Source organism: Polyodon spathula, chromosome 1, assembly GCF_017654505.1.
Source record: "Polyodon spathula isolate WHYD16114869_AA chromosome 1, ASM1765450v1, whole genome shotgun sequence".
NCBI lineage: Eukaryota > Metazoa > Chordata > Actinopteri > Acipenseriformes > Polyodontidae > Polyodon > Polyodon spathula.
In genome coordinates this window covers 92285965-92358053 of record NC_054534.1, presented here as the reverse complement: position 1 = coordinate 92358053, position 72089 = coordinate 92285965, and the positions used below count along the sequence as shown (strand labels likewise).

General features: G+C 35.9%; 1 protein-coding gene and 1 pseudogene across 1 annotated transcript; one reads left to right on the top strand and one right to left on the bottom strand.

Annotated features, from left to right (window-relative positions):
• Positions 1 to 24080: 24080 nt before the first annotated feature.
• Positions 24081 to 65331, bottom strand: LOC121324281 (pre-mRNA-splicing factor ATP-dependent RNA helicase DHX15-like). The gene is made up of 14 exons (XM_041265996.1): positions 65159 to 65331; positions 63278 to 63596; positions 58696 to 58889; positions 55406 to 55565; positions 53862 to 54080; positions 46891 to 47058; positions 36442 to 36528; positions 35944 to 36093; positions 34715 to 34823; positions 33901 to 34092; positions 31285 to 31407; positions 30119 to 30309; positions 25028 to 25197; positions 24081 to 24622 (listed from the first exon to the last, which is right to left on the bottom strand). Exons 1-14 carry the CDS (start codon positions 65227 to 65229, stop codon positions 24505 to 24507), a joined length of 2271 nt encoding a protein of 756 aa, XP_041121930.1. The 5' UTR covers positions 65230 to 65331; the 3' UTR covers positions 24081 to 24504.
• A 2328-nt stretch (positions 65332 to 67659) lies between these two features.
• LOC121327418 overlaps positions 67660 to 72089 on the top strand; it is a 6700-nt pseudogene continuing 2270 nt past the window's right edge.

Genomic DNA, 72089 nt, shown 5'->3' with positions numbered 1-72089 from the left:
TTTAGAAATGAGGATTATGTTGCCAGAGTGCCAGACAAGACACTGCTGCAAGCGATAATAAAAATGCTTGCATCAAATGTTAAAAAGCACTGAAAGTCATTAGCTTTCATACCAATCCTTCCAAACAATTTAAAGGATTTTAAAACTCTAGCAGTCTGTAGCAGTGCGCCAGAGCTCAGTTAAGCAAGAGCCATACATGCACAAACAAGATAGGCAAAACTGGTCTCTACATACATTGCCTGGATCATTATTAGAACCTGTATCTAATATCAGGTTTGGACACTGTTTGCTGGGTCAAAGCCAGGAATGTTAATCCATTCAGTCATTAATATGTCATTGTCACCTGGATGGCTTGTGGGTGACGTCAGACCAGGACTGCGAGGTAGGAAGCGCTGCTGCATGTACTTATTTCAAAATAAATGGTTTAAACCCAAAACAAACACTTTGCAAAACAAAACAGACACATAAAACAGAGACCCGAAACAAGTATCGCACAAAGATATTTCAGCACAGCAACTGTTTTTAACCTTTTAAATTTCCACTCCTTTTCTCTCTCTCACATACCTCCTCTATGTACACCTAACCTTGAACGCAGAAAACCACCAGCTTACATACATGTGCACCTACCCTAATTACAAACCCCTTAAACAATAATCAAATTTAACTCTCCCGTAACATACACACGTTTCCGTCAGCCCTAGAGGCTTCTGGGATGTGTAGTTTTTAGTCCTTCGGCCATGACACTCATCCCGTGGACTACACAGTCCCAACACACAGTGCTCTTCTACCATGCCACAGTCATCGACAGAGGTAGGTAGAGGATTGTGATGACAAATATGTCATTCAGGTTCATTCCATTGGACAGAGATCTGGGGATTGTGGTGGCCTTGAGAAATACCTGAAATCTCTGTCCTGCTCCTCAAGCCGTTTGTGTAAAATTCTACCGTGGTGGGTGGATGCATTATCATAATGACAGCAGCCATCACCATCAGGGTGCAAGTGCAGCCTTATTGATGGACTTGATACACGACAATGCTTATGTAAACCACAGCAGCTTTATTCTGCTGTGGAGATCACAGACTCAATTTGCACCTCTAATTCAGGGCGATGCCAAAAGCAATTGGGAGGACAGGTCCTAAAAAAGTGGCCAGACAATGCGTGTGTGTACTCTATATATTGAGGGAGAGAGATAAAAAGCATTGAACAGTTAGGATGGCATGACACACAATAAAATGAAAAACAATTACCTAAGCATAAACAAGAGAGAAACATACAGAACACACACAAAAGGATACTGAACAGGTATAGAATAAAAAACATAATGAACATGTAGATGATACAGATGATATAGGTGTGCAGATACTTAGATAATTTGAGTACCGTAAAACTTTAAAGAAATGCCCTGGTGGTTATTTACAATATTTGCCAGTAGCCCCGGCGCTTATTTGAGACTCAGCGTTTATTATGTAAGATCATTAGCATCTGTAAATACTTCAGATGCAATCATGAAAAATCTGCCTGCACAGAACCTTATAGAAATGACATAAGTAAATTACAACATTCCGGCAACGCCACTAAAGGTTGTGTCAGTGGGTAATAACAGTTTGTATTGTAATAATAATAAAACCAGTAAAATCCACTAAAGACGGCCCCTTAAATATCGGAACACAAGCGTGTGTTAAGGTAGGCTTGCAGCACAATAAAGAAACAAACATGGTTTTAAAATTAATAAAAGCAATAAGTATCATGCTTTACTAAACACATTTATTTATTGTTCCCCCTCAAAATGTTTACATTGGTAAGCTTGGACAATTGATGAAAAATTAACCAGCAACGAACCTTCATTGCAAAACAACTGCATAAAATATTGTATTAATATGAAAAATAAGTTCACACTGTTGGCTCACAACACACTCAAAAATGCTTCAAACTGTTTAAAGATTAACAATAAAATCAATACAAGTACCAGTTTTATCACAAAATCAAAGCAAATGTGATTACTTTGTTTTTATAATGTGTACATTGATAAATAAGAACGCTGGAAAAGGAGCAAAATATGACTATTCACTGCAAGACTCAAATGCACGAAATACTGTTAATACAAAAAAATCAACAACTAAAAAATTAAAACACATACAAATACACTAAAAGGCAACCCTGTTAATATCAGAGAACACTTTGTATTTTATTTACTTTCAGCCCGCTCAAAAAAACTGGTTTTAAAATGAATAACCTCACAAAAAAAAACTGATACGTGTAGCTTTTAAAATAAATTAAATTAAGTTTTCTTATCATTCACCCTGAGCCTTGGGGTCTCTTCATCGCTGTTGAAAAACAATGTGTGTGATTGGCTGGAACATTCAGTATGACGCGCATTATATTATTATTCATAACCCGGCGTTTAAGAGAGACCTGGCGTCTCTACCATATTCCCAGCAACCCTGGCGCTTGTTAGAGACCCGGCAAGTATTGGAGACCGGCGATTATTTGAAGCTTTACAGTAATTCTAGAACATGAAACCTTTTAAGAATATTACACAGCACAAAACAAAGCTTCCTTCATTTTGCCTGGTCTACACAGTTATTGAGTCCGAATCGATAACAGTGGGACATGCGATTTAATCTAACCATTCATATTTTATTTGTGATTATGTCTTACTTTTCTTTAATCCATTTAATATAAATGGATCTCCCAGTATAGGCTAAATAGATCTCCTAGTGTTCACTTTCAGTTGCCTTTTAAATCCCACAGTGCTGTTCATTACCATTGATTTTTACTCAATTGTATAGATTAACACCTGCAGACAAAAAAAAAAAAACACGTTAAAGGTCTACAAATTGGTGCTTCCATCTGCCAAGTTTCGTTGCTCTGTGATTAATGCTTTTCATAGAATCAAATCCCAGTGCCCAACTGACTTAAAATCTCTTGGAAATTATTCGTAAGATTGGCACAACAATAAACAATAACAATATCCTAACACTCATATGCAAATACATACTTCAAGAGTAGCCACCTGCCACTTAAAGAAAAACACAGTCAAATCTCCATTGCTGTGATACAACCAATTTCATCATGATATATTTGCAAATACAATCTGTCTTCCTTCCAAAATGCAGAGAAGAAATTATGAAAACTGTGTGATTACCACATCTATCCTAAAGACTGATGGCTGCTATTCAGATAAAAATAAATGCAGCACACCTCGCTAACAGTATTTTATAGAGTACGGTAATTAGTTCCCCACAGACCAAATAAACAGTATATAAATGTATAGCAAAATAAAAATGCAAGATGGTATTGCCATGAATCATAGTAGCAACTGATTCAGCTCCTGAGCTACAGCTGTGTGTAATCTAGATGACATCTAGCTTGTTCAGCTATTATGTGCCTGGAAAGAGGAACATTAGTGACATGAAGCACACCAGCAAAACCAGCAATTGATAAACACATTCACCTGGCATTAAAATACCTGGTTGTGGAAACGTTGCAATCGCAGTACAAGTTCTTAAGAGTTTCTCTAATTGCATGGAATGCAAACTACTTACAGGAGCAATGAGGGTGCTAATGAGACACTCATTTTTTACTAATTTCATCTTCCTTCAGTTCCATTCTGTTTGCCTGTTAAAGCCTTCTGCATCATTACAGTAACATCTGCACTAAACCACGGTGCATAAGCCATAAAAACATTCAATCAAAGGCATTATTCAAACAATGCACACAAAAAGAAGAAAAATTGGGTGCTTGTTGCTTTATTTTTCACTGGAAAAAGAATAAAGCCTTTCGTGTTAATGGTTTTCTTTTCATGGATTACTGTGATTATTGATTAGATCGGCACTAGGCCTTACTCCTAACTAGTGGTCCCAATGCGTCCAAAAAAAAAAAAATAATTATCTGGAAATGGGAGTGAACCAATGCAAAGCATAATCTAAGGGGACTGTCATATCAGATCAAAGGGTTTGTAAAGGTTAAGTAAAATGGAAATGGAAATGTGAAAACCAAAAATGTGAATCATTGACAAAACATTGTGGCTGTGAAAGGGTTAATTTCTACTGGACACTACCGGTAATGGGCTTTTTTTGAAAGGCATGGAATGCAGTTGTGTTAGCACTACAAAATGAGAATCACCATCTTGTTTAATATGACGTTTCTTCAGGGCAAATTATCATCATTAAACATCATTTGTAGTTCAAAGTTCAAGGTATATATATATATATATATATATATATATATATATATATATATATATATATATATATATATTAAGGAGTAGGTAGTAAATAGCTTCAAATGTAAAACAGTACGTCCGAATTTGTTTGCTATCAGCAACAGCACCATCTAGTGCACAGAGATATAAAAAAGAAACTCAATCAAAATGAGGTTCTGACTTGACGGTGTTGGCTCTTCTAAAAAGACATTTTGCTCATCTAGCCTAGTGTATATTACATACGAATGGAAACACTGAAATCACCTTAACACAGACACTGACTGATAAAAGCGCAGTATTTGAGTAACAAAATAATGGAAAAGGCATTTCTTTACACAAGAAACAAAACCGATTTCTAAATTCGGTTTTCTTTATGGACAGGGTCAGGGGACTTTTGGACAAGTTGTCCTATTTTTTTAATTTTATTTTTATAAATCTTCACATACAAGTTCGCAGTTATTCTTGATGGCACATAGGTTTAAATTCTTACATAGGTTGCCCACTAGATTGCATTATAAAGTGAAACACTATGACATCCAGCACTGAAATTAAACTGGTTTAGAAAGCGTACTTGTTCTGGGCTGTTCCTCATTCTGTCATTCACTTCCATTAATGCTTTGAGAAGCGTGACTGCATGGAAAAGTGCTTTAGAAATGTAAGATTATGATAATTGCACAGCATTATTACAAAACACTGGTACTGCAGCTCTGTTCATGACAGTCAAAAGTGTCTGATATATGGTTTTAAATAACTGCTTTCACTCATACACACATAATGGACACATGGATTTAAATCTTCATTCAGAGGAAGCAGTTCAATTAATAATAAAGCTGAATGCCTCCATTAAACTACAATTTAAATGACAATTCAACTGATAAGTGTATTTACTCTAGGCCAGAATGTATTTCACACTGCCATAATGCGAAGCTGTAAATCTGCACAGTTGCCAACAACAAATACATAAATAATATAATAGGCAACATAGCAACTTCACTCTTCCATATGCAAAAAGTATTCAGGGGCAAAAAGGGGCTCTTTAGGGTGCTATGCGTGAAGTAAATGCCAAAAAGACTGAAGATGATCAAAAATGAAAGAGAAATATACCAGAACAGGCTTTAAATGATGCATTTGAGTAGCACTTCAGATAAAGTGTTTGTACCCTAAATCTGATGCTTTAAGACCCACTGAGGCAATTTCCATGAAAAAAAAAAAAAACAATTCTCACCTTTTTTTTTATTCCAATTTGGTAGTAAAAAAAAAAAAAAAAAACACTGTAGTCTGTACAGTTACACAAATAATAAAATAACAACATCCCATAAGAAAGCGCCACGCACTATCCTTGCATTATTTGCTAAACATTTTGACTGCATATATATTTATTACAAACCTATTATACCCGTACATATAATATGTACAAAGTTTTCCTACAGAACCATAGCTTCAGCAATTTTGATCCAACAGAGCTAAAATACCAGCATTATATCGTTAATGATATAAAAATGAATTATAAGGAGCTTAATTGGATGTGTTAACCAAAATAATTCTAAAGTGTGCAATTCCCTCAGTGGTGTAGTCGAACTACTGATTTTGATCCTGTGACATTTTCTTTAAAAAAGTATACTAGGGACACAGACACAAAGCAGGAGGGTCAAGCCAAGTACGACAGCAAAGTTTATATAAAAAACAACAAATTACTACAATCAGCAGAAGCTTCAAGAAATACAGCAGAGTGATAGTGTGCTGTACTGCAGTGGTTCCCAACCTTTTTGGACTGGAGCCCCCCCTTATGCACGCTGCATACAATCTGCCCCGCCCCCTGAATTTTACATAAGCACACAGTAGCCTACTTACAGTATAGGCTATATACTGTAGAGTACACATTATATACATATATATGTACAGAATATAAACAGTGTAAAAGTGGTAACAAAATGACACATCCCTGTTCCGCTGCCGTTAGTGAAAACCCTGCGCTTGAAGACCATTTACAAGCATTGAGATGTCTGGCGTTATATTTGTAACAGCAAGTTGAAAATCACTGTGCACTGTGAAGAAAATAATCTGTTGCTAGCTTTGGTTTTGATGCTCACCAGTGCAATGAGTGCAGCATCGACAGGTATGTGGATACAAATGGGAGAAGGATTCTAGTGGTTGATTGCAAAATTAATTTGGGTGCAACATTTGCTCCCTTAGCAATCCTGAATGTTTGGTAGCCATACTCCTGAAAGTATCGTTTGTACAGTTAATTTTCTTGGAGATCTGTAAGTTCATCTTCACAATTCAGGACCAACACCCATGTATCTATAGAAAAGTCTTCCACGTCTGAGAACCTTGATTTGAGTTTCTTTTGAAGTGCTTTTATGTGGTTGACAAACATCACATAGAGATTGTTTGTCCTGAAGTTGCATTGCAGTATTTTCGTGTTGGCCCGTTGTAACCTTTGATTTGTTTCATTGGAAAAGACAAAAAATCTCTGCTTGGTACGTAGTTTTAATTAGAAACCAATACACTGAGGCCATGTTTTTTCAGTAAGTCCTTCCATAAACCCTAAGGTTAGACAGCTGTCCAAGCAAGAACGTGTTTTCTGTTTTTCTTCTTTCGGTAGCTGTTCGGTTGCACAACGCTTACACATTGTATTTCAGAAAACAGCTCAAATTCTAAATACATCTTCAGAGGCTATAATCGTATCAGCTGTCGTTACTTTCCTCTCTCTGAATGCATCACGCACGTTAGAGGTTCGTGACTGCTCATGAATTATGCATTACTAGGCAATACATAATTCATAAGAAGAACGGCATGTTCGGTTGTCAGAGGGTGGGGCAGAAAACGTTTAACAAAGCAGCATTTTACCGGACCACTCATTAATTAATGCTGAAGAGAGGCATGGGTTTGGGCCAGAAAAAATGCAATGACTTAAATCGTCTGACCTCACAATGGGCCGAGACCGGTGGAACCGTGTCACAGTTGGCAGTACCCAGGTTGGGAACCATGGCTGTAGTGGATAGTACCGGTACAGAAAACATGGGCAAACTAACAAAAGTGCAAATATTACTTGTACTAATAAATATAAAAAGAGGAGAAAAACAAGTCATAATAATAATAATAATAATAATAATAATAATAATAATAATAATAATAATAATAATCATTATCATCATCTAACACATCAAAATATTATCAAATAAACCAAGAACAATTTCAAACAAGGATACACAAACCAACAAAACCACAAATGTGAAACGTGAAACCGTGCCAATATTAACTATATGCAACTACCTTATTTCAGAACACACAAAGCAGTACAGACATACAAATAGTTTTACCTACGGCAAGACAAGTAGTTTACTGGGTGAATTATCACCTGCCAACGTAAAATGTAAATCAATTCCGGTCCTTCACAGGATATTATTATTAAAAAAGACCTTCCCACTAAACACAACATACAAAACAAGCTAAAATGTTAGGGGTGTTTCTCTACAAGAAAATAAAACCAAAATAAATTCAAATCAACGTACTTAATTGGAGGATGGAAAAGGGAGGAAAACCAAGGAGGCCGCCCTAAAACAAAAATATCAACTACAGTACAAAAAAAAAAAAAACAAGCGTAGTGGCAACCCACCACATAAACATGAAGTAAAATGAAAAACATCAATATTGCTGATATGACCAGAGGTTCAAAACAATGCGGCAGTGAAAAGGTTACTTTACTGGATACTAACTGTAATAGAACTTGTGTTTAAAGAATCACAGACTACATTTGCATACCAAACATAGACAATACCTCAACGTCTACTGTCTCTGTACAGAGAAAAAAAAAAAACTTTAAAAATGTCACGTGATCTTAAAAATCAACCATATTATGTCAGAAATCAATGCCACACTCATCAACACATTAACATGTGGGGCTTATATAACCATGTAAACATGAAGTCACTACCTTAAATGGTTTCCGTGGCGGCAGCAGCTTTGTAAAAATAACTGTTATGAAAGGGGTCATTTTTCTTGTACTACACCTACGATCGAGCTTGACCAAGAGAATCACAGTATGTGTACCAAGTATATAGCCTGTACCTCAAAGCATTTATCATCCAAAAAGCAAAAGAAAAGTCACATAACCCATACATGGCCGCCATCTTCCTTAGCCACAGATAGAAAAGTGAAGGTTGTGTTAGTTTTTTTCCCCACACAAATTAAAAGGGTCTACTTAAGTATTGGTTTATATATATATATATATATATATATATATATATATATATATATATATATATATATATATATATATATATATATATATATTATATATAGAATATATATAATAATATAATGAGAAATACCAAGAAATAAGTCAGTAATAACCCACAGCCTCTTCTTCACTCCCCTGCCCTGCTCCTGCCTAATCAATACAAAAACAATGCTTCTCCTGGCAAAATAGTAGGTGAGGTGAATTCGAAAACATCCAGATAGGACATTCAATCTAATCTATAATGGAAACAGAAAAGCTGTTTTGATGCACTGAATACAAAAATTGTACAGAATTACAGAAAGAAAAAGAAAAAAAAAAACATTTCAGATGGCTCCACAATGGCTAAACTAGCATTACAAACGGAATTGAAAGCACTCAGAATGAAACTCAAATGATGTAAAGTGGCAGTCTTGTTAAACATAAAAGTGTCATAAAGTTGATGGTAAGCATTGTTGCAAAATAGGTGGCACAGCTGGATCACTGCAGCACGGTGTTCACTTGCTATTGCCCTATCAGTTCAACAACCAACCAGTTAACAGCACTTGCCCAATGCCTTTTTGTATTATAATTATTTTTTTCAAACCTAAAGCATACTTATAAACTTCCATCTAAAAATGTTTTTTTCATTGTCTCAAGTGGAAGCACAATGGTTTATCATTTCCTGTGTCTGATTCCTGCCTAGACCCTCATAAATCCATGTTTGACAAAGCTGACTGACCACATTATATGAACAACCATAATTAAATTACATCAATCCCTGCTGCCTCCTCGGATCTACTGTACTAAGTTTAGTATGTTAATGATGATACACTTTTAATGAGACCGGTGCACAAAAAATAAACCATTCCTGATGCAGACTGAATGTATCAGAAGTCTTAAACATCAACGAGATAAGACAGAATTTATTAAATAAATAAAAACATATAGATAGATACATAGATAGATAGAGATATACAGATAATCGGTTTACTAGTACATTAGTCAGTTTTTCATGTTTATTTTCCATTTTTACAGATCTGGGCATTTCCTATTGTTTTCCAGCTTTTTCCAAATCATATTGAAAAATCCATGCAACGTGTGCTCAGATTAATGAACTGTTTGAAGTTGGATCAATAGGTGCTCATTCATAGACCTGCACTCTTGACACCTGCTGGTCACAGCTATAATATTACCATACGCTGCCTGCAACCTATTAGTTTCTTGTGCCAACAGGGCTCTTTTTGATAAATAGGCTATCTGACAGACTACCTGTGTAGCTCACCAGGGCTTCCCAGAAGTAACTGAATCAAGTGACCATTGTGTATTTTACAAATATAAAACCAGTTAGCACTTTCCAATTCACATTTTGTGAATGAAATTAATATATAAAAAATAACAATTGTCTGTATCTCGTTTTCCGAGAACGTCACATCATCACAAAGTCCACAAGAGCGTCTGTACTTACATTAAATGGACCATCATCTAAAAATGTTACTGTTAATTGGTGTTAATGTGACACTGTAACAAAGTGCCCGCCCCTGTGTATATTATCTGTTATGTGTTGCGTGTGGTGTGTTTAAATGTTGGTGTATAGACATTGGTACACGGGATATAAACGGGTCTGTGTAACACGAGTGTTTAAAAATGTATATGTGTATTTAGGCACGAGGATTGCACAGCACTTCACGTGCAAGTAAAATGTAGTAATATGTGAGCACGGGGAATTGCACTTTATTAATTCACGTGCTGGGATTCAAGTGAATAATTAATTGGTAATTGAATCCCAGCACAATAGTATATATAGATGCACGTTGTCACATACTGGCGGTTGGGTGTTCGGTGAGCGGAGAACGGGATTGGAGACGGAGGAAATAAGCAGTAGCAGTAATAGTAGTAGTAGTAATAATAATAATAAGAGGAGAAAGTATCCGCTCACCGTGTTTGTCAGTGTCTGTCCGTGCACCGTTTTGTTAAGGTTAGTCTGTTTTTGTTTGTCTATTTATTTTGGCGTAGAGTGCCGTGTCCTGTGTTTTTCGTGTTTGTGTAAACCTTTTATTTGGTATTAAACCGGCGCCAACAGGCGTCTTCATCACTTCATTTCATCCGTCCTGTGTTTTGTGTATTGCATTACCTTTCCTGGTTCTGACGCCGCCCACTTCGGCCGTCTCTGTGACAGACACACACACACAAAAAACATTATGCTGCATTATCCTTTTCCCTGAAGCAACATTAAAACTGCAATATCATCTTTTTGTTATAAAATGTTGTCAGCGTAATACAAACCTGTTCAGTCAATTGATTTTTTTCATGCATTCTGGTACTTTGCTTTACTCAGGTAAAAATTATAAACATGAAAACAGGTCACTGTGGCCTTTAGAAAATACAATGCATGTTATCCACTTGAATTTATCACCAACTGTCATAATGTAGTATTTATACAGTAGCTTAGGCCAATAAATATCCAGTTTAACAAATATTACCCAGTTTTGAACCAGGTTTAATAGTTTATTCCAGATTTTATATTCATACTATACATCGAGTTAAACAATGATAAATCACATTGTTATTGTGGTTTAGTGGAAGGCTTACTATAACAGACCTGTGTCTTTGCCACTTATGTTTTTCGCAATAGTGTGCGCAATAACAGTAGTTTTAATATAGTTGATTAAAAAGTGTGTAAAAGATCTCAGTTTTCTGGTACCAAGCTGATCCAGCTGGCGGTGCATCATGTCTATTCTATAGTTTAAACACAGGTAGACAACCTGGGCTCTTCCAGTCCCTTCCACTGCAAGAGTTTGTTCCAAACAGGTAATTAAATACTGATCTTCAGCAAGGTTTTATTTGCATGTCAGTTACTTCTGCTTCATATTCTAGTTCTAGCAGTAGAGCACGTGGCTACGTAGATTTTATTTTTTATTTTATTTGTTTAATTATTGTGGTTTATTTACTATAGTTTATTATGGAACAGCACAGAAGAACTCTTGTTTGTGGTTGGTTTAGAATTCTTACATGTGGTTTTACATACTGAAAAATACCATATTTGTTAGACTGTTTACACTAACATGTACACAACAAGATCAATAGAAGAATACACTCATAATTTGTAGTGTAAGCATAAACACATTCTCAAGCAGAAAAGTAGCAACATTGACAAGAAAAGAGTTGTGAAGTCTGTGATAGGTATCCCAGACACATAACTTGTTTCCTTCTTTCTAAATGTTTTGCATCCTGATTTGCAATCATTAGCTAGCAATAAATACAACTGGTATGTGTATATTAACTGGGCAGGTGGTGGCATAGGGCCCGTATTTGGAGATTGTAAGGAAAATTAAAATGTCATCCCCGATGAAGTCAGCACCTGACTCTTGATGATAAATAGTTTTTTGTTCAGGAAACAAGTAATTTGCAAAAAAACATAAGTACATGCATGTGGACAACATAATTTTTAATCCACAATTTAAACAACAGTTAAAGATAAAAGCATCACTCAAGAGGGATGCTTTATGACAAGGAAATATCTTTTGTTCCTCAGGGGGGTAACCCAGCCATTTTTTTTTTTATATATTCCCCATTCCCTGGATAGACCATAGGCTTCTTTAAAAGCAGTATCCCTGATCAAAACCAATCTGGTCACATGAGATAACACCATCCCTACAGTAAGAGTTTTCATTTTTTATACAAATGCTAAAGGCTGAGAAATGCAAATAAGTTGAAGTACTGAATGATGACCAAGCAGTGAGAAATATATTTCTCTTTTCTACAAAAAAGTAAAAGGGCTTTTTCAGAGAGAATTTAAACTTTCAGCACATAAAATGGGGACACTAAATGCTTATGGATATATGAAAATCACCTCAGCAGTGTGTAGCACTACACCTTGGGTAATGTACAGTAAAGGTCTACCTGCTCATAATATTTTTTTTTTTATTAATGAGACAAACAGGACATTAATAATAAAACATTTAAAAAATTAATAATGGTACCACCTTCGAGTGCACTTTTGAAAGGAATACATGTAAACATGTACTATACTAAGTTAAATCAATATATATGTGCAAGCCTTGATTTCAGGTAATTTTGTACTACCTTGATCATTTGACTTGGAGAGTGAAATTGCCCCAAACCCTTCAAAGCCTCCTTTCCTCTCATTAACCAACCAGCTGCTTCCCCTGTTGACAGACAAGCTTTGCAGCCAGTAACATTCTTTGAAAAAAGATACTGCTGAGAAGTGAAACGGTAACAGACTTCTTAGGCGTAAGGCAGGGAGAAATAAATCAAGCACAACCAAAGTGAAATTATTTTGTTAGCTAGTATCATTTAAAATGGTTAATAAATACTAAACAATGAGTATCTGACAAGTCATTATACCTGGCTGAATTTCTGAAACCTTGGATATCAAATACTAATTGGCATTCATGTCAATCAATCACAAATTCCCAGTCATGTTACACTTCAAAGCCCTATGTATTTGTATTTCAGTATTTTTTCTCATTTCAGTGAGAATTTGACTTTTAGAATTGCAGGCCTGGAAAAGCACAATGATGTGGATTCGTCAATGTTTAAAGACTGAAAAGTAAAGAACCTAAAACAGAAAAAAGTAAATTAAAGTTCAATTTAGTTTTTAATGATTGTATTCCCTCTATGATTCTACATTAGCATTTTTGAATAAATAAAATTGTGCATAAAACCATCTAAAATATGACAATACTCAATGTGTGAGTGTCTACTGTGTTTTTGTGACTCAACTGTATAACATATATCATGTGCACGTCTTACATAATGTATACAGTACCACTCAAAACTTTGAGTACACCTGCATGAAACCAGGTTTTTCATGATTATGTATGCTTTTAACTGTATAAACTTGTCTCTAAACACTTAATATTTCATTATATGATACGTGTGCTTATATAAGCTGATAGCTATAAGTTTATTGCATTCAAAAATGTAATTTTTAAATGAAAATGTTATTCTTGTCAATTTCAATGAAACGATCACCCAAAGCAAGGGGATTTCAGTCTGAAGCCCAAGTCAGTTAAAAGTCAAAAATGTGTATACTGGCCTAAGTATAAAAGTGCCTTTGTTAGATGTTCTCAGAGTTAACAGGCATGTTACCTAATTAACCTTTTGTCACCAATTATTGTTAACAGGTGAGGGTCCATGATTACTATAAATATAGGTAGCATAGGCACAAGTATGTAATTCTTGAATGTAAGGGATCAGAAAATGGCAAAATACACTCAGTTAAGCAAAGAAAAAAGACAGTCTGTAATTACTTTAAGAAATTAAGGTCAATCTTTAAGACAAATCGCAAGAACTTTGCAAGCGTCTGTAACTGCTGTGGCCAAGACCATCAAACGATTTGAAGAAACTGGCACTCATGAGGACCGAACAAGGTCAGGCAGCCCACGGGTGACCTCAGAATCAGAGAACAAGTTCATTCGAGTGACAACTCTGCGAAACCGGCGATTAACTGCCCCTGAAATACAAGCTCAGCTAAATTCTACTAGAAGTACAGATATTTCAACATCAACTGTTCAGAGGAGATTGTGTGAAGCTGGCCTACTGGAAGAATTGCTGCAAAGAAACCATTGATAAAAGTGCAGAATAAGAGGAAGAGACTTGCCTGGGACAAAAAACACAGAAACTGGATGTTTGAGGAGTGGAAGTCGGTCTTATGGACGGATGAGTCACAATTTGAAATATTTAGGTCCAACCGCTGAGTATTTGTTTAAAGTGATTTAAATACTTCTTTAAGACTGGAAGAAAAAACACTGCTGAGAAGCCCTTCTGTAGTGCAGCTGATCGCATTAAGTTAGTGATTTTCAACCCTAGTGCTCAAATACCCCCAGCGGTCCAGATTTTTGTTTTAAATAAACTTTTGCATTGAAGATGAACCATTGTCCAGTGAATATATGACATCACGTAAAAAAACGCCCTTAAGACTTTAACAGCCAGTATGTGTCCCACCAAAAAATAAAAAACCCATGATGCTAAATTTCTTATTTCTGCAATAACAGGGTTTATAATTGAATGTCAGGTTGGATCTGGTCATCCAATTTGTCAGTTTCCTTGTGATACTTCAAATAAAACCGTTCAATTTCTTGTGTACCTTAAGTGGTGAAAGTGAGTGCTGTAGAATACAAAACAAAGAGAACTGGTTGAAAAAACCAACCTGGATTGTTTGGGGTGCCTGGATTGCTGTGTTTTTGAAGATACTACGGTATGCATATGCTTAATAAAAGCCCTTTCCAGGAATCACCAGGCATATTATGGCTATAAATACAGAACGCAGCCCAGAGAAGCTGATTTTCCTTTAAAATATTAAGTAATTAAAATAAATCAGTATTACGCACGTTGTGAAAACACAGCACGCTTTAAACTCCCTTAGTCTGTAATGAAGAAGGATATATGTCGTGCTCCTTAATTTATTTATTTTTTATTTTATATTTTAATAACCAAGAAATGTTGGACACAGGGTATAAATCAAGTGAATGGCAGATGAAGAACTGATGCAGAGATGCTGGTGTTAATTTGATACACATATTTAACAATGGGCAACAGACTTAAATTAGTAAAATCAATATAATGAGATATTCAGCTCCTCTTGTTACACTGCAAAGGCACGCATATGAAACACTATAGGAAGGCCTTAATACAATAAATCGTACTACAACAAAGCACTGACAATTTTAAGTGAAGAAATTATATTTTTATTTATACCTCATATTGTATCATATTAAACAGTACTTACTGTCTTGTCATTTTCTGTACATGGTTGTTCATAATTGATCCATGACACATGATTATTTTATTATATTACTTAAATAAAAACTAAAATGGCTGACTCAAACGTTCTAAGAAAGTCATTTCTTTATTGCCATAGAGGCCAGTCTCCTCAAGAGATGGGCACACATACAATTTTGCCAAACTTTATACAATACTGTATATAATACAGTAGATCCTGTACATATGTTATCTGATAACAATTTAATGTTCGAGTAATAGAGCAATAGATTTGAATTACAATATATTAAATGCAATATTAAGGCATGGTGACATTGGGTACGTCATAGTTCAAATCCACCTAGGGATTTAGAGCTGCGTTTCCTCTAACCATTGTTACTGTTCACAGGTGCATGCTCAAGTGTGTTCTTGCTGAGCACTTACATTCATTGAGACAACAATTTATCATCTCCAAGACAGTGTGTACAGACTCGTGGAAGGGAAACAGCATTATGCGCTGCAAAAAGTGTACTTTTCCACCCTCTATGCGCCATTGCCCTGCACTGTGCATGCTTAGCTAACCAATTTTGCTGAGATATGAATAAAACTACTGGAAGGGGTCCGGCTATTCTTGGAGAAGCATGCTCATCGAGAACTAAAACGCAGTTGCACATACAAGATGATGTGTTGAGGGGTTATGGGTCAATTGGCACTTTGAGTCAAATTAACTTCTGAATGCCTGTGTTGGAATCTTGCTTGGTTCAAATGTGAAACAAAGTTTTGGGGGAAGCACAATTTAGCCCTAAGTAGACAGCAGTCCACATCACAAAATCACCACCCAATTCAACCTAATCAGCAATGGATGTCTTGTTCGGAGCCATGGATTGGAGACGCACTGGTAACGTAGAAAGCTGACTACCTCACTGTTTAATGAGAACCTTCAACCACTGCCTCTCTTTTTGAAACTGCCTAGAAGGGCATTAAATCATAGCTCCACATAGAGTTTTCATTGCAAACATATTGCAACCCCTCCTCCCACATTACGTTATTTTGCTGTCACCTGCAATTTATCACAATCCCATATTACATACATTTAACATGGATTTATGCTAGCTAAATAAACACATAGCCCACATCCATACCATCGACAGTCAGAAGTGCACTTGTGAAGAGCTTTTCAGATATGACTGCATGAGATCCCAGGAAGCAAAAATTCCCTAGATAGATTAAATTCAGAAGTGCAAAATCTATATTATATCCCATCATGGGAGTCTGTTGAAATGCTCTTAAGGACAATGACCTTCGACTGAAAAACATCAAATGACAAATGAATCAGTCTGCAGAAAAGGGTTTGTCTCAGTAGTTAAAATCAGAAGCATAATTATAAATGACAACTACGTAATAAGTGTCAAACAGTTTGTGTGTGTGTAATATAAATAATCAGATATATATATATATATATACAATATATATATATATGTTTACTTTCATTATTATTCTTTTATTACTATTAGTTTTACTTTTTTATTTAAAACACAAGCATTTAGTGTTCTTAGTGTTCTTTTTTGCTTGAAGGCATGCTTTGAAATTGATGTATAACATTGATATACGATAGTTATCTAGCTATCTAATAGCTAACTATTTTGACAAAATTGTCAAATTCAAAACTTTTTTTTAAGATACTAAGCCGCAAGAAAAAACAACAACTACTTATTAACTGTGTTGGCATGAGGTTTCATAAACTTGAATCACTCTTCTCAACGTGAAATGAGCCCCTAGATTAGTATGTGGCTAATCTGTTGTGATATTTCAACATGCTAGTCCTATTTTTATTTGTAGGCCTTTAATTGTGGGGGTTTCTTCTGTCTATCGTGTTTATGTATTATTAACATGCAGGGGAGTGTGTGGTTTCTTGATCCCTTGCTATGATGTGTAACTTTACACTGTCAACAGCTAGTTAGAGGACTGCAGTTTCCTAGAAACGAGAGCTCTCTGCCACTGCTTTTCCATTGTATCAGCAACACTTCACCTCCAAAACTTGCACATCCTTAATGCGAGAAAGGTGTTATAAAGCAGAACTCTAGCACAGCACGTCTCCCTTCCAAACTCCATAAAATGCGGTACACGGATACAGTAGTACAGTACGTTACGCAGATTGATCTAGTGAAAGATTATATAATAACCTCTCAAACTGGTGCTGATTCACAAAGGTGACGAGATCATGTAGTTGTACTTCTGTCCTGTGGCGCAGGGTATTAAGTTCACTTGTGTTGTTCTGTTAATGTTGTATACTTTTACTGCTCCACAGATCGTAGGTGCTCACATAAATACTCTAGAAGATGTTAAGCATTTCATTACACAGCTGTTCAGTTTTGAAAAGTGGGTGTTTGTTTTGTTTTCCCCCAAAATTATATAAAATGCCGTGTCTTAAAGTTAGCTTGAACACCAGTCTAATATATTTAGTCTAATATATATATATATATATATATATATATATATATATATATATATATATATATATATATATATATATATATAAACCAGTAATGCATCATTAACATGCCCACAATAAAGTAAACCAAAAACGCTAATTTCTGATAAAAGTTTGGTTCGTTATATATAATCATGAACCTGTTTTGTGTAAACTGTACCTTCAGGCTTTGCGTTTAATTTGAACTTTAGTGGAGCTATTTGTATTGCATTTTATCAAACACGAACCTAGCAACCTGCTCAGTCATTCTATGGAACACATAACTATAGTAACAACACACAGTTGCTAGAACAAGCATGCCAATTACACCAGTCCTTACCTGGTCGTATGTGTTTTCCCAAGTGTAGTTGAAAAAGCAGGAGGAAAATAAATCTTCAGACAACCTATAGTCTGCCATCCTCTGCAATAGCAGGATAAATTGATACAAATTGTTAGCTATTTTTATTTATTTATTGTTTCCCTCAACGAGTCGGTCTTCCTCAAACGACGCTGTGTACTCGACTGCCAAGCTCAGTGTTGCTGCTTAGCTTAGTCACGTGGGTGTCTTCTCTTCAAAGCTAGGAAAGCGCAGTTACTGGAGCAATATTGTATTTTTAATAAATTAGATTTACCAGAATAATTGTATATATTACACTGGATGTTCAATTTTATCCTGTTAAGTTCATTGTGTGTTATACTTAATGCTATTTTAATGTTTATTTTATTTTTATTTTTATTTATTTTCCCTCCAAAGCCTCTTAGCAGTAAACAGTTTACATAAATGTTATCTTTGTTTTTTGTTCTTTAAATCATCCGGTAAAATCCAGTATACAGTTGTATAGGCAAAGGGTACCAATAATTATGAATTAACTCCATTGATATAGAGTTGGAGTCATAAATATTGGTACCCTGTGCCTTAACTCAGTTAATTCAGAAGATTTTCTACTTGGTAAGATGAATGAGTGTTCAACACTCACAAGAGGTAGCATTGCTGTATAAGCACAGTGTATCAAACAATATTTATAACACTTCATACATGGGGAAATAACACTGTTGCTTATAGAGGGTATGTCAACTCTTGACAACTGCATATATTATAATTCTCTTACTGGGCATCCAATAGATATTACAGTTCCATACAAGGTGTTTAAACAAATAATCAAACAGTTGACTTTTTTATTTATTTATTTATTTATTTTTTAATGGACCCTTTCTTTCTTAGGCCAGTTTAACCAGTGCCTCAAAGAGCCACACTATCAAGCCACAATCAAGTATATAGAGTATATGTCAAAATTAATCAAAAATAGTATTTGTTACAATTTCAGATGGAGGGAAAATAGTCCCTGCGGAAAGCATTCCAGCAGTTGAAATTAATCTGCTTGTGCTCAACACAGCATTGGTGAACCACATCACTTTCTTACACCGTAGCAGCCAGTCGCAGTGTGGAAAACAATTTGCTTTAACACCAAAGGGCTTCACACATTAATACTTACAAGTGTTTGTAGTTTGTTTTATATTTAGATTTAAAATGATGGCCATTAAATAGTAAAACCAGAAAAGCCAGCACATTTTCTACAGTGCGTTTTGCATTTTTCCTTGTAACATCAAAGGGCACCTTTCTGGATACCAGGCATGAGTTCTAAATGGAGGATTAAAGGGGAGAGAGCCTTGGTCGTTAGAGAGTAGGGTTAATTCAAGGCCCAGATCTAAACACACAAAATGCAGTTGGAGTTAACATTCTGAACAAAGGGGAATACGCCTTGTATCTCAACGTCACAAAGTACCTCAATCTACCACAATTTTTTTTTTTTTATTACATTATAAATCCCGTATTGAAAACAACCAATAATAGTAAGGTTATTAAAAATGACAGTACAGATTTCATCCTAATGCAGTCACGATGCCTCCATATACCAGTAGATTCAAATTTTCCTCAAACATGTGCTAAATAATGTATTTTGTAAATACTGTTGGGATCCATAGGTATGATACTGTACAATTTTTTAATTTTTTTATTCGCCTTATAACAAGATCTTAAGTGCTAATGTGATGACATTAGGTGCAAATACAAAAACATGAATGTACCACTGGTTCCATGGTATTAAGGGCCATATTACATTAAGGGAGCCCTGTATATGAGTGTGACATACAGACAGACAGGGCACTTCACTATACCCCCAAATTATAACTTGTTCTAAAGAATTTCCTGAGCAAGTTTTATCCACATTTGACAAGGGATTCTCTCGATAAATTAGACATTTATAAATGTGCTGTACAGCCAGTTAGCTAGTCAGTCAACCTCCCCCAAATATTGATACTATCAATAACCTGTTCTAATGATTCTCCTTAGCAATTGTCATCCCTGTTGGAGAACAGATTCTCTGGATAAATGTAAAATGGAAACAGAAACTGCTGGCTGCAGAGCCTCAGCTGTATATACCCCCAGATTATTATCCACTAAATAACATGTGCTAATGATACACAAGTAGCAAGTTTTGTCAATTAGATTTTGTTCTCCAGAAGTAATTTTATGCAAAGCTATAAAGTGTGAAATACATACATACACCTGCCTCTACTGCAGCGTATCCCTTAGGGTGAGAGGGGGTAATAAGATCCATCCTAAATACAACAGCTTAACTTGCATTGTTCATCTTACTTGAATGTTAACTTGAAATGTTCCTAAATTATACATTCCAAAAATTAAATGGAAGAGTCTCTACAAGCAAAAACAATGCAGTGTGCTGTGACAATCCCAGAATACCACAATACCACCAAATGTCAACCCAGCCCTGGACAGAAACAGTTTCAGGAGACTTGGTTTAAAGCCACTGCAAGGCACACCTGGGGAGACTTGGGGTTTGATACAGCAAAGTTGCCTCAAACTAGTTCTCAGTCTCCTGAAAAAAATACGGCAATACATCTCCCTCGTTTTTTTGTTTGCAATGGGAGAAATAGTAACCCCCAGAGCTCAAAGACAGCAATGTTGTGTTTATTCCTCAGTTCTTCATTACAGAGACAATGAATGTGAATCACTTTTTTAATCTCTAGAGAATCAACATTCTTGACAGCAGTGAGTGCAAACAAAGATTGATTTGGGTAATCCTTTCAGTAGCATTCAAAGCAACCACTAGGGTGCAAAACCACAGTCCCTACAAATACACATTTCAGGGGGGAAAAAAAATGAATGTCCGAAAGAACCTAAACAAACAGAGCTGCAAAAACATACATACATAATGTGAATACTGCATATATTAGCAGAAATAAAAGCAATGCAACAATAACATGTAAACAAAAAAGAATAGTATGAAGATTCCTCTACATGTTTTACCAGAATCCAATTGGTAAAACAATCTCTAAAGCAACTATCCATGGTGATCAGATGTACGGGATCCTTTGGTTTGACTACTTTAATCAAGGTACTGGAACAGCGATGGGTTATTTCATGGTACATTTGCCAAAACGCAAAAGGTGGTTCTTGACATTTGGCAAATACAAAAGTTGTATTGAATCTGTTAAAACATCTATGAGGTGTCCAGGTAACACACACACACACACACACACACAAACAAAAAGGAGGTTAAGGAATCTCCGTCCCAGTCTTAGGTCTTTTGCAGACTGAGTCACAGTAGGGATGGTGTTACCTGGGTGATGTGCTGTGATGGGTTTGTGCCAGACATAAAGCTTTGCATTTAGGCCAGATAGTTCAATTTTTGTTTAATTGAACCACATAATCTTTTGCTACATCTCTTCAGAGTCTCCCACATGCCTTTTTGCAAATTCCAAATAGGATTTTCCATGGGCTTTTTTCCAGAAATAGCTTCCTTCTTGCCACTCTTCCATATAGGCTAGATTTGTGGAATACCTAAGCTATTGTTAACACATGGACAGTTTCTCCGATCTCAGCCACGGAATGTTGTTTTGAAAGCTCCTTGGTCTTCATGGTAGTATCTTTTCTTTGAATGCAAAAAGAACCCAACTGTGGGACCTTACAGAGATAGGTGTATTTAATCTGAAATCATGTAAACCACTTTTATTGCACACAGATGGACTCAATATAATTTATTTTGTGAATTCTGAAAGCAATTGGTTGCACCTTAGCTTATTTAGGAGTGTCATAGCAAAGGGGGTGAATACTTATCTAATTAAGACTTTTCAGGTTTTTATTTTTAATTGCCCCCCCCCCCATTTTTTCACACATTTAAAGTGTTAAGTAGGTTGTGTAAATCAAAGGGAAAAAAACAACCCATTTAAATTCATCAAGATTTCACGTTGTAACACAACAAACTGTGAAAACAGTTATAGGCTATAGGCACTGTATATGAAAAAATTGGATTTTATATATCTAAATGGGGATTAATTTTATTCTTAATACAAGGAAGGTAAAGCGTGACTGACGTTTGTCTGGGTAATGGATATCCGAGTGCTGACTATATCAGAAAATGCTTACCCCTCGGGAAGGCAATATTGCCCTCAGCCTTTAGGCAATATAATCCATTAGTCAATAGTGTCCTCCCTCAGGGCAATCGTTTGATCTGGGACAAAGATCAGTTCATATTTGCCATATATAAGCAATAAGGCACGACAGGGTATGTGATGCATTGTAATCCGTCAAAGAGCTCGACTGGTAAGGGCGGATATGTAAAAAGGCAGATAAATCCTGTTTTAAACACTATTATGCACAGCTGTAACAATTATTTTATTCACACAATTGTTTTGAAATTCAGCTTTTATTAGGGAGCTCCCCTAAATCCCTTGTTTAAAAAAATACAGGGTATTAATGCTTGTGACAGGGTAGCCATCTGCAGTGTAGATGTGTGCATTCGCTGGTGAGTGAAAGGCAGGAAATAGAGACAAAGGTTGAAGTTGATAAGCCCCCCGCAGGCAAACTGGATTTATTTACATAACACATGGAGCAGCTTACATGACACCAGCCACAATGGTTGCACTTGGAGCACATACAACAGTGTACGAAAACTTTGGTAGGATCTACAACCTCTGAACTAATCTTCCCTGTTCAATAAAAAAATAACGTTGATTTTGGAGGATTAATGGTTAGGGCAGATAAGTGACAGACGATCACCAAGCCCCACGTATGTTGCCAAGCTTCACACGCCTGGAGCATGGTGATATCAGAGTATATCACAAACCCCGTCGTACCTTACTGCGCTTATAAAATAGGTTAACCAATTAAAATAAAAAAAAAAAAAAGTTTAAACACTACTTTTTATTATTAAATATCCTTCCGCTAATGCCGAGTTGAGAAATGTTTTATACAGTAACAAAAAAGTATAAAATATAGATGTTGAATTAAACATTGCCATTGAATGTGCAGTTTTTCTTTGATTTGTTACTTGTAATTCTTGTTTTGTTCATTCAGTTTTAAAAGTAAAATATTACTGTAATCTGGTACACTAACAGGAGTTACCCATACTAGATTTGCGCTACCGCTTCAGAGAAGCAAGACATTACTTGCATGGAATACCCAGTTACTTATCAAACTGACTTTGCAGTTTACAGCTGAACAATGTGGAGGAACTACTGGGCAAGTGTTAAACAATTTAAAACAATGCTGGGCACAGCAGAAGAGATGATATCATCTCACCTGGACAAATTTATGTGGAGAGAACTGTCAAGATGCATTTATAAATATTCTGCATCAGATCACACAGCTGCACAGGGGGTGGGAGCTGTAGCAGCAGATGCAACCAACTATAGTATAAGAATGGACATAGACCGGCAGGAGCAGCAACAAAATATCCATTTAACCACCAAAACCTCTTAAGAGTGACCCAAATTTTTTCTAAAAAGTTGAAAGCAAGATATATTTGTAAACTATACATTTTCAGAACAGGATACGTAAACACTGTTCAGGGAGAGGAGCAGAGCGATCAGCGAATGGCATGTTTTGAATTGATTTTATTTATTTTTTTCAACTACTTAATTTAAATCATTGGTGTCCGATCAAGATATACATTTGAACTACATTTACCAGTTCTTGTGCCCAAAACTCAGTCAAACATCTACATGTAAAGAAACTCGTTTGTTGCGGTGAATTCCAATTATTTATTTAGTTTAAAAAAGGCTAGTGGCATATTAATAGCTACAAGAGATTTCCCCCTTTTTGAAAAGTGCTTTATCAGCACCAAACTGTGTCATGTTTGACCAATCAGGATATATTTATATATATAGATATATATATATATATATATATATATATATATATATATATATATATATATATATATATGTGTGTGTGTGTGTGTGTGTGTGTGTGTGTGTGTGTGTGTGTGTGTGTGTGTAAAAAACATGAACTGTTTGTACTTGATGTTTGCATCTCTGTGCAAACAGCAGGCTGATGCTGTAAACCCCAAAGGCAGCCACAGAATATTTTGACACTTGAACTTTAAATTTCAGAGATGACCATCTCCACTGGTACACAGCATACTGGACACTTTCAAAGCTGATATTTATAGACTTTATTTAAGCCAAAGCCTCTACGGAAGAAATTAAGACTGTCTACATAAGCACACTTTCTGAAAAAGTTCACAAATTTCTAAAACAGGAATGTCAACATCAACATGAATGATCATGCATAACATGGTCCATTATTATACTATTGTTGCAGGGGAGAGGGGGAAGGGAAAAAAAAAACACAACCTTCATCGTGGAACTTTTAATATACAACCAATTTCATATATGCTTACATTGACCAATTATCTTCATAATGTGCTGTTGTGAAAACACAATGGGGAGAAGAAATGAGTTATAAAAATAACCAAATCTGAACTGTAAAGAAAACATTAAAATCTTCCAAACAAGGCTGTTGAACTTATTTAAGGTGTACAAGTTAGTCTGAATACAGTGTAGCTGTACTTTAAGCAGGCTTCAGTACTGAGAATATTCCTTGGTTTGAAGCTTGGCAACGATGCGCTCCAGCTGTCTTTTTGCTTCGCACTGAGGGAAGTTGCTCATTTCATAGTACTGAGGGGCAATTTTTACCAACCTAAAACAAAAGGAAAATAAATGAATGTTAAAAGATTTAAATCAAACTTCAAACTGACATGAGCCTAAACCAGGTAATAATGTGCTCACTTTGTAGACGGTTTACAAAAAGAAACAAAAGCACTAAAATACATTATTTTTATTGGTTTCTATTAAACTATTTATAATGCAATTAGATGCAAATCAGACCAGTAAGGCTAATCTAGATCATATGGGGACAGATAGGACTTATTTCTAATTCGATCAAACTTCTGAATCTTGCAATAAAGCTATTATTGCGGGCTACTTCAATTGCTCGCAAAGATTTAGATTCACTAGCATATATGACAACACTAGCCCAAAATAACTGAATTACCAGCACTATCAACACTGCGTGCAAGAAACGAGCAATGTATTGGAAGCTTACCACTCTGGTTTTACATCTGTGCATGTTCGAATGTAGTTCTTCGTTGTGAGTACAAATTCGTTGTAGAGGACCCATTCAGGTTTGTGGTCAAGAACAGTGGAGGGATGCAACTGTACCACCTGGTTATCTTTCACAGTCAGGTAATGCCCAGTCCTTTCCAAATGCGCAATCTTTAAAAACATCAAAAAGTGTGATCAAAAGACAATACAAGAGTAAATGTAAATCACTTACACGTTTTAAAAGCACCCTCTTAAAAACAAAAAAATACCCAATACAAAGCCCAATGCATCCAGTAGTTAGAAACACTTCTTCATTCTTTTCTTTCATCCCAGAACAATTATGGAAAGGTAAAGGATTAGAGTTTGACAAAAAAACATGATGTTCATGAAAGTAGGTGGCAGAACATACACAACATACAGACCCAACTGCAACCCACTTGTAGGAGGCAGGCACATATCTCAGCACTGATCTCTTGAAAAGACACCAGGGTCAAAAAAACATGATTACCAGATTATATTTCCTAGCATGACAAAAGTGAATTGTTGCGTCTAGCGTGGATGCTGAATGATGGTCTGTTTGTGTAGTTTCATCATAGGCTACATATTTTGTGAAACCCTTTTATTTCTTACATCTTTCCACATAATTACTGTACTTATTTCATTTCTAATCTTTCTCTCCCACATGTACTGATGATTATATTTCTCACCTCTGCTACACTACATCTACTTTATAACTAGACTGCACATTGCATCCGGCTTTATTTCAATTTTATTTATTATTTTTTTAAAAAAGAGTTTTTTGTTATTGACTTCATAATTTCTAAAGATGCACAAAATGTGGATTTCAGGAATGGCAAAGAAAGCCTTCTTACCCGTAGTTATGAATACAGTAAAAATTGCTTGTTTTTCACATTACTTGGGTGCCTATCTTTGGTATGTTTGTTTCCTTGGTAAAAAGTCATTGTTTGAACTGTTTAGTGTGCCAAATCCAGAGATACGAAATATATTTCTACACGTTTTACACCTTTGTCTTTTCAACTTAATTCTGAAATTGTCATTCTTGTAAAAAATTTCTAAGCCGAACTAAATCTACCTAAACTGTATCCTGATAAAAGTAAACTTAGTGATGTACCAATTACATTACACAAACATTACATTTCTCTTTACGCAGATGACATTCTTTTATATCTTTCAAATATTTCAGAATCAACTTCTCTTGTCTAGCACTATTTACTAAATTTGGCAGTATGTCTGGTTGTAAAATTAACTGGGCTAAATCAATGTAATGCCTCTAAAATCTAGCAGCAAAGAATGCAGTACTCCCTATTACAATCCCAACTGATAATACATTTACATATTTGGGAATACAGATTCACCCCTCTCTGCAACTTAAACAAAGTTAATTACACTACTTTAAATCGACAAAATTAAACAAGACCTGCAGAGATGGTCTCCCTTGCATTTAATCTTTACAAGGCAGGATAGCCATGATTAAAATGAACATGTTACAGAGTGTTAATTTTTTTTATTTTCCATGTTACCCCTATCCCCATATCCTACTTTTTTTAAGGAAGCCAATTCTATAATATCTAAATTTATTTGGAATGAAAAACATCCCCACATTCGTCTAACAGTAATGCAACGTACAAAGGTCAATGGTGGATTGTCTCTTCCTATCTTAAACTATACTATTGGGCTTTTCAAGTAGAGCCTTAAAAACATGGACCAACATAAACTCAAAGGTCACCTGGCACAATCTGGAAGCAGTTCCAGTTCACCCACATAGACTACAGGACTTATTATTTACTGGCATCCCCAAGAAAAACTTAAATTTCAAATTTGGTCCTATTGTTGCAAATTCATTAAAAACGATATGACGTGGAAAAATTTATGGGAGGTCCATTTAAGTTTTCTCATTCGTCTCCTATTTGGAATAATAATAAGAATCATTTACTGACAGGAGATAAGCCTTTTATATACCCTGCCTGATCAAATAGCGGTGTGCATAGTTTTAAAAGACATTTTTAAAAGTAAAAGCCTTCGAATGTTCCAGGAACTCAAGGAAGACTTCTCTCCCAAGTTTCTCTTGTTTTCTATATTTAAGACTAAGGTCTGCTTTACGTGCCTATGGGGTTCCTTGGGACTCAGATGTATGTCCTCATCCTTTGATAGACTGGCTGGTGACAGACAGCTGTTCACGAGGGGCAGTCTCAACTATCTATAGACACTTGCTAAAACAAGCATGTAATACTCTGCCAGTTAAAAAAAAATTTAGGAGTGTCAAATGGAAAAGCTGGGCTTTTCTCCTGACTGGGACAATGTATGGAACAATGCGTTTTTAGCTTCTAAGAACCCAGCTCACCAATTAATACACTTTAAACTTACCCATAAAGCATATTCTACTCTATACATACTTTTTAAAATGAAAAGGTCCCCTAGTCTGCTCTGTGCAGTTTGTCAGACTGGTGCAGTGGGCACATACCTACACATGTTTTGGGAATGTCCGATTGTGGCTGCGTTCTGGGACAGTGTAGCTCAAACTATTACTGAGCTGATGGAGGTTCAGATCTTTATGGCTGTATTTCTATTGAACGATGACTCCTCCCTGGGCCTTTCTCTACACCAGAGCAGGATACTTCTGGCAGGGTTAACTGCAGCCAAGAAATCCGTTTTACAGCTTTGGACACTCCTCCTATGATTGCTACCTGACTCTCGGACTTTAGAAGCATTTTTTTTTTTTTTTTTGAATGCTCCATAGCCAGGATTAATAAGACACGTCTGACAACAGCTGCCGATTTGGCTACGCTGATGTTTAAATGACATGGGCTTCCTTTCCATTACCTTCATACTAATTTCTATTTTTGGTATGTCATTTTACTTTTAGATGATAATATTGTAGTAACTTTTTTCTTAGGTTTTTTTTATTTTATTTATTTTTTAATGACAAGCATTGGCAATGTTTAAATAATTTATTTTATTATTTTTTTATGCAGCGTTTATATTTAAAAAAAAAAAATACAATTTATCCAAAAAAATTACTAATTTGGATTTGGGAGATGCTAAAGAATTTTTGTTTATAAGTAGAGCCCCATTTTTTTTTCCTGCAAATACGAAATAAAACAAAAAAAAATCACTATAAAGCAAACCTAGAATGACATTTTTAAAAATTGGGAGGTTTATACAAAAAATAAATACTTGCAATCGAGATTGTCAAGGCTCAGCTGTTACCACAGATGCGCTCGGAAGGGAATCTGAAGCTCTGGTATTTTTAATTGTGATGGAAGAGAAGCTGCCTAAAGTGCACTATTCAACAAAGCTGCAAAGAATTTGAATATGAGTGGATGTATGACGCTGACTGTGACAAAATAATGACGTGCAGGATTTTGCAACTGTCGGATGGAGTCGTCAAGCATAAGCTGCTTATTGCTTTTGCGGAAAATGTGTCTTATTTTATATGAGCATAGTAGTAGAGCAGTATTATATATATATATTAATTTGATCTTATTGCATGGTCAGTATTTATTGTAACTAGCAATAATTAGGTTACCGTTACTGCTGCCAATGTTACCTTAATTTCTCAATTATTTTTGTGCTAGGACTGTGAATCTCTGTCCTGAACATACATGGAACAGTGTGGGGATGGACTTGACAATAACCAGCATCTAATTAAATTGGATCTACATCTGGAAACTTATGCAATACTATAATATTATACTTAAATAGGACTCTGTAATGCCTATTATACACATTTTACAAGACAAATGGGATTGTATCATTCATATTATATATAACACTTTAAAATGAAATCTGCACAATAGTTTATATATTTTATTTTCAGAGAGAAACATTGCTGCAAGAGGTTAGGCTCTAACACTTCAACTTGCACATTTCAGTGGTATCTTTGTTATACACAAACTAAAACGCCTTCAAAGAGTTGCTGCTTAGAGAATTAAACTGCTACAAAGTCATCTTATTCTGATCAGTTAGCAGCCTAAACCAATTCTGCAAAAAAGGAATTGCATTTACTTATCAAGACGCACCATTCTCCAGAAAAGGCACCTCATAATGTAAGGATTTATCTTCAAATGCCGTTTGATTCAGATTCTCAAATCACACTGCACCCACACTGAATTGAATTTGTGAATATAGCAAATCCAGGGACCTTCAGTTGCCCTGGAAGATCTTTTGTTTACAAAATGTTATCATGCAACTTTACCTTCTGTTTGTTTGTTTAATTTGAAATAATGTATTTAGGATTAGTCCAGCGAGATGCAAACCTCTAGTTCACAGGGACATTCTTATGATAGCATCATCACATATTACCCCAAATGATAAACAAAAATAACAGATAAAAAGATCAATTCATTATCATTTAAAACAACAATTGACAAAATACTACACACATTAAAACCGACGGTCACATTATAAGATACACAAACAGTACTATTGAATAACGCAGGAAGTATTTATTGTACATTTAATTTCTAATGAAGTTACTTGCTCACCAGTGCCATAAATCCATAATAAAACAAACAATTTACTTTAAAAGACTGCCAATACTTTGCTTTATAATTTAAATGTCATAGAAACTGCAATCTCAAACTGCTTGACTTATTAGAAGTTGTAGGGTCAGCAGCAACTTTGCACATTCCTGCAAGAGATGACTATAGGCAAAGTTCTGTGTTGACAGTTTCAGGTATAAAATAATTTATTTGACCCTGGATGACTTGATTTTTTTGTCTACATGTCTTCTGTAGAAGGCAGTCTGGCTTTAACATTCATTCTATGGGAAGAACAGCACATCTCAGTCCTCAGCAAACACAGATTATTACATGTCTGTAGAAGTGTCTTGTTGGACAAATAAATACATTGCGTCATCGATGGAGGACATCTTAATTTCAGCGCAAAGTTATGCTGTTTTCCCCATAAATGCCAAGCATAGTGTTGCTGCAAAAAAAAAAAAAAAAAAAAAAAACACACCAATACCTTACATTGTCAATTTTGTATCCTTGGGTCACTTTGTAAATATATGGCAGGTAAAAAGCAAACAAAATGTAGGCAGATGCATGAAATAAGCCTACAGATCACTTACCTGCATGAAAAAGCCAGTGACCAAGGCCCTCCGTATGTTGATATAGTAATCTCGACTGGTGAACTCTGTGCTTCTACGAGGCAGATTGAATCTGTCCATTATTCTGGACAGCTGCTGACGTACATTGTCAGCAGACATCAGTGATCTGTAGTTAACAAAATTATCATAGCACCATTGAACTGACTCATGGTCTAGAAGAGAGAGAAAGTGGAAAAACAACAAAATAAAAAAAATTGTACAAGATACAAGTAAACATTTTAAATATGTAAACTTCTGTTAAATATATTGCTTAAAATCAGAGCTAAATATTAAGACTCCCACAAAACACCCTTCTCCATGGAACTGGCAGATTAATACAGATTCTAAATAACTCAGCACAGCTGTGGCACTTCAGAGTAAGCAAACTGCATTCAAATTACAACAAAACTTCAGCAGTGCCCCAGTCAGACTTAAAACCATTCAACTGAATGCATATACAGAGTCAAAATAAAACCATACACAATATATACAATTGTGTAAAAGTTCCAGTTTGGATTAGTGCACAATTTACCTGGTCATTGGGCCAAAATGTTGAAGAAAAAAACAAAAAAGTACATCAGAGTAATACGTATATTACTGTAGCTTCAAATACATGTTAAATCAGTATAGTGTGCCAAGAATTTTTATTTTATTTTTTATATAAGACTACATTGCTTGGCAATCTAGTAGTTTTGAAAAGCATGAAGTCTTAGGAATCTTTGTCAAATTTGTAATGTATGTTAAAAGAAACAAACATTTCAAGGTTACAAGGAACCTTAGCACACCTGCGTAGTTGTATTTCTAATTGCAATCACAGTTGATCAATCAGAGTTCAATTACACACCTTTCCAAGCTTAATCATTCACAGTTCCATGTTGTGTTTTATATAGTGCGCGAACATTCTTCTCGTATTTTCAACCACTTTTAGTGACCCCCATCTGTATTTGTATCTGCGATTACTGCTTGGTAGAGCTTTGTAAATATGTTCATGTGTGTAGCTTATGTTACTTTAGTGTAATTGTAATTAACTGAACAAAATAGCATTGTTATTGCAATTACAATTTCGGCATACAATTCTGCTTCAATTGCAACAAGAATTACAAATTTTCCCCAGGTCTGTTACGACTTCTCTAGTAAATATCACTTACTCTGTTTGAAAGCATGGTAGACGTTTAGTAGAGTCAAGTGATCTCCATCTATGTGTGCAAACCTCATCTTGGACTCATCAGCAGCTTTCTTTGCCTCCGTCGGACGAACAAAACACTGTGGGACTAAACAAGGTTGGTATGGGCCCAACACATATGCCCATATGGATGAGTCACACATTCACAGACAGAGGAACAAGGCCTAGCTAGATCAGTTCATAGAGCATAGGGCAGGGCAGGATGGGGCTTTCTCATGGTCTCCAACTGCATGTTCAACTGTCAACTACCTTGGTTTCAACACCTAACTACATCTGTAAGACAAAAGTGTTTGAAAAACTACAGAATACCCAGTACGTTTTTCTACGACTAGTCTATTCCCTTGGGACATTTTCTAACTTCCACTGAAAAATCCAGCTGGTACCATATGTATAACTAGGGGTGCATCGATAATCGGTAGCCTATCAGCATGTAACTGATAAGGGAAAAAAAAAACCCACAAAATCAGAGATTTGTTATTTTAGCAGATAATGTACACCGATACTCATGCTTGAATTTCTTCCAGCACATAACTTAATGTTTGGTCAAGCGCATATACTAATGACGCAAGAACAATGAGATTTTCCTTGCAGTGCTGTGTAATGATTTATCAGCCTGCAGTAAATATGTCTCAAAGGTGAGTTGTTTGGATTTACTTTATTATTTTCTTTAATATCTGAAGACAATAGGATAGCGAGTTGTGTGCAGCAGAACAGACTTGATGCTACATTAAACGCAACGATGCACTGCGAGTAGAATATTATTCCGATGCTTTATTAAAAAAAAAAAAAAGCTCTTTGATATTTAAGACTCTTGAGTGTTTGCCTGTCCCGTGCTGCTCAACACTCTCTCCACGTCCCAGGGGGAAAAATAAGTCCTCTTGGTTAGCACAGCTTGCCGGGTCATTACATTATTAGTAGTACACAATGTACTTCAAAATGGTCTTTTGTAATTTGTTTGTCTTGATTAATCTGCAGGTGTATTCGGTAGCATTTTGAAGCAGAAATTGATTACTGTGCTGTCTTAAGTAACAAATCCAAGTTTGACAATTTTGTAAACAGAAATTGAATATGTTTGACTATGATTAAATAAACAAATTTAAGTTATTCTGCATTTAAGCTTAACATTTTTATTGCATATCTTTTCTACTGTACAGTATAGGTAGAAGCTATAATACGCAACGTTTGACAGCAAGTGGCTATAAAAGTTAGTCACATGGTATATTTTTCTACAGAACTGTTTTTACTAGTACAAATGCAAAATATTTGTGTGACTATTTTGTAAAACAAATATAATACTATGTTATTCATTTTCAGAAGTAAATGCAACAAGTAAACAATACCTGTTCATTTGTGTCAAATACAGCAACTAAACAAGCTGTTCATTTTAACATTTATAATCATAAAATAGTTTAAATATAGGCCCTATGTCTTGTTCTAGTAGTTTACAATGCATCTACTATTGTATCGGCCAAGAAAATCTTTATCGTTGCACCCCTAATTCAGAAATTTCCATTCAGAAATGAATGCATTAAAACAGATTTGTACTTTAAATTTGTTTTTTTAAATAATAATAAAAAACAACTGTTACACAATTAAAGCCAACTTTAAAAACAATGCAATTAAAATACATTATAAATGTTTAAACACACTATACGCAATTACTGCAAGTAACACTAAGTTACAGAAACAAATCCAGCTATTTACACAGACTTTCAACAATGGTTAGAATTACACTTAACAATTGTGCAACATTAGATGTTTATCTGACAAATTAAAAATGAAATGGAAGGATACATTTCTGCCCTGCCCAGTTGCCCTGAGCCTGAACACTCTAAATAGTATTCTGAAAAGGAAATTGAAAAAGGAAACTTCTGCACGGTAACAATTGAGTACTGTGAAGTACCCTCAAGTTTTACATGTATCCCGCTTTACTGAATAAGTATGCCAAGGATGCTGACCTCAACAAACACAGCTTTTGCCTAATTACAAAACACTGAACTGTAAGGTTTTTAAATACGCTACAACCCTATTCAATCACTATTCTATCTTGGGCTGTACTTTTAGCAGGCAGATTAGGCATCTGTTATTGAGCTCAACATTTCTGTTTGGCAATAAGTACTCTTCGTATTCTGCTGTCTTGTAATGAACTAAGCAAAAGCCATCTCTCCTATGTGCTGATTATAACGCACCCAGCATAGAAGCAGCTAGTAAATTCTTGTTTTCTTGAAAGACATCTGTTTTCATCTCAATGAGCAGCATTCCGTTTTGGCAGACTAAAGTTAAATCACTGCAGCAGCAAATTCTAGCTGTGCAGACTATAAACTCATTAATTTAGCGAAGACATGCCTTTTTTCAGTGACACAAGCATCATCATTTCTTTTCACCACACTTCTAAATCTCAAGCAGAAAATGTAGCATTAGATAAGGCTTTTGCACTGTCACAAACTGATTTTTACAACCTTGAAAAATAAATATGGCTTCAACATTTAAAAATCGCAAAAAAACCCCCCAAAAAACGGGGAAACAATTTCTACTATGTTGTGCATAATTTGTTTGGTTTGCTTATTTTCCCTGTGATTACCTGACAACATTGCTGTAATTGAGAGGATCTCATTGGAACAATTAAATTCACAGCTGGCGATAACCATCTTGGCTAGCTGTGGATCCAATGGAAACTCTGCCATCATGGATCCCAACTCAGTCAGGTCACCATCATCATTCAGGGCAGCAAGATAATTCAATAGTTCCAGGGCTCTCATCAGAGTTTCAGGAGCTGAAAAAGGCAACACATCATTAGTCAAGATCCCTTTGATATATGCAATACAAAACTGACTAGTTTCATATTTTTTATTCAATGGTTCAACACAAGTATACACTGCTAATTCACTTAGTTTACAGGGGTTGGCAAAATTATTGCAAAACTTGAATCCAACTGTTAAATGTAAATTAACAGCTGTCAATCAGATACTTGGGACTTGTACATGACAACAAAACTGAACACAGGAAACATTGTGTACAGTATACAATTTGTTTCCCCGCTGCTACTGTACATGAAGATCATATGCGATAGTCCTCTGCGGCAGTATTACAATAAAGTTTCGCTCTAACTCAGCCCTTGATATAGACCTGCCAAGGCGGCCTCCACGGGCCATACAGTACCTGTCCGTGGGCCGGCTTTGGCCCACCAATTGCCGACCCCTGCTGTAGGGGCTGGTGGTCTGGGGGGGAAAGCACGCTGTATAAGCTTGCTGTAATTGATGGCTCATTTTAGATAAACCCTTGCCATATAAATGAGCCATATACAAAAACTTACAAACTAAAGAGAAGACATATTTCATTACTCGCAATGCTAAACTAGTTAAAAAGAAGGGTACTACACACAAAAGCAAACATACCTGGTGGGTCCATGAAATCAAAATGCACCAAGTCATCTATACCAAGTTTCTTTAGTTGCAACACAACGGAGCCCAAATTGGACCTCAGAATCTCAGGGTATGTGTTGTCCTGTTGACAGAAAAAAAGTTATGTGCCAACAATTACTTGCATTTCATGTATGGAATTATATGTTTGAAACAAGTCTTTATACAGAAGCTGGAAGCATTTGCAAAGTATTTTACTTAATATTACAATAAATCAAAACATTTGTTTCCCCCAAATGACCATTTACTGTTTGTCAGAATTACTTGCTTAAATGAACCTGGAAGTCTCTGATGTGAAAGTTATTTAAGATAAGCCCATTGTACAAAGTTCTGATGACCTTGCCTACTATATCCTCTCCAAGAAGATTAAATAAATTGAAATTAGCAAAAATAACATCAAAACCAGTCAGCTAGTACAATTATTAAGTAGAGTTTTGGGTGTTGATGTATCTACAGGAGTCAATATGTGAGAACACAAAAAACCCAGCCATATGAAAACTTGATGAAAGTGAAAAACGTATACATAAATGCAAAATAAATTTGTCAAATGACTGGCTGAAACCATTAAGCTCATTCTGATGCAAGTAAAACACAATACAAATGAAGCATAAAACCCTCTAGATCGGTGGTCCTCAAAGCGGTGCCTAAGAAGCCAGGCCATAGTGCCCGCGATAGCTGCTGTTAAATTATGGGTCGTGAACACATTTCTGGTGGGTCATAGCGTGGGAAAATAAAGAAAGCTTTAAAAACACGTTTTTCAGCTGCTCGCTTGTGCTGACTTGTACGTACTACTTTTTTTTTTTTTTTTCCCCCTCTGAAGGGCTTCTGCCATACGATCAACCAACTGAATATCTGTCTCTGTGGTAGCCCAATCATAAGTTAGCTGAGTGGGACATAAACTGTGTCTATTTCAGTTACATGTACTAACAATAAGTTTAACCAATATCTGCCAAGTTTTATGCAGCTGTCCAATCACAAGCAAGCAGAGGCTGTTCATGGTATTCTGCATGAAGATTGAAGGCGAGTGAGTAGCCAAAGGGAAAGTGAAAGATCTGACAGCTGTCCAATCACTCGTGAGCAGAGGGTAAGAACCTATGCAATAGTCAGCGTGTCAGCAAACTGCCAAGCAAGATCAATTTATGCCCATGCCAAAATTACGTTGGAGGACCACTGCTCTAGACTTATTAATTTTAAAACCCATTTACCTGCATTTCAGTTTTGTAGGCCTTTTCTGTATACAGCCGGAAACATTTCCCTGGCCGGGTTCTGCCAGCACGACCTGCTCTCTGCTGAGCAGAAGCCTTGCTTATAGCAGTCACCAGCAAGGACTCCACCCTGATTCGAGGATTGTACACCTGAAGCATACCATAAAATAAGCAACAGAAAAGCAAATACAAAGAACAGTGCAGCATAGTCAAGTTTAGTCACCTATTTATGGTGTAAATTAAGAGATACTACTATATTTGTTTACCTGTGTATTTGTACATAGACCATATTGGGGGGTAAATAAGTCAGAATAATCCCCTGTAGCTATCACATCTGTATATAATGCTTTGTTGGCAAATATGTCATGATTGTTTAATCCTTGCTACTGATAAACTGCCAGTCATGCAAAGACTGAAAATGTGTTAGTGTTTATTTAACTTCCTCCCCAAAGCGCACACACAGAAAAAACTTAAGTATTAAAAGCAGAAAGGGCTTACTTTTTGTTTAGCAAATCCAGGGTCAATTACAAACACTACACCATCAATAGTCAGGGATGTTTCAGCAATATTTGTAGAAACAACAACCTGTGAAAACCAAAGATATGCATCAAAAAAAATCTAAATCAATTATGCAGAACCAATAGCTGTATAATTGGTTCTGCATAACAGATCTGTGCATGTGTATTTCATTGAAAAAGAAAATATAGAAAACCAACAACTACTATAAATAACAGTTCATGTTTGTTCCTAGAAAAATATCCCTGTCTGGCAGTACAATTATTTTCCTACAGCGACTAGTCTAAAATGTAGATGCAAAGAGAGGACTTGCTTTGAAGTTAGTGTTGTACAATGCCACCTTGTTATTTCAGACCTGCTTTCCGCATGAAATATTGAGGGTACTCAAAAGAGGATAGTTTTGCACTTTGTGAAACAATCCAATTTGCAAATGATCAAACTAAGGAACAAGATAACTCAGTAAAATATTTAACACAAAAGCACAAACCTGTAACAAATTAGAAAGCCTCAATTTTCAAACATTCCTGTTGCTGATAATACCCAGGAGCATATTAAAAGATCCAGATATTGAAGCAATGTGGATTATTTCTACTTGAAACCACTTGTAATGGAACTTTGAGAGAATTATAGAATACAGCAGTGTACCACCTATAAAGACGCCCCATCAAAATGTATAACTGATTTGACCAAAGGTCAAAACGTTGTGGCATTGAAAGGGTTCATTTTACTTGGCAAGACTGTAACAGAGATTCAAACAAGTAAAATGCATCTCCCACCACGGTTGTAATATCACAAAGGTGATGGCACAACTGTATATACATAACGGTACAGAAGAAATGGCAATGAGTTTAATGGAAATTCGATAAGTGGTACTTAAGACTTAGGAGGTAAGCAAATGCTAGTATCCTTGTTCTCAAGTTACATTTAAAAATGTAAGTAGATGTACAGATAGATGTAGAGACAACTCTATACTGTATATCCCCACAGTCTGATACACTCAAAGTAATACCAATTCATGTTAAGAGTAAGTGACCCAAAGTGTCCTGTCTATATAGAAGGAACTTGTTAAATTACCTCAATAAGGCACATTAGGTCACAAGTCAATGCAGGGTTTATAGAACACTGCAAACATGAAGTTACCAGCAACTGGTTTCTGAGATAACGTGGCTGCTGCTTTACAAAACAAATGGCATGAAAGTTTTTTTTTTTTCTTTTCTTGTACTACTTTACAGCGTGAATGAAATGTGTATGACGCATAGTAAGCCATATCTTGAAAAGGTCTTTACCATATTGGGGAGGAAATCACCTGGCACCAAAGAGGTGACCCTCCTAGGTGACTGGAGAAAGTGGGCGTCATTACAGTTCCCAGGACAGCCGAAATGGTGATGGACTTACTGGGATGCCTAAATCAGGGATGTAAATGACTCCTACTGCATCGGACTTTCACCCATTCCGAGTTTTAATAAGAGCTTGATTAGCCGCAGTATGTAGGGAACAAGCTTGTGCATGTTTTATTAAACTCATAGCAATAGATGCAATGGGAGTCTTATTTCCAACCCTGTTAAATGCTCATATTTAATTTATTATGAACGCTGATTTGCATAGTAAAAAAAAAAATATATATATATTTTAACTGATCCAGAGATTTATAATGTATCACATCTTTAATGTATCGTTTCTTGAAATGAGTTAAATGTATCAGCTCACATTGTAGAAACCATGTAAACAAATGTTTATCAGAAATGAAAGGGGGGGGGGGGGGGGGTGCTCTGATTGAAATACAATAAATCATTATCACTGTCGTAATGTGCCTCTGAATCTCAAATCTCATTCTATTACAATTATCCCCTGTAGCAAATCTCTCCATGAAATGACAGCTGGATCTTAGCACAGGAATCAAATGAGCCACTTCACCCTATGGGTTTTTCTGTAAGCATCTAGAATAAATGGGGTGGGGGGAATCTGCTGTTTCATACCTGTCAGACAGGCAGTAGATTCTACAGCATATGAGCTGTAAACTCTTGCACTCTGAAGAGTTTGACAAGGCTACAATAAAAAAAATTATATAAAAAATTATAATACTGCAACCTGGTTCTGAAGACATGAACTGACTATGGGCCAATTGCAGCAAGAAAAATAAAAAACAAATTAAAACGACTACTAAAGAAACCATACAAATATCTCATTAGCCTTTCCAAGTCTTGGTATTTTAATAATGTTTAAAAAACTCATTCATTTACACATGCTACACTTGACATTATTTCCTTCTGAATACATTCTACTGAGCATTTGGACCAGGGTCATTCCAGAGCGCACACACATCTTAAGCTTCATCTGACCTTGAGAATATTTTCTGTTCTGCTTCATAAAACTCTCATTTAAAACTAGTGGTATACGACAGTCTAGGGCATTAGCATCTACGTAGTGACCTAATCAATTCATAAACTTTAATAAACTTATCAGCTGTATGCACTTAAATCTGGCTATATTATTCCTGTAGGTTAAAGCGCCATGGGTTGACCTCGCCATGAAACTTGCTCAGACCCATTAACGCAATATACCTCTTCGAAAGTTTGGCATTTCCACCAGCTATAATAAGCCAAATGAATTTTGTAAAAGTTACAGAAAAAAAAAAAAAAATTATATATATATATATATATATATATATATATATATATATATATATATATATATATATATATATATATATATATACACACACACACATACACACACACACACACACACACACACACATATATATATATATATATATATATATATATATTATATATATATATATATATATAATATATATATATATTCTAAAATTTAGACAAATAGTATGAAAAATTCAAAATTTGGAGCAGAATACTTGTAGTTTTCATTGGATACAGTTGCCAATTTTTAGACATCTTTTCAGTACATAATGTCAAACTGTTTAATTCATAGTAATGTACGGGATTGACTGTTTAAAAAAAACAAATCAAGCTTCTTAAGCAATAATGAACAGAGTTCATATTTCTTGCAGTCATAAATTTCAAATTAAAGTATCACCTAAAATTGAAGCAAGGATTCAGGAAAGATTTCACAGTATTAAAATATGTAATAAGTCTGACTGCTATTGCGACATTTCCTAACCCTAAGCAGGGTTTTAATAAGCTGGCGACCGGCACGATCACTGTCAAACGATATCTGCACCGGCTACTTATTTAAAAATCTTACAATTATTTTTGGGTATTGTACAAAAAACAAAAAAAGTCAGGAGTACCGGTGTCACGGTAAATAAGTTAGCCGTGAAATAAGTTAGCGTTTGCCTGAGCCTTTCTGCGCACAGGCGAATTTTAGAAGTTAAAGGCAAGTTTCTGTGGAGAGTCACCCAAGATTTCACAGATGCCATTTGCATTTTTTAAGAAATGAAAACAGGTACTGTAGGCTGTATTTGTTTGTTTTTTTTGTTTAAAAATGTGACGTTTCACGTCGTATTTATCATAGTGTATTTCAGACATTTTTCTGTTTTAAAAAAAGTAACATTTGTCGTCAAGGTGTAAATGTACATTTAAGTTTTTATAAACACATTTTATTTAAAGCGCTTGCTCTGTTTGGATGTGCAGTGTGGCTTTTAGCAAAAAATTTTAAAAACATCATTTTCAGTAATTTATGTTTATGCAGATTTAAAATCACTACTTGCAAAATGTTTATTTCCTTTGAAAAACGTTGTGTCATCATACTGTGGCATAAGCGTTTATTCTATGTAGGCTCAAGTTTAACAAAGTTATTTTCACAGTAAAATGCTAAGAGACAGATAGATCATTTGAGAAACATACCAAACGATTGGCTTCCTATACATATGAAGAAACACATGCAAACTTCATATATATGGACGTGTGATCTGATGATGGTTTAAAATGGGAATGTTAAATAGTGTTGAAAAGTGTTATTATAACGATAACACAAATATAATTGCACAAAAATAAATCGCACAACCACGTTTTTGTAGTAGCTTAAAGTTAACTGCTATTATTAAATAAAATACAACATGATACAATAAAACGTGTTATTAATATTATAACAAACGTGTTTGATTTTAACCACATAACGTAACTTTAATAAAGATCCTGACAACATTTTTAAAAGTAAAACAATTTTCTGAATTCAAGTTTACTGACAGAAAATGGAGACTGTTTAACCTTGCCTTTAAATTCTAAAATCCACGTGTTGTGCAGAAAGGCTCAAAGAGGCAAACGCTAACTTATTTCACGGCTAACTGATTTCCCGTGACACCGGCATTTCTTTCGTTATGACTTGAGATATTGGGTATTATGCATACAGGCTGTATCCCTTTAAAAAAAAAAGGCATGCTGGGATAACAGTCAAGCTCTTGTCAGCTGAAGACAGAAGATGAATGGGAGATGGAGATCCGAGGCGAGAGAGTTTGGAGAAGCACCGCACCAAACTTAAAATAAATCTGGTTCAGACTCCAATACTTGGTACCAATAGGCACTATAACGTTGTTTTAAATGTCTGTACTTTTCATCAATACCGTAATCGTATTTTACAACAAAATCACCAAAGTTTATTTTTCATTTGTGTCGTTTTCAATACTGGCTTGATGCGGTAATCTGCTTAACTCTGCATATTCCATTGGTGTCCAACATTCCTACATCAGTAGGTTCATTAAGCTGGGTCCAGAAAAAAAAGGAGAAATTGAACAGTATTTTTGAAGTCTGTTGTCTTCTTTAAATTCAGAAATTGTTATAATATTGCTTTTAATTTATTATTACAAAAGATACCTTTGACACCAATCGGCACAGGGTTCTCAATTTTTATCTGATGCAAATCAAACATTTACTTTATTAAAACCGTACTCTCACTATTTTGCTGTTTACCGTTCATATTCAAAGTGAAAATGAGTTGCCTTGGATAAAATCAGCAGCTAAATAAACATGTCGTCAAGTTATCCAGTGCAGTATGCAACGAGTAATATTATGCAATTAAACTGAGGAATACCAACTTGTGAATGGTGTCAGTATCAAAAGATAATAAATTCAAATATAAAGATCACCTCTGAAAGACAACATTTTAAACTATTGTGATTATATATGGAGGTTTACTGCATTCTTTCATAGTTCAGCTGTAGGGTTCATACACTCTTTCCAACATCAAAACTCCATACTTTTCCCAGACTTGTGTTTTAGTTAGTTTCTACTAGTTTTTGAATAGTTATCCACATAAGTGGGCAGCCGCAAAGCATTACAGCTTTTTGATGCAGAGAAAAAGTTGCTCCTGGTTTTCTAAAAGTATTTGTCAGAATCTGGCATATCTAGCTAGAGACAATGCAGGTATGCAAAAGAGAAGTAAGATACAATCTAAGAAACATCCAATATTTGAGAACTGTTTCATTAGTTACAAAAAGAATATAAAAAGTTGTTGAGTCAAAATAGGATAGTATAATGGTACCAATAGTATATGAAAAATCAGACAACTTTGGCACAAGTATACTTGCAGTATATTACTTTTTGTAAGGGATGATATTGGATTCTGATCTAAACTTTATACACTGTTAAATGTTGAACACTATGGGAGGTGACAAAATCAATAACAAAATCAAACAAAAATGCATGAATTATTAAATACGTGGAAGTGGTATATTTTAAACATATAAATAAAATACTAAATACAGTATGCCCTCGCTTTAACAACTCTGTTTGGGTCCAAAGCCTATTGTTCACTATAGTAAAAGGACAATCCAAAACGAACATAAGATGCTGGATTAAGCTAAGGAAGTCACCTTTGATAAAGGCATTAGCTAAATTAATAACATTAGTACTATTTTTATCCTTTTATTTTCTTTATTACTACAGTATCTGTCACTACTACCACTAATAATGATAGCAATGACATAATGAATAAAAGCAGAATTACAGAAGTAGAAATAGAAGTACAGTACCTATTTGTGACATGCTGCATCCAGTATTCTGGCTATATCCTATTAGTTGAAAAAAGCTCTTAATCAGTTTTTTTTCCTGGGTTAGGAAATAACGTTAACGATTTAATAAAGGTAACAAAATAACAAAAAGTGAATCTTGGTGAGCAGAGTACTGCAGCTTGTAATTCCAGTCTACAACTTTGTTTTAAAAAAGTCTTCAACATAAATGTATCTACTTTGGCTGTCATAGTGTCCATTTTACCTTTCGTTCAACTGGCGCAGACAGTCATGTGCCATATACCAGCGATGACTGGTTAGGATTGCTCGAGTTGTCAGTGGTGTTAGTATACAGCGGGATTTGGCCGCAAGCAATATACTGTAGTTGCCGGTAGAGTTGCTGACCCACTTTCGAGATCAATCATAAATAATAAATCAATCGCAGAATTATTTTAAATCAACTACGATTCCGTTTTCATTTTATTTTTTAATTTGTAAAAAAACAATTTGAAATATTACTTCAAAGTTCTCAATAACAGGATCTATAAAAAGCAATATTGTGGTATACTAAACACAATCCACAGAACACTGGGCAAACCTTTTTTCTTGTAAAGAAACATGTTCATTTGTGTTTTGACAGTGTACTATGGCTGCAGACATACTGGATAATAAATTGACTTCAGTAACCAAACATCTTGCTTCCTTATGGAGCCACATATTTACTAACCAACTACACTAAAACTACATAATTCTCTGTTAAAAACCCTTTTACAATTATTAACCCTTGACAGTCTTTTTATTCAGCGCTTGTCAGGCGCGTCAGGTCCAATTTATTTTCAGTAGAGCGGTTTATTTTACACGCACTGCTCCCCCCCACCCACAGTAAAACAGGTTTAAAAAAGGCACTGACTCACAAAAGGACACTCAGTACTGTATGTCCAGCCAAGCCCCGCCCCTTGTTCGCTGTATTTTTCACATACCTCTTTATATATGTGCATAGTGATAAATCCTCTCCTGATCCCTCGTTTTATCCCCAAATTCCACAATAATGCAATCCAAGTCATTAATTTATTACTATAACATCTCAAAAAACCCCAATTTCCATGATATTCTTTGAGCACTGGATGCAGATGCAGCTATCTCTGTAGTGCATAAGGCTAACATGTGCCTTTTTTTTGGCTTCACTTGACTCCAATCTCACTCAAGCACTGAAAGTTTTTCTTGGCTTTTTCAGAAGAAAAAACAAATAGAGACCCGTGCTTTACATCTTTTTAATGATGATGGACAGGATCCGATATCGGACTGGAAAGGGAAAATTGTATTATCGGACATGTTTCGACATAAGACCGCAAAGAGTTAATGAAGCTGTATCTATCGCAATGACACTTATGCTAGGCTAGAGTGGAATCAGGCTCAGTAAAAGCAAATTGTCAACTCCAGCATGCCTAATTTAGTCCACTTGATGTGCTTGAAGGGGGCCTAAGAGAGCCTGTGATCCACTTGATTGGACCAACGTTAGAACCATTGATGACCCCAATTACAGTGTACCAAAAGAGGATTCTCTCATTGGGATCTGCAGTTAAATTAGATCCCGTTAGGTACTTCTACTGATTGCAGTATACTAAACCAGACCTTTCCTGTCTTAAGATCCCACAAAGTGGATTAAGTTAGTCCTGTGAATCTGCTCTTGGCTTTTTAAACAAAGAACATTGTTCTATTTTTCACTTCAAAACTGAACAGCTTAAAAACTCAAAAGAACTCTGGTGGAGACCTCGCGAGAGTTGGCACAGATTTACGAACACCTGTGCAGGCATGCCCAGCGCGACAAGTGCTGAGCTTGTCTGTGCTTGTCCGTATCTTGGAAGCAGTCTGAAGTACTGTATGTAAAACTGTTTTTGGAGTTGATTTTATAAAAATAGAAAATGGCTATTCCAGTGAGATATTGAGCGCATTGTGGCTACCGCCTCTCAGTTTCTATGTTTTCTTTTATACATTTCAGAATATACCCGATTTGATTGAGCGGATTTTATTAAAATCACATATTTGCTCTGTCCTGTTTGGTTTTTCTTTGTTTTTTGTTTTTTTTAATTTTTAATGTCTATTAATAGATGCACAGACTCCTTTCTCTACAGAGATGGGCTGTGCGGAAGATTTCCTCTAATGTTTTTAAACTTTGTAAAGCACTGGGTTTGCTGAAAAGGAACTATAGCACCCATCATGGCACTAAAAATGCGCTTTCTGCCCCTGATATTAACAGACAGAAAAGTAAGGATAAACGTAGACATGCTGTTTGTTTTGACACCATGGGGGTTATTCACTAAAATTTAATTTATATTCCTTGTTTAAACACTGTCTGTTATACCCACTTTCAAAACTTTGCATAAAATATCTGTTGCTTGTTTGAATGTACGCTCCCTTTTAAATAAGGCTCTCTCTGTACATGACAATCACTGAAACATATTGGTATTCTTAGCATTCTTGACCTGGCTCAGTGAAAACGATTTCTCCATTGGTAGAAGCATCTCCTCCCAGTTACATATTTTTTCATAAAACATAGTGCTCAACGCCGTGGGGGAGGTGTAGCAGTTATTATAAATTCGGTCCAAAATTTCTCGATTGAACCACCCAGACACTTATAATTCTTTGGAGTATATTGCAATTTTCAATTTTTGTTTCATTCTGCACACTACTCTTACATTGACATCCCAAACAAAATCTTGACTTCCTAAATTTGTTTTCTGCTTTACTTTCTTTATGCCTCTCAACTGAATGTGTACTCATTATGGGCGATTTTAATTTACCTTCCCTACCAACGTCTTGTCTTCCATGGTGGCTGAACAAACTGTAAAATGAAAAAATAATAGTTGTTTCTGTATCCTTATACCAAGGGAAATACAGATTAGGTTTTTGCCCACGGTCTGACTTATTTTTTGGTCTCCGATTTGGGTCTTTCTGATCATTTTTTATTACTTTAAGAATTCAGTTTCAACTGTTGTCAGCTGCCCGACCTACAGCTCTGAGGCGAATTTGGCAGTTGTTTCAACAGCTTTTCAAAATGTAATGGTCTCAAAACTTTTAATTCTATGCTAGTTCTATTTTTCCAATATCAACAAGGAAAATGAAGGCAACTACAACCCCCCCCATCATTAGTAAATTGTTGTCACCCCAGTAAATTCTACTCTGCGTTCCTTTTCCGACGCCCGTTGTCAGGATCTTACGGATTTCTTTGTGTCAAAAAAAATTAACTATTCATGATGCTGTTTCTGCCTCTAGTGATTTCTGTCCCCAGTTACCTTCTTCCTTAACATCACATTCCCCAAAGTTGTAACAATCTTGTACCCTGTAACACCTGTTATGCTTGCCAATGTGTTTGTGTCTGTGAAGGCTATCACATGTCTTCTAGACCCTTTTCCTTCTGCTTTTTTGAAAAAACCTAATCTTGATCGTAATGTTTTTTCAATGTTTCTTTCATTGATAAGTGTTTACTATGGTAATTCTGCTAATTTTAAATGCTAACAATCTTTTTACTGCTTTACCATGCTTTCACCATCTAATATTTATGAAACTTATGTTACATAGTCTTATTTAAAACATACATTTATTTGAGATCACTGTGTTACTCTTGGTAGTTTGATTGCTGGGGGGACATTTAATTCCAAGTATCTAAACAATGTTAGCAAATTTAAAAAATGGAACAAAAGGTGTGGTTTCAATAAAATCCATTGAGTCGTTTGTATATTATGTTCAACATTTCTCCTGTAAATGTTAAAGTTTTAAACCAACCTTTTTTTTTTTTTTTACAACTTGGTTGCACACTCATATTTAAAAAGAATACTCCGGAGCAGACCTGGTGTCAATTACTTATAAATTGTGTATTTTGTAATTGCAATTACAATGCAATTGTAATAGTAGTTGAACACTGGCACATCTGCTTAATTGCATTGTAATTACCACACACTTGGTCAATTACACACCTTTCCAAACTTACATCATTCACAGTTCCATGCTGTGTTTTACAAGGAGTGAACATTTCTCGTATTTTCAACCACCTTTAAGGAACCCATGGGTTTGAAAATGTTAATAGTACGTTTCAAATATTTGATCAAACATGTTACAATGTAGCTATTTATGCTACTTTATTGTAATTGTAATGCAATTACTCCAGCACCATTGTAACCGATCGTACTTGAACAAAATAGCATTGTAATTTCAGCAAACAATTCTGCTGTGATTGCAATTGACCCCAGGTCTGCTCCGGAGATGGTAAAACCTGCTAACTTAGCAGTTAAAGGATTGTGAATGCAGCCATTTCCATACTGCTTTTCCTGGGATGTCAAATGAAGGCTTCTGAGTGAGTGAGCAGTATCCATGTTTTAACTTGGTAAATAAATACTTCAACAAAGCAGACAAAAGCGAGTCAGTCCTGCACCAATGCTTTAAGGAGTCTTGATTTCTTTGAACTAGCAGAGAATGTGGTACCACTGGACTGAAGTAACAGTACATACCTTTCTGCCTATTGCTCCACTTCCTTTTTTTGGAGGCGGGGGTTCAAAGATCCGTTGCTGCTGCTGAGGTGGTAGGGTGGAATACAGTGGAATGATTTTAATGTCTCCAACTTCAGGTCCCAAGTCGTCTATTTCTCGTTTTATCCGTTTACAGGCTTCATCAATTTCCTGAAAGATGATTCATACAATTAATGTCAGGAATAGGCAGTCAATCTGTGGTCTGCATAAAAGACAGCTACATTACATGCACAATCTCATCTTCAGGATCACAATGGCAGTCAGCATAATGGATGCATGGTGTAAAGTTTTGTATGGGTTGAAAAGTTATATGTGAATATCCATCACATTTTGCTCAGGAATTAAATCAACGCAGACATTTGCTTGGATGAATTCTCTCTGGGGTTCTTTGGTTGTCAAATGCTGCATCTATAATTAAAAAATAGCTGTGCCTGTAACCAAGTATTATATATCAAGTTATTCTGTTTATGACAAAAAGTAAGATGGAAATATTAAATAAGGTTTCCAAGGTCAGACAGATTATCCATCTTCAATGGAAGGAATTTACTGCTTACAGAAGTATGCCATTCACTTTGATACTCTTTCCTTGCATTCAAGTTGTGTCCAGAACAAATCTAATTTTTGCCAGTGTGTCTAAGCGATTTAAAAATAATTTCCATCTTGCAGGGCCTTTAACCACCCAGCTGCCACTTATTTTGGCAATTTCCATGTTAAAATGCTTTTTTTTTTTTTAAAAACAGATTTTTCGTTCTTAGCCCTCAATTAAGCAATTTGGACAGTTTTCAAAACTGCGCCATATTCTTTTAAATACAGACTTTTTGCAATTATGATAAATGGAAACACAGTATTTCAATAGAACTTAAATAAAACTACAATGTGTTTACAATTGTAGCATAATATAGATCACAACATATAATTTCTCCCCTCCAACGGCAGCATTATAATGTCATTATAATACTTGTGCGGACATATCACTTTTTAGATTTTATTTTTTTGTGCGACAGATTTCAAAGTATATACACTTCAAACCCTCATCAATGTGAACGTCTTTATCTAGCACATATACATCAATCATGTCATATACAGAATCTTCCCCAGTTTCAGGCATGGGTGTATAGTGGCGTTATATAAATTATTATCTCTGAAGTGTCGGTACAATTAGGGATACACTGAATCCAGGATTCAGCCCGAATACCTACTATTTGAGCAAGGTTCAGATTCGGCAAAATACTTAGGATTCAGTGAACCGAACCCGAATCCTATATCTGCCCAGATGCACATCCATTTTAATACATCCCTCCAACGTGTGCAGTTCTTGAAATAAGACAAATCTGGTACTGAATGTAACTTGTATTTAATAACAAGAACATGTTTGATGAACTCTGTGGCAGCTGTCAACTCCCTATTACTGGTGGCGCACACACTAAACAGTCACACAGCTGCTGAATGCAAACATGCACATTACACTTTTCATGGAGTAAAGTTATGCAGTACTCCTGTAATATATAGTAACGGCAAACTGTTTTTTCCTCATAGCTCTCAGACAGGGATGTCAACAGGCTCCTGAACCTCAGGACACTAAGACAGGTCAGGTTTTTTAACTCGCTTCTCTAAACTGCAATGTATTCTACATTAAAACGAGCGTGAATTGCTTCAGCAGTTTAGTAAGTGTATTTCATTGTTTAACTGTGGTGGTAATTCTATCCGGAGAGCCTCGTAACAACGATTAATCGTACTGCTTGAATTTTTTTTTTTTATAGAGTAAACAATATCTATCAAAACAGTGCAATGCCATTACTAAATATAACTTTGCACTCGCCTGCACTCTTTCATTTAACCTTGTGACAGCAGGTAAAATATCGTTTAATATTTCTTGATTCACAGTCCCGCCCAGTCAGAGACAACCAATCAGCTAGCTGCTGTATAGGTCTGACTGATGGAAATGATCCTCGCAAGCATGTGTGTGCTTTTGGTAACAGCTACGTAAAATAATTACATTAATTTTGTGACAGTTCGCATAATTCACACGCACTTTACTGAATAAACTGCAGTTTAGAGAGGCGAGTTACAAAACCTGACCTGCCTTAAAGAGTGCCCCCAGATTCTGGAGCCTGTCTGCATCCCTACTCTCAGATCACACGTTGAAACGTCATTAAAGAAAATAGTAGGTTACAGCAAAGATGCAGCTCTCCTTTCTTGTAAAGGTAAACGGTTCTGTATTTTGACATTTATGTTGGAGGTGTGGGCCAACGGTACCTTTCAAACAAATCTTATTCAGGGATATATTTCCATTCTGTAATAAAAATACTATTAACTAAAAGGCTCAAAACTATAGATCGATTGTGTGCGTCCTTGTTAGTAGCTGCCAGTCTGATTTTCATTCAACAGTTTTCTTGACAGATTTTGTAGATTCGGTATTCGGCCGAATCTTCAGAGTTAGATTCAGTATTTGGCAGAATCCCCAAAACTTGGATTCGGTGCAACCCTAGTTACAATAAATAAATAGGTCGTTTTGACCAGTACCAAACCAGACAAGACTTCCTTATAACCTGTAACGGCAATAAATAAAGAAATCTCCTTGTTTTACTCTCTGTAGATACACAGGCATCAATTTTTCACTCTCAGCTGTGTGTATACAGACGAACCAGTCTGTCAAGCACATTTCTTAGGGACTGAGAACATCTGCCAGTAAAAACAAAAACTGCATACACTTTTACAATAGTTTTCTTTATGGGTGGGCATCTACATTAAAATTGTATATTGATATTGTACACGTATTTTGATAGATCATATCGAAGTCTTCCACAAACACAGAATAGCACTATTGCAATATGAAAAAATATAGACGTTAACAGATATTTACATAAAAGAAATAACTTACTTTAACTTAGCTTTGACTCGCACTATCCATGGAGAAAAACAGGGTCGTTATATTCTTTTACTTTTCCATGATATCAGCCTCCTCAGAACCGAAATATGTATACTATTATATATTTATACTTCACTGCGCAGGCTAGCCAATCTGGAAGTAATGTAATCTTCTCCGCGTATAAATGCACAGACAATCTAAAAGTATTATATACATATAAAAGTACGGTGTCATGCTGAATGTGTTATGTTGATGTTTTAAAAAGTACATCTCATTTATAATACCTAAAGTTCACATTTTAAATACATTAACAGCGTAAGTAATTACATGGAAACAATGAATGAACCACACTGACGCATGCGTATCTCTCAAAATAATCCCAATATTGCTTAATGCAGAATGCAGGTAGCATCTGGTACCTTGTCAGCACATTCTGAATGGAAGAAAAAAAAGATATATACAGATTTCAAATTATTTAAGACTGTTTTCCTCTTTATTAAGTTTTTTTGTGTAGTTTGTTTTTAGGTGTGTATCCCTTTAAAAAAATAAACAAATAAATAAAAAATAACCTGACCCTGTTTCTTATTTGATGCGTGCACTTTTTGAAAACAGGATATAATTTCCAGTAAGGGACTGGCCAGCGAGAGGAAACATGTGACGAAACGTGAATAGAGCGTACAAGAGAGGATACACAGGTTGTGGATTTGTTGTTTTTCTTGATTTATAGCTACTGAATGTTTGAAATACATTTGTTCTTAGAAAATGAAATGACAATCAAAGGAACAAAATGGTTAAACAATACTTGGTGTGATGTTTGCCTACAACACTTACAGTGATTGGTATATATAGCGTTTGTTACATCTTAATATAAAATAAACTTGATTATACTGCTTTTGTATTTTTTAGCAGTATTAGCAATAATTTTTTTTTTTTTTTTTTTTTTTTTTTTAAAGTCTCTGCAAGCGATATTACAATACGGAAATTACCTATCAAACGATATCATACAAAAATAGTTCTTATTTTTTCATTGAAGCAAGTTAAGAAAACGTGTTAAACTTTTCAGATGTTTATAAGCGCCAGCATGCTATTCTCACGGGAGTGACAAATATGGACTTGCATGCGCTCCATGTGGAAATCGCAGGATAGCAGCTGGGTGGTTAAGTATTAAGGTAATTTGCATTTATTGGATACAAAGCAGCTACTATTGCTAAAAGCAGTTTTGCAAAACTAATTACTTTTGAGAAACCAAATATATACTTAAATGCAAATAAGGCAATTAAAGTAACACTGTGTGGCCCCAATTTACTCAGAAATAAACTTAATTTTCTTGAGAAAGGGTCAGATTTTATTTAGAATGTTTACATGTACAATCAGTGGTTTATGAAAGCTAAGAATGAAGACAATAAGTATTACAATTACATAAGCCTTGTAACCTTAAAATCCTGAATCAGCACCAGCACCCTTAGACAACATGTACCATTAAATTCCAAGAACACTAAAATGCACCTGCAGCCTTTTCAGGCTTTCAGCTCTAAAAGGTGTACAACTTGAGGCAAACCAATTAAACTTTAATGTCACATATCACTAATGTGATTACATGCAACATTTGTCTTACTACGAATCTAATAAGCCTGTGAATTCCTGTTTAAAGATTTCAACCAATGTAACAAATTGTTAATGTTTTGAAATGATTGTATTTTTTCATCTTACATTTTGTTTTGCAATGTTTCTAAAAACTTTTGGCAGCTGTTATGAACTAGGACTGGCGTCCAAGTATACTTTTTTGTACAGTGCAAGTCACACTGACTGAAGGAATTCATTAAAAAGAAAGTTTTTCAAATAAATATATACAAAAAAAAACCAGAAACCATTATTTGATTGTCAGATTACCATTTTTCTATAGCTGCACCCTGAACACTCAAAACGTATATATTTAATAACTTCCTCTGTTATAATTTAAAACAATTTCCCAGTTGACCTTGTATAAATAGCAAAGGCCATAAAAATGAAAAGTTGATTTGATTTTATTCTGTTTCGTACGTTTAATGCAGAGATGGAAACTGAAATTAGGATGCTCTTTGTTGCTGTATTAACTTATTGTTTCGTGGATATTTTCAAAAATGCGAAACAAAAAGATCACATTTAAAAGAGCATGTAATATGTAACTTGCTGTGGATAAAACAGTATTTCCAGAGGACACAAGGCAGGCTAAAGCCAGAGGATAACTGTGAGGAAAGCAGCTGCAATTTCAAAATCTCTCTGCCTATGGTTAGTATAATAAATACAGCAGTAAGCATTTCCTCAGGATGGGTTATCCCCACTATTTTACATAAATATAGTTTTTCGCTTAGAATCTCCTGTTCCAAGCTGAAAGGAAATTATCTATATATCCTCCAAAATGTTTACAGCTGCATAATGAAAAACAAGCAAGGCCATTTACAATTTGCATTCCACACAATTTTTACATTTATTTTACAGGATGTGCCTAAAGTGTATTGTGGAGGCAGTAGTTCCTTAGCAAAGACTTGTACAAATAGCTATGCCAGTACATGACGGCAAGTATGTAAAGTTAAATACAAGTACATACATATAGCTGGGTTGCTTAATAGACCAGAAATTCACTGAGTCAATACAAAATTAATACAGACTTACTGCAGTAATCAGTTCAACGATTATAGCTTTTGAAGAACCTAAACAATTCAGTCATTTTAGTTATGTTAAAAGGAGGGAGCCTAATTACAACACTATTTTTGTGGTTGTAGGAGTACAGACTACAGATTAAATAGATTAAGTACAGCTTGCCAAGAAACAATACAGCTAACCTGCACAATTTATTAGATCAAGAAAGTAGCTGTAGATGAGTCTCAGATACTAGTGGTGTCCCCTGCTATGCACAAGTACCTGTGCAGATGCTGGAAAGGTTTTCATTCCACTAATATTCATCATGACAAAATGTCTCGTGCTAGATGCTGTCATTCAATATCCAGATAGTCAGACAGCAGTTTCATTTGGGTAAATTGTGATGGATGTGTTTTAGGAGACAGTGGCTAAGTTAATAATAATAATACATTAATAACAAGTTGTGTAACATAACCATTGATCTATTTTCATTATAGTTTACTTTGATGGATAACAAGACACATGTTTACTTACATTAGGTCAAAGGTTGCGGAAAGCACTTTGCTATCTGCTTTTCCTCAATACCAGCAACAGCTGTTTCACAAATTATATTTAGGACCATTTTTTTCCTCCTCAGGGATGTCTATCTCCCCATCGCAAGAGTGTGATCGCAAGAGATGCACTTGCGAATGTGTTTTATGAAACACAGTGACCAACTTTGGCCACCCCTGACAGTGAACTTTCAATTTCATAGATAAAGGGCTGGATACTGGCTCATATTCATATGTATAGCATTGCTGTATTTGCATATTTGGTAGAAATGAACATAAAAAAGAAACAAGTACAAATCCAAGTTATTCTAATCCAAGATTAAAAGGCTAGCAAACAAAGAAAGTAGGCTAGTCTATGAATATTCTTAGGCGTACCTTTAAAAATACCATCAATGCCATAAACCTTGCTAAAAAGCTGTGCTGCAGCACCACCATCTGTTGAGATTTGCTAAATGCAAATAATTAATGGATTATCATGTGACGAAACAGATAAATTACTTGGCATTGACTTCAGAAGGGAATGTTCCAGGGAAGCCAAGCGCAAGATACAATCTGAATTTGCTGGAACCATTCTAATACCTTATATTCCATTATCATAATCAAGGCCACATAAGTGACATTGGAAATAGTGCAATTCAGCTATTTTCTTGCTTAAGGTCGAACAAAGTTTCTTAAAATGAACCTACATTTTTTGCAATTCTTTCCTCAGAGTTGGGCATTTCATTTTTTACACAGGAAAATATCTACACTGAATAATTTCCAGTTAACATTTTGCAAAACTGAAACAGCAGCCTTGAATATAGGTTACTTGAAAACATATTAAAAAAAAAAAAAAAACAATCTTTTAAAAATGCACTGGTCCTCATTACCCTCCCTCCCGCCAAAATAGGGTTTGTGTAGCCCTCCAAACATACCTCTTGACCTGTAAGGAATAGCAAGACGTCTCCTTCCTCCTCTTCACACATGTGGATTTGTATTACTGTTCGGATAGCTGCTTCCAAGTAGTCTCTTTCTGGTTCTGGGGTATAAAATATCTCCACAGGGTGTGTGCGACCAGGAATTGTTAACAGTGGACAATTATCAAAGTAGACCTGGAATTTCCCAGCATCCAATGTGGCGCTCATGACAATAACCTATAAATTTAGAAAACAACACATGTTTGCTATTAATGCAGAAGTACTGTCATTGTAATCGTCAGTTAATCCATACTGCACACAAACCATGATGTTATGGCTCAGGAATAGATTCACAATGAATTCATACCTACAGAGGGGCTGTCAAATTTCCATAAGTCTTTGGCCCTGTCCACACTATGCCTTTAAACCACCAAATACAGTTAGCACCTAGACTATGTAGCATTTAATACAGCTCGAGAACCAGACTCGAGACCACCTTGCTTTCCGATCTGTTTTGGCGTGTGGACATTACAAAAACAGTACTCGGAACAGGCGCCTGAAAGAGTTGAGAACGACTATACTGCTGTACCGTATACATTTTCTAAGGCTTGTTGCAAAATGATGGATCATGGAATGACCTGATCAGATGCTGAAATCAAGGCAAATTGATATTTGGAGTGATGAACATCGGTCAAGGACAACTTCAGGAGTTCAAAACGAAAACGCACACATCATGATAAAACATACCTTGTGTGTTTAAGAAACAAAGACATAATGTTCATGCTAAGAAGCACTATGTCTTCCGTGGGCACGGGCTCCATATTTGCCAGGTTGTAAACAAAATACAGTGCATGGTGGGATAACGTCACACTACGTCCCACGATCCACTGCACTGCTAGGAAATGTAACCAAACTATTTTAAGTGTTTGTACGCATTAAGCCCTACTAAACATGAAACAGTACTTCAGTGTGGATGCTTTGAGCTGGTCTAATTAGAACGTTTGAGTACTGTTCGGTAGTGTCGACAGGGCCTTTGTCTTCACATAAGATTTGAGTGTCTTCCAGTTTACCCCTATGAAGACACCAAGTTTGCAGACTCAGAAGTTTGAAACCAGTATTAAGACAGAAAACAACCCAGAACATACACTCCTCACAGCAACTCATTATCCATCTGGTTTATGCGACTGACTCAACTAAAAAAAGAGGTATGCTTCTCATCCTGTCAGATTGATTACTTTAAATAAACTGACCAGGGAATAATTTACCTGGTGTTCCAAAGCAACTTGCTTTACATTTTTGCATTAACCGCTACAGATTTTTCTTAATAGCTGTTTGTGCAGCTGGCACATTCAACACAATGCTACTTCCGCATTAACTGTCCTCAAAAAATCGATTTAAAAAAAAAAAATAGAAGACTTAAACATCTGCTACAAGTTTCACAGTCCACATGACTGCAAATTAAGTAAAAGCATACCTTGGTGATAAATCAGACTACAGATTTCAATTAGTGATGATCCTATCATTTCAGTTTAAAAAATGTTTGCTCAAAAAGACAAAATTACCTTTAAATCCGATCTTTGTCTAACTACTTCTTTCAAGACTCCCATCAAAATGTCTGTGGCCAGTGTTCGCTCGTGGGCTTCGTCAAGGATAATAACACCATAACGTTCCAGAAGTGGATCATTCATCGCCTCTCGAAGTAACATACCATCAGTCATATACCTATAAAAAAAAATTTAATTAAAAAAACAAAACATTGAGGTGTGCATTTTAAGGTGACGACAAGTCATTTCACAAAAATGTGGACATTTATACCGGGTTGCCACGAAAAAAGTACAAGATTGAAGCTGCGATTAGGTCCAATTTATTTTCACATGCGTTGTTTATTTTACATGCACTGTTTAAAAGTAATTTTATTCAAAATAAAACAGGTTTAAAAGGCACCGCATATCAACAGAACACTCAGTACTGCATTTCCAGCCCCATCCCATCCCTTGTTTGCTGTATTTATCACATACCTCTTCAATCATCTCCCGATCACTTGTTTTATCACCAAACACCTCAATAATGCGATCCAAACCATTATTTTATTACTATAACATCTTAAAAAGCTTGGCAAATGACTGTGATGTTCTTTGAGCGTTAGATGTGGAAGCAGCTACCTTGTTTATGTCCGCGTTATTTCTGTGGTGCAGGGACTATGTGTATTGCTCAGATTTTTTCGGCTTCTATCGGTCTCACTCGGCCAATGAAAGGTTTTCTCGGCTTTTTTAGGACAAAAAACAACTACTATATTAGTACTATAGTACCATTTTAATAGCAAAACATTCACTGGCGGCTCTGACAAACTGGTATTCAAATCCATTGAAACATAGACCCCCCCCCCCCGGCTTTCTTGAAAAATCTGCGTTTCCCTAGTTTTTCTTTTGTATTTATTACGGCTGTGTCCAAAGGTTCGTTCGCTAGCCAGGGATTCAAAGATTGTTTAAAACCTTCGAAGGTTCGACAGATGGGTTCACACACTGTTTTATTTTTTTTCTTCCCATTAACAGAAACTGTTTGACAATGTGTGAATACTATAAATCACACATTACATGTCATTCACATGAAAAATGTGATCTTTTGATTTGTATAATACATATTACGTAAACAAAAGTAGTTAATAAAAGCTGATACCAAATCGTTATACTTTACGTACAACTGCAGCAGAGTGTAGTATCCAAAACAGTGGCTCGTACCTCCAGTGGTTGTATTGCTTCAGTAAGATATGTACTGAATAGCTAGTGTACAAGAGAAGTACTAAGGGAGAATATGTTTGAAATATACAAAACATACGATACCACAAATCATTTTAATTTCAAAAACTGAGCACCACCCACCGCTCCAGCTCATGTTGTCCAGAGCCAAACCTTCAATTTCTTCATTCGTCTCCTTGACAGCAAAGAGTTGTACAGCGTAAGCTGTATTTAAAGAAATGTCTCAAAACCCCTGTTTGGGATTTTTTTGTTAAATGCCCAGACAACCAAGCTGAATGCAAACTGTGTAAGAGACTCGTATCATGGAGGCATAAACAATCTCTGGGGTCACTTGACACGCGTAAGTTCATATTATTAGTATTACTAATGTTTCTAGTAGTCAAATGTGACCGATAACCTGCTTGGAATGGCGACTTAAATAAAGCTTTGTCCGCTGCAGTTGATGCTGGTGCAATGCAATGCACACTTACTGTACGGATCGCAAGCAGGCTCAGTTACATGTAAATAAAAAAAAAAAAAAGTACTTTTATTTAAATTATACTAGAACGTGTTTTTAAACTACAAGTGAATGTTTTATTCCATTTATATGGATTACCTGTAAAATAGGATTTTCAGTAAAATATAAACAAGTAGCTATGGTGACGTCGCCAGTAAATTATGCAAATTCGTACCATCGAAGGTTCGGACCTCCCTTCAGTAATGTGTTCCGAACCTTCGAAGATCAAAATGTACCCTTTGCTGCAGCCCTAGTACTTATGCTCTCATTAGTACGCAACTTTGTAGATCCAGCGTCTGTCAGTTCTGGAAGATTCTACTACACTTGCTGAAGCATTTTTCTCCCACAGCTAAATTTAAAAAAAAAAAAAAATGTAGCCACCTAGCTAACAATTTCATCCCAAAGGCTACAGTAAAACATACTGCCTTTAAACTGGAACTTTAGTGAAGACCGTGTGAGTACAATAATTATTGTAAGTAGTAATTCAGTTATTTAATCACTGTAACCCCCAACTCCACAAACCAGCCAGCACTGTAGCATGTAATGAACAATAAAATAAACATCTTAATTGTGTCAATTTCAGGCAGAGCTTCATGGTCTCATCCTGTCTGGTGCTGTCAGTTTCTCAGCACACAGTACAGTAGTCACTCAGTAACGAGGTGAAAACAGGTGATTGATTGATTGATTGATTGATCAACCATAAAGCCTTGTTTAATTTTTTAGAACTTAATTTACAGTATAATCATAAATCTCGAAAAACTACTCGCTTCTAAATCTTTTGTAGACATTTTTGTATTACTTTAGTATAAATACATGTTATTTTGGATTCATATGTTGTTTTTTTCTGACTTTATGTGAACGAAAAGACACAAAAGCTCCCGTTTTCTCATTTCTCATAGTGATATTTTGAAATTTACCTGCCCTGGTCACAAAAGCAAAGTTTGTGGGGAATAGCAGCCATTTTCTATACTTCTGAGGCATAAGCAATTAGGAAATAACACTTACTACCCAGGAACAAAAATTGTGTTACATAGTGGAATTGAAACCATAGCTACTGAAATGCCGCGCTGCATTAAAAAAAATAAAAATAAATAAATAAGTATCTTATTGGCTTGGGGCTTTGGTGAAATGCATGTTGATTGGGGAGTCATCCCCTGCAGTTTCTCCTCTGGATATTTCCCTACAGTAAATTGTGTGTTCATTTGTTTGGGTTTATGGAATACAGTATGATTTCAGGTAAGCTTTGTACTTTTGATCACAGAATCTCTCGGCAGAAAACAAACCAAACTGTTTAAAAAAATAAATAAAATCACTCTTGGCAAACAGACCCAACTAACTGTGTTTTAGTTTATTGTATGAAGTCTGAAGGCTTTTGCCAATTTTATAAATATTAAAACACTTGTCACCGCATTGTACGCAATTACGTCATCGCTCTAATTAGATCAAAATTATAGTGAGCCGTCCTGCAAAGGGTTAAACATAGACTTTCATGCTCCACATGGTTCTTAAGTATAAAATGTGGCTGCATTTGCACTGTGAAATATCAAGACAGCAACTAAAAAGGTTTGAAAAAAAAAAATGCTTGATAATTTCCCCTTACTTCAGGATAGTCTTTGCACTGCTGCAGTCTTCAAATCGAATGGAATATCCAACTTCTTGTCCCAACATGACATCCATTTCATCTGCCACTCTTTGGGCTACACTCATGGCAGCCACTCTTCTGGGCTGGGTACAGGCCACACCACGCTTGGGTCCAGGAAGTGACCGCACCATATCAACACACCACTGAGGAATCTGGAGAGGCACAATATACAAGCTTAAATACTTAATACAATTAAACACTCAAATTCATGTTTGTTTTGAAACAAGAAATAAGGACAGCCTTCCAAATGTGTCAAAGGGAGTATGCTGTACAAATTCAAGACTACAAAGCATCATAAACTGCATACATGCTGGGAATAAGATGCTGCCGCCCGGATGAAATGCAAACATAAATCTTGCCGAACCACTGCCCAAAGGTATTACACACACTTTCAAAAACAATCGTTAACAAGAGAAAACATTAAATGATGTAAGTATATATAATTTTTTTTTTTTTTTTTTCAGTACTCAAATTTCAAATTTCAGGGTATACCCAGCAGGGCTGTCAGTTAAGCTTTCAAATAGCAATCTATTAATTGAGCATACAATCGTATCATTCAAATAAATATCGAGGATAGAATCGCCCACATACATTTTCGCTCCACCCCCCTCGACGTGATTATTTTAATGTCACTGCAGTTAAGTAAAAGCTTCTGCACAACAATTACGCCTTGGTATCGTAAGGAGAAAAAAAAAACAAAAAAAAACACACACAATATTTACAAGCCTAAAGCAAGTTTACCATACTACAGGGGTGTCACAAAATTACTTATTCCAAACAGATTACAGTACTTTGGAATAATCTATATAAAACTAGACACAAATTTAGGATTTATTTTTATTTATTTATTTATTTTTTTAATTCCATGACAGCTGCAACATCATGCATTGCATCTTGTTAATATTGTACCATCCAACCTTCACTATCTGTGAAACACACAATGCGGAAATCCCTGCCTAAAACATCATGATCATAATAATAATTGATTTACTTACCACAACATGCATACATCATTGATTTTTAATTTTTGTTTTATACAAAAGTCATTGAATAATTAAATATTTATTACGTAACAGTTCATTTTGAAACTCCAAAGAAGCACGAACTAATACAGTCAGTTATTTTCAATGTGCACAATTTACAGGCTGTTTGTCAGGAATACAAGCCTGTCGCCCTACTCTGGATTCAAAGCAGCAAGTTTTTTTTTATTATTATTTATTTATTTTTTACATACATCGAAAACACAAAAAGGGCGTACCTACAAAGCATTTTCAAAACTGATTCACTGGTAAGATGGGACCAGCAAATCAGATGCTAGTTAACACAAGCAGGAAAAGTCAGGCAGAAATACTGTAAATAATGTTATTAATTATTCGCATTACAAAAATGTAATTATTGAATAGACTATTCAGTATTTACATCTATGTACATGATGAGGAACGGAATCTATTAAAAAAAAAAACTGATTTAACTTGTAGCAGACCTAATACCCTGTGCCGGTGTCACAGGAAATAAGTTAGCATTTGTCCTTTTGAGCCTTTCTGCGCACGCGCAAATTTTAGAATTTAAAAGGCAAGGTTAAGCCGTCTCCATTTTCTGTCAGTAAACTTGAATTCAGAAAATTGTTTTACTTTTAAAAATGTTGTCAGGATCTTTATTAAGCTACTTTATATGTGGTTAAACACATTGTTATAATATTAACAACACTTATTATATCATGTTGTATTATATTTAATAATAGACGTTAACTTTAAGCTACTACAAAGACGTGGTCGTGCGACTTATTTTTATGTGCAATTATATTTGTTAAATAGTTAGAACACTTTAAATAATGGCATCTACTTAACATTCCCAGTTTAAACCATCATCAGAGCTGTCATTGTAAGTTTGCAATCGCCGGTCATTTACATTATAGGTTTTCTTTGTACAAATATTACCGAAAGAGAAATAAATACGATATTCTGTATATTGGTTATGACAATCAGAAACAATTAAGCATTAAGATTTATTTATGTGCAGTTAGATTATTACAGCTGTCAAGTCACAAACCCCTCCCCTCTAATCTATACTGCCCAGGCCCACCCCCAAAATCTAAAACAAATTTATTTTTTACATTTACTCATTAAAGTGGGCTCAAAAAAAAAAAAAGATTCTGGGCTGGTCCCAGGTGAAGTTGCATCCCTTGAACTCTTGTGTTAAATCGCTTTGCTGTGTCTTGAGCCTTTCATCACACCTTACTTTAATCACGGCCACATCGAGGATCTTTTTTAAATCTCATACGTTTCCATATTCCAAATTTATTTTAAAATTTGAAGTTTTTTTTAAGCAAACTTGCAGAATAATTAGCAGTAGTGCGGCTGTCAACAAAACAAATGTCTTAATTTTATTTAAGACAACTGACAGATATCTGCAAATAACTAATTTACATCTACTTCATCAGTGGAAATGGCAACATGTGAAAAATTTCGGAAGAGAATTATCAAATCGACTGGAGGATTTGTTTGTTACTTCATCTTTTGGAAAGTGAACCAGGGAGCACCCTAATGAAGATTTGAGAGCTATGTGCAATCATATTTTAGATTGTCAACTTTGAGAATTGAACAGCTGCTTTCAAAATGACACATGAAAGCCGCGTCTGCATTCCTGCCACAAATCGGCAATAGAGAGTCTACAGAACTGGCATGTACGTTGTACAACGTTCAAATGGACAAAGCTGAAGTTTCAGTCTTCATTCAACAAATGATGCACAAATCGAATGTGGGGGAAAAAATATCCAAACACTAATTTAAGTTTTAGGTTACTGCCACTTGTTTATCTTTCCAAATAGAAATGTAAGAGTTTTGATCCCAACGACCACCTGTACAGTGAACAGGATAATACAGCTGTTGTGAGCCTCAATACTAACAAGTCGCTAAAGAACATGCTCTCTCTCCTATGGTTTGAAAGAGACCAGTACAGCTATAATTGCAATATTCTGCAGCAAGCCCGACGCCTTATCCTGTAAGGTGGTGCGGACATGAGGAGGATACTAATTAGGCAACGGTAAATCATTTACTAACTAATTTAATTTAAAATGCAATATTACTGTATTTTCGCTGGGTTGACTTTTTAAAGTGCATTCATTGCAAATATATGTATGTTTATTTCTATTTCAAACATTTTAAATGGATTTACAGGAGAAATATTTTACTGATGTATTCCGGGTTTTAACTGATTTAAATCATTTCTGAAATGTAAACTATTTCTGGTGACATCAGACCTTTGGTCATTGCCCATCCAACATACATTGGTGCCCATCCACACTTCCAAGCCAAGTTACGCCACTGCAGCAGGCTGCGTTGCTACTTTTATTTTTGCGTGTATTACGTAAAGCCTACCAATTTTCTTGTCAGTTTGCAGTTTTTGGATATGATGGCAGTTTTTTATATTCTCTTCACAATTAAGTTAATTTCCTATTAGTGCTTCCTGTAGCTACATTTTAGAATTAAAAAATAAATAAATAAATAAATAATTTCAGTGCACAATCACATTTAAAAATCGATTTCCAATTTATTTGATTTCTGATCTCTGTATGCTGCTGAGCAAGCTTGATAAGCATGTTTTATTGTGCTGTTTGTATTTGTAATTTCTAAATTGTTTCCCCTCGTAAATTTGATCACGGTCTCAATGGGTAAATTCCTTGGTTAAATAAATACATTAAATATTTTATTTACAGTTAAAGATAATAGCATCTGTAATGAAACCAATTTTAATTAGATGGCTGTAGTAATTCTATCAATTTAATATTGAATAAACATAAAACTGCGCAATCTATGGCGATATAACACCGTCATTTCCCTCACACTGCCAAACAGATCATGCGAGTACAACTTTCAAATCTGTCAGTCATCAGATTGTTTTCATGGCAACGGAAACAAAACAAATAAGCACAACAGATGGACATATCTATCTCTCTGTCTACTTCAGGGTTCGAAATTAACCTTGGCCCGGCAGCCCGGGGCTGGTCGAGATCGCAGTTTGGCCAGTAGTTATGAAGCACCACAGGCCCAACTGATAGTGATAATATACTATTGCCATGAAATGAATTTTACAGCAAATACAATATTACTGCTCCGAACAGAAAAGCAGTGCCAATTAAATTCTCATTTACAGTCAGGTGTATTAGTTTTTTCTGTATTTTAAGTGATGTTCTCTTGAGCACAGTGTATTTAGGCAACATTTATCTGGCAACTGCTGATGTATTATGTTCACCTGGTGCTCTAAAACAGCCAAATGAAAGGATTTGTTCCTAGTAACAGTATTAATAAAACACAATATTTTAATTTTAAAATATTTAAAATGGTTTACTATTAAACGATTGAAGGCGGATCAGTTTTGACTGCTATGCCCCAAGACTAGTGCTGAGCTGCTCCGCTTCACTGATCAGTCACCAATTACATGACAATTTAAAATGTAAATACTTTTGCAGAATCCACGGCAGATTATTATTCATACTCCTGGGGAAAAAAAAAAATAAATCAAAAAGGAAAAACAAACCCACCTGTGTTGTTTTGCCAGAACCAGTCTCACCGACCAATACAAAGCTTTGATGTTTTGTGAGAATATCATTAAATCTTTCTTTGTATTCCCACACGGGAAGTTGAAGCCTCTTCTTTAGAATCTCATAGAATCTTGGAGTGTGAGGCAAATTGGTAAATGGATTAATCTGCTGATGAATTGCTGCTTGTTTTAAAGCTGGCAACCCACACCCGGGCACAATAGGATTGAGAGAGATACCAGGTGGTTTCATGTCCTTTTCTCTGTCGCGATCTCTGTCCCTGTCCCTAGATCGTTCATCACGTTCCCGATCTCTATCTTTTCTGTAAAATATAGGAAAAGCAAGTATTGAACAAGTATTACTAATATGTATGTAATTCAGTATGCACAACTTTCTTTTGAGCAGGCTGAGGTATGTTGGAAAGTATAAATATATCCATGTACCACTGCACACCCCCTCCCCTTGACTAACATGACAGATCAACAGTATAACAATTAGATATGAAAATTACAATTTGATAAGTGATTCACCAATCACCATATGCAAGTGAGACATGCACTTATGGATTAAATAGACATCTAAATATTATCTAACTATTCAATAACTTTTGCTAAATAATTGTAATACAGTAATAAGTATGACAACTGAATTAGTGGTCCCTATACATATGCAAAAATATAAGTGTTACAAACATACGAACGAATATATGGATAGACAACCCACCCCTATATTGCCAGACTAATACTCCATAACCAAAACCAAATAATGTTAAACTAAGTTTCATTGCCATTGGATATGCGGTAGATTAAGTGTTGATTACAAAAAGAAAATGTGAGGGCCACTGGCACTGACAGCTTTGTAACGTAGTCAATTATTATAGTCTAAATACTTCCAAAATCAAGTTGAACAGGTCACCCCGTGACAATCTTAGATTTTAAATATTTCCGAAATATGTACTGAGGCTAAACATGTGGAAGGTTATACATTTCTGCATACCGGTAATATGTAATACTAATAAATTATTTTATTTGTACATAGCGCCTTTCATAGTGGACCACCATCACAAAGCGCTTTACAAGATACGAGACTGTGTAGACACATGTGGATAGTTTTTGGATTTGACCTATTTTGCTTCCATTTAGACTCGTGCAGTAATTCAATACCCTTGGTCCAAGTCGGTGAGTATAAAGATTAAGGGCTTTTTTGTTTTTTTTTGTAGAGCGCAAGGTACAGCTACACCCAATCTAAACTTGCATGTGTGCACAACAAATAAAACTACACATTACGTTCTTAATATTAAACAGTTCGCTTGGGGTAGGTTTTGTTTTACATTGACATACATTGCGGAAATGGTACAGTTACAACAATTAAACACCAGCCTACAGTACGTCAACCTGTGTTTTAAAGGGTCACTTATCTGCCAGAAGTCTGCACTGCAGAAATACTATAATAATGGCTTCCGACTCGCGCCAATTTTTTAAAATAACCAGTAAAGTAGCATAACGAGTAAGATCAACAGGATAACACCATACACCACTATGCAAGATGAAACACATTTAATAACTGCCATTTTAGCAAACTAGGTAGTTTCTCTTTCATAGTATCTATTATACTAGGCCGCAAATTGTTCCCACGTGCAAAACAAAAACAAAGGGGTGCTTTCCATGTCTTAGTCCTGCTTATGATGAAATGCAAACATTTGTATGCGTATGTTATAGCTCAAGCGGGGGAACTGCAGTGAAACACATTTTTTTGTTTCTTTTGCTTGTTTCTTTATACAAATGCATGCAGTAGACAGCTCGTAACGTAAGGATGGCGCCGCTCACATGATCCGGGCTCTATTACAAACATAAAATAAAACAAGACCCTGTCTCTTACACTTACCCATCAGAAGATGTCCGTTTCTTACTAGACGAATAATCGTCTCCCAGATCTAACCGGTGCCGTTTGGACATTTTTTGTTTTTGCGTGTAGCTGTATTAAAATTGAAATTATAGTCGGTAACTAGCCTAAACAAACCCTCCTCTCTCCTAAGGAACAGGCGACAAGATGGCGACCGGAACTACTTACCTCATTTTTATCCTGGATTTTTTTTTTTTTTTTTTTTTTTTAAGAAAATGTAATTTAAAAAGAATATATATTATATTGCTTTATCGGTGTTTTTATGCTATATATACATTATTTAAAAATGTAATAAATAAAAAAAAAGTAATGAAAGGTAGTGCAGGTCTGGAGTTGCGGAATGAGGTAAACTCGTGTAACGCTTGTAAAACCCTCGATTAACTGTTGATAGCGAGTGTAAGTAGGTCATTAAAGCAAGTTTGTTAATATTGAAGACAGAATGAATGCACGGACGCGTTTCAGAATGTCAGATAACTCACTGAGGACCACTAATGTGTGTATACTGGCCTAATACCAAAGTTAAGTTTCCCTTGACATCTACCCGCACTGTTGTGTGAGCCAAGTGCATGGAAGTAGCAGATCATGCTTGCAGGAAATGTGTGCTGAAGCTCGCTCGTCTGTTTTGATTGGTTAAAAAACAGAATAGCGTATATAAATATGTGAGGAAGGGTTCGGGTTTCGGTTTTTGGGTAATTTCATAATTATGTATTGCAAATCTTAAATGTAGAGTGCGCTATCAAGAACGAGACACTGTTAATCATGTACATTATTCTAACTTGGGTCAGCTACACACAATATCGCCTGTGGTGACTGACGCCCCACAAACTTAATTCAATAAAACGTTTCTGTTCTGAGGACCACAGAGCATGTAGGCTGTTTACCTGTCAGTTAATCCCACTAAAGTGGAAGTGTAGTGTGCTGCGTAATGTTTATCAGAGACGTCTCTAAAAATGTTATCTCTGAATATTGAAATGAATGGATGAATTGTTAATAATAATAATAATAATAATAATAATAATAATAATAATAATAATAATATACTAGTAAGAGTAATTATAGTATGTATTAAGGAACACAATAAGGTATTCCAAACACTGTAAATCAGTAATTTTGATCAACTTTACCAGAATACTAACACCTTATTAGTTTACCAAAAGACATACAGGTTTTAAATGCCAACTATTTCTTTCCATTTCTTGTTGTATACAGTACCATTCTGTATACTGTTGATATGTGTCACATCATGGTAAGCAACATTTTCATCATACTGATAGCTCTAATATTGAATTTACAGCTGTGGCGGGGGATGTTTTGGCCTACTTGTTTAACAGTGTTATCCAAAATTAAGAGCCTGTTTTCCAGGTCTGATTCAGCACTACATTGGGGGTTATGTTATAAATACGGCACGTTGTATTTGTTTTAATCCTTGAGGTGACAAGCAAAAGTTTTGAATTGTCAAGCACATTAGATTATACACCAGTGATCCTACATTTTAAGTCGTAGCAGTTATATAAACAAACTTAACAGATCCCCTGTTGTATTCCAGATAATGAATTACAGTACATGATGCTAACAAGTAATGAAGCCAAATAAGTCTTTATCCCAGGTGTTTTGTGCAGGGATATGTAGCATGGCTACAACACAGGATGATGTATATGAGTGGTATTAATGTTATATTATCAGTGTTTATGGACATCAGGATTTTATGGGGTTAACGTAGCCTGCAGAGTGAGGGATTGCTATTTCACCACCACTTGCAGCTGCAGGAGATTGCCTAGTAGTACATATTTTTTGGTTCCTTTTATCATGCTATGTGCGTAGGAGCAGAGTATATAAGGCTCTTAAGTATATTAACAAATGGCAGTCCAGGTGCCACCACAGAGACAAGCAGATCACCTCCAGGCTGCCTGACTTCCCCTATAGGAAGGGGTAATATATTATGCATGCTTCTAACTTAATATACTATTTTGTTAAAGTATAAGAAAATAATAGACTGTTAGCTTTGCATCTTTGTGTGATGTGTTTAGAACCTTAGGCAAAACCCTTGAAATCTTATATTATTTTGATATAGTCATAATGATGCCCACACAAAAGACTTGCCCTTACAGATACTGTTACACCAAAAATGTCCTATGACATCTCGTGTTATTTACTCTTCCGGTGCCCCCCCCCCATTTACTCTTCCGGTGCTCACCCCCACCTTCTTCATGGCTGGCAGCTCCCCTTTGTGGGGCTTTGGCCACAGTATTTCCTGCTGTAATGCAGGACTTGCAGTGACCCCAGGCAAAGCAGAGCTGGCAGCGACCCCAGGTGAAGCAGAGTTGGCAGCGACCCCAGGCGAAGCAGGACCATCAGCAACCCCAGGCGAAGCAGGACCATCAGCAACCCTAGGAGACATAAAAGAAAGTGCTCTCCCAGGTGAAGCAGTACAGCAGGCAGGCTCAGGCGACGCGGACCAGTTGGCAACCCTAAGTAATCTGGGCATGGCATCCCTGAGTGGAGCGGCCGTGGCCGTGACCCCCGGCAACGGCAAGCAGGCGACCCCAGGTGACGGCAGCAGCAGACACTTGGGAGGCAACGACGGCAGCGGACCTTTGGGAGGCGACATTGGGAGTGGAGCCTCTAGCCATGAAGGAGGTAACAGGAGCACCACTTTTCCCTCTCGTGGTGGTGGATGCAGAGGCAGCTCCTGCTCCTCTCCCCGTGTTAGTGGTAGAGGTAGAGGCAGCTCCTGATCTTCTGGCTGCGATGGCGGCAGGGACTCCTGCCCTTTTGGCTGTGAACGTGGCACCTCCTCTTCTGGCTGCGAAGGCAGCATCTTCCCTTCTGGCTGCAAAGGTGGCTTCTCCCCTTCTGGCAGTAAAGGTGGCAAGGGATCCTCCCCTTCTGGCAGCGAAGGCGGCAGGGGCTCCTCCCCTTCTGGCGGCGAAGGTGGCAGGGGCTGCTCCCTCTTGGGTGCTGGAGATGGCCGGGTTTGGTCCACCGCCCAGAACCACTCTGCAGCGTCCCCCACCAGACCCTGGTTCCACACCTCTTCATACTGGGGGTCTCTATAAGGGCAGTCCTCCTGGACGCACCCAAACTCGCCACAGGTGCTGCACATAGGAGCCCCTTCCATCCTCCAGTGCTCCTGTTCGGCTGCCAGTCTGGGGGGCCAAATGGAGATGGAACCTGGGACCAACAAAACACTGAAGGATGGCATAATATAATAATACATAAATCATAAAACACAAATACAAAATAACACAAATGAGACACAAGAGCGGAGGGGGGGACCCCTCTAAAAATAAATAAACAATCATGTACATGGCTCCTTGCCCTGTTACAGATACTTATTGCTTTTATTGTGCTTTTAAAATAAAATATTTTAGAAGTTTGTATTCTTCTTAAGAACATAAGAACATAAGAACAAACGAGAGGAGGCCATTCGGCCCATCTTGCTCGTTTGGTTGTTAGTAGCTTATTGATCCCAAAATCTCATCAAGCAGCTTCTTGAAGGATCCCAGGGTGTCAGCTTCAACAACATTACTGGGGAGTTGATTCCAGACCCTCACAATTCTCTGTGTAAAAAAGTGTCTCCTATTTTCTGTTCTGAATGCCCCTTTTTCTAAACTCCATTTGTGACCCCTGGTCCTTGTTTCTTTTTTCAGGCTGAAAAAGTCCCTTGGGTCGACACTGTCAATACCTTTTAGAATTTTAAATGCTTGAATTAGGTCGCCACGTAGTCTTCTTTGTTCAAGACTGAACAGATTCAATTCTTTTAGCCTGTCTGCATATGACATGCCTTTTAAGCCCGGAATAATTCTGGTCGCTCTTCTTTGCACTCTTTCTAGAGCAGCAATATCTTTTTTATAGCGAGGTGACCAGAACTGAACACAATATTCAAGATGAGGTCCTACTAGTGCATTGTACAGTTTTAACATTACTTCCCTTGATTTAAATTCAACACTTTTCACAATGTATCCGAGCATCTTGTTAGCCTTTTTTATAGCTTCCCCACATTGTCTAGATAAAGACATTTCTGAGTCAACAAAAACTCCTATGTCTTTTTCATAGATTCCTTCTCCAATTTCAGTATCTCCCATATGATATTTATAATGTACATTTTTATTTCCTGCATGCAGTACCTTACACTTTTCTCTATTAAATGTCATTTGCCATGTGTCTGCCCAGTTCTGAATCTTGTCTAGATCATTTTGAATGACCTTTTGCTGCTGCAACAGTGTTTGTCACTCCTCCTACTTTTGTGTCGTCTGCAAATTTAACAAGTTTGCTTACTATACCAGAATCTAAATCATTAATGTAGATTAGGAATAGCAGAGGACCTAATACTGATCCCTGTGGTACACCGCTGGTTACCACACTCCATTCTGAGGTTTTTCCTCTAATCAGTACTTTCTGTTTTCTACATGTTAACCACTCCCTAATCCATGTACATGTGTTTCCTTGAATCCCAACTGCGTTCAGTTTGAGAATTAATCTTTTGTGCGGGACTTTGTCAAAAGCTTTCTGGAAATCTAAATAAACCATGTCATATGCTTTGCAATTATCCATTATCGATGTTGCATCCTCAAAAAAATCAAGCAAGTTAGTTAGGCACGATCTCCCTTTCCTAAAACCATGTTGACTGTCTCCCAGGACCCTGTTACCATATAGGTAATTTTCCATTTTGGATCTTATTATAGTTTCCATAAGTTTGCATATAATAGAAGTCAGGCTTACTGGTCTGTAGTTACCTGGTTCAGTTTTGTTTCCCTTTTTGTGGATCGGTATTACGTTTGCAATTTTCCAGTCTGTCGGTACCAACACTGTGTCAAGAGACTGTTGCATGATCTTGGTTAGCGGTTTGTAAATTACTTCTTTCATTTCTTTGAGTACTACTGGGAGGATCTCATCCGGCCCTGGGGATTTGTTTATTTTAAGAGCTCCTAGTCCCTTTAACACTTCTGCCTCAGTTATGCTAAAGTTATTTAAAACTGGATAGGAACTGGATGACATGTGGGGCATGTTGTCAGTATCTTCCTTTGTAAAAACTTGTGAAAAGTAATCATTTAACATATTTGCTATTTTTTTTCTTCATCTACAATTTTGCCATTTGTATCTCTTAAACATTTAATCTCCTCTTTGAATTTTCTCTTGCTGTTGTAATATTGGAAAAACATTTTGGAATTGGTTTTAGCTCCCTTAGCAATGTTTATTTCTATTTCTCTCTTGGCCTTTCTAACTTCCTTTTTGACTTGCGTTTGCAGTTCTGTGTACTCTTTCTGCGTACTTTCTTTTTGGTCCTTTTTTAATGCTCTGTAAAGTGCCTTTTTTCGCTGAATATTTTTTTTAATTGATCTATTAAACCATTTTGGCAATTTAGTTTTACATTTAGATTTGTCTACTTTAGGGATATAATTGTTTTGCGCCTCTAGTACTACATTTTTGAAGAACAACCATCCTTCTTCTGTGGGTGTTTGTATTCTTCTTCTTCTGATGATGATGATACTGTAAGTGTATCCTACACCCCTGTGTTCTGATAGCTACAGGGGTGTCTTAGTGGATTTAACTGTCATTATTATTATTATTATTTATTATATTATTATTATTATTATTATTATTATTAATAATAATAATAATAATAATAATAATAATAATAATAATAATAATAATAATAATAATAATAATAATATAATTCTGTTTTTTAAATACAAATTTGTACTTGTTCATTTTCCAATGTTCGGCATACCATGTCCTTGTTAACTAGTGCATATAAAAAGACTGTAATAATACTTTCGCTTTATACGTGAGGATGTACTGTGCAATGTAATTTTGTTACAAAACAAAACTTACTGAGTTCCCACTGACACACAACATTTTAACAAAGTTGCTGGAATGTTTAAATTGAGTTACCATGTTGCTACAAGGTTATGTGTTAGCTGCTTCTCAATGACCGCATGAAGCATAGGAAGCGAGTGATCTAATGTAATCGCCAGTCTCCAATACGCACAGGGTCTACTGGTGTTTAATTGAAGTTTTACGGTAATCAATTTTAATCAGTTAAGTTTACCCCACGTAGTACTCTTTTAACTGTTTGATATAAAATATGGCAACTGATTAAAGCCTGAACTAGAGGAATAATCACTGTAATTTCAATTAAATAAGGGTTCTGCTGGCAAATATTGTAAATAAACTGTTTTATGGTACATGTAATTGCTTTCTAAACATAGCATGAATTAGAATACTTGATGCCTAGCATACCCTATTTGACAGAGTTGTTTATCATTATTTACAGGAATAGTTCCTCCTTCACTATAGATACCAGCAATGCTAATCTTTCAAATCTTTATTTTTAAATATAGCATCAATTACAGTATGAAACATGCATTGTTGCTCCTCATTTTTCAAGCTTTATTACATTATTTTATATTAGTTTCAACATATTTTTGCATTAAACACTTGGGTATCTGATCATCCTGTTTAATCAACACCAGACATATGCTAGAAACACTGACTGTATGCTAGATGGTTTTTCTTGTTCTCTAGAAAATATGATTCCCGTCACGCAGACTCTGTCAACTAAATTTAAAAAGGGGTGGGTGGATTGGGTATTGTGTAATAGAATACATTCTGAATTATTCAGCTTGGAAATGCCTCTCTGAAAATGAATAGGAAAAAATTGGACATCTGGGGAAAAGATTTGGAAATTTCTTATCGATATGTGACCTTTTTTTGCTTCCCAAAACAAACTGGGGTGTCTGTGGATGTCTGCTATTACAAATCATGAGAACAACTCATTGTGATTAAAAACACTTCTCACAATCTACATAAACCCTGCTTTTTATATACAGGGAAACCAAATCACCGTAGTCCGTAGTGAAACAGAAGTGCTGGTGTCCGGGTGTGTGGCTGGCCTGCAGCTACATCCCCA

Bases quoted from the DNA above. Each gene is read 5' to 3' on its own strand.
- LOC121324281 (XM_041265996.1), bottom strand. From the start codon at position 65,229: ATGTCCAAACGGCACCGGTTAGATCTGGGAGACGATTATTCGTCTAGT. The intron at 58,890-63,277 runs GTGGGTTTGTTT...GTGCCTCTCCAG, and splicing joins GTTCTGGCAAAACAACACAG to ATTCCTCAGTGGTGTGTTGA. The intron at 34,093-34,714 runs GTATGTTTGCTT...TGCCTTTTTCAG, and splicing joins TGATTTCATGGACCCACCAG to CTCCTGAAACTCTGATGAGA.